This window comes from Dipodomys spectabilis, unplaced genomic scaffold (genome assembly GCF_019054845.1).
Source record: "Dipodomys spectabilis isolate Male_0828 unplaced genomic scaffold, ASM1905484v1 ptg000248l, whole genome shotgun sequence".
NCBI lineage: Eukaryota > Metazoa > Chordata > Mammalia > Rodentia > Heteromyidae > Dipodomys > Dipodomys spectabilis.
The window spans coordinates 1306650-1378738 of record NW_024870925.1 but is presented as its reverse complement, the minus strand read 5'-3'; the positions used below and the strand labels follow the sequence as shown (position 1 = coordinate 1378738).

General features: G+C 37.3%; 1 protein-coding gene and 1 pseudogene across 1 annotated transcript; one reads left to right on the top strand and one right to left on the bottom strand.

Annotated features, from left to right (window-relative positions):
* Positions 1-39066: 39066 nt before the first annotated feature.
* Positions 39067-39696, bottom strand: LOC122124811 (endogenous retrovirus group K member 6 Pro protein-like). Its single transcript, XM_042699422.1, has one exon. The coding sequence runs from the start codon at positions 39694-39696 to the stop codon at positions 39067-39069; it is 630 nt and encodes a 209-aa protein (XP_042555356.1).
* A 22758-nt stretch (positions 39697-62454) lies between these two features.
* On the top strand, positions 62455-62554 carry LOC122124823 (annotated as a pseudogene).
* Positions 62555-72089: the final 9535 nt, after the last annotated feature.

Genomic DNA, 72089 nt, shown 5'->3' with positions numbered 1-72089 from the left:
AACCCCAAATACCTCTCAGTCTTATCTCTTAAAGTTAACGGACTGAACTCTCCCATTAAGCGACATAGACTGTCTTGTTGGATTTGAAAACAAGATCCTTCTATCTGCTGCCTTCAGGTGTCACATCTTGCCCGTAAAAACAAACACATTTTCAATGTTAAGGGCTGTAACAAAATCTACCAAGTAAACGGCCCCCATAAACAGGCGGGAGTTGCAATCCTAATATCATATAAAATAGACTTCATATTAAAATTCGTGAGAACAGATAAAGAAGGTCGCTACATACAAATTAAGGGATCTCTACTTCAGGAAGATATTACAATTCTAAATATCTATTCGCCAAACAATGGAGCACTCAAATTTATCCAAGAAACACTACTTTCCCTCAAATCATATATACATCCAAAGACATTAATTGTTGGGGATTTTAACACACCACTCTCCCCACTAGATAGATCAGCTCCGCAAAAATTCAACAGAGAAACCGCAGATCTAAACAGCTGCATAGATCAACAGGATTTAACAGACATTTACCGAACATTTCACCCAGCAGCATCAGAATACATGTTTTTCTCAGCTGCACATGGAACATTTTCTAAAATAGACCACATTTTAGGCCACAATGCAAACTTGTCTAAATTCAGAACCATTGAAGTTTTACCTTGCATTCTCTCTGACCACAAGGGAATAAAATTAGAACTCAACATCAAAAGCCACCAAAGAAAGTCCGGTATCACATGGAGGCTGAACAACACACTGCTGAATCATGAGTTGGTCATGGAAGAGATTAGAAAGGAAATTCAAATGTTCATGGTATTCAACAAAAATGAACACACAAATTACCAGCTCCTCTGGGATACAGCAAAGGCAGTACTCAGAGGCAAGTTTATAGCTCTGAGCAACTACATCAACATATTGGAGAGATCTGAAACCAAAAATTTAGTGACACATCTAAACCTCCTTGAAAAAGACCAGCAAGATAAACCCCAATCAAGTAGACGGAAAGAAATAATTTAAATTATATCAGAATTAAATGAATTAGAATCCAAAAAAACTATAGAATGAATCAACAAAACAAAGAGTTGGTTCTTCGAAAAAATTAACAAAATTTCCAGACCCTTAGAAAATCTTATCAGAAAAAGAAGAGAACACACCCAAATAAATAAACTCAAGAAGAGAATGGAAACATCACCATGGAAACAACCAAGATTCAAAACATTATAAGCGAATACTTCTCAAAACTTTATGCTAATAAGTTTGAGAACATGACAAAAATGGGCCTTTTCCTAGCAAATATTGACATGACCAAAACTAAACCAAGATGAATTAAACCAGATTAGCAGGCCCATATCAAGCATTGAAATAGAAAGAGCAATAAGAGACCTACCAGCTAAGAAAAGTCCAGGACCATATGGTTTTACAGCGGAATTTTACAAGGCGTTCAAAGCAGAGCTCACACCAATACTCCTCCAACTCTTCAATGAAATTGAAAGAGAAAGCTCACTACCGAACACATTCTATGAAGCTATCATAACCCTCATCCCAAAACCAGGCAGGTACTCAACAAAGAAAGAGAACTATAGACCCATTTCTTTGTTGAGCATTGATGCAAAACTTCTCAACAAAATTTTGGCCAATCAACTTCAACAATTCATCCAAAAGATCATACACCATGATCAAACAGGATTCATTTCTGGGATGCAAAGGTGATTCAATATACCCAAATCAATTAATATTATTCATCACATCAACAGAAGCAAGAATAAGAACCACATGGTTATCTCAATAGATGCAGAAAAAGCATTCGACAAGATCCAACACCCATTTATGATGAAGCTTTTAGAAAAATTAGGAATCCATGGAACATTCCTCAATACAATAAAGGCTGTATATGACAAACCTACAGCCAGCATTATACTCAATGGTGAAAAACTAAAGCCATTTCCTCTTAACTCAGGAACAAGACGGGGATGTCCACTCTCTCCACTTCTCTTCAATCTCGTATGAGAATGCCTAGCAGCAGCAATAAGAAAAGATGCAGTCATAAGGGGATCCAAATAGGGAAAGAAGAAATAAAACTCTCTCTCTTTGCAGACGACATGATCTAGTATTTAAAGAATCCCATAGATTCCACTCCCAAATTACTCAAGCTGATTCAAAACATTGGCAAAGTAGCAGGGTATAAAATTAACCCCCCAAAATCAATGACCTTTCTATATGCCAACAATGAGAAAAGTGTGGCTGAAATTAAGAAAGCAACTCCATTTGTAATAGCCCCACAAAAAATAAAATACCTAGGAATTAACTTAACGAAAGAAGTGAAGGACCTCTATGATGAAAACTTTAAAATCTTGAACAAGGAAATCAAAACAGAACTTAGAAAATGGCAAAACTTCTCATGCTCCTGGATTGAAAGATTAACATCGTGAAAATGGCAATACTTCCCAATGCTATCTACAAATTCAACGCGATACCTATCAAAATTCCAACCTCATTCTTCAAGGAAATAGAAGAGGCAATCCAAAAATTCATATGGAATAATAAAAGACCCCGAGTATCAAAAACGCTCCTCAACAGAAAGAACACTGCTGGAGGAATATCAATACCAAATTTCAAACTCGACTATAAAGCCATAGTAATCAAAACAGCTTGATATTGGCATAAGAACAGACTTCAGGAACAATGGAATAGAATTGAAAACCCAGAAATGAATCTACATACCTATAGCCATCTAATCTTCGATAATGGAGCTAAAACAATAGAATGGAAGAAAGACAGCCTCTTCAGTCAATGGTGCTGGCAAAATTGGTTAACTACTTATAGAAAACTAAAGCTAGATCGTTATATATCACCCTGCACCAGAATAAACTCCAAATGGATCAAAGACCTCGAAGACAAAGCAGACACTCTGAAAACATTACAGGATGGAAACGGAGAAATCCTAGGACTCCTTGGCGCAAGCCGAAATTTTCTGAATATAGACCCGGAAACACAACAAATCAAAGAAAGGTTGGACAAATGGGATTGCATGAAGTTGCAAAGCTTCTGCATGGCAAAGGACATGGCTAGCAAGATCAATAGAAAGCTCACGGATTGGGAGAAGATCTTCACTAGCCATACAACAGACAAGACTCTGATATCTAAAATATATTTGGGACTCAAAAAATTAAATCCCCCAACCACAAATCCTCAAAGAAACAACTGCCCAATAAATAAGTGGGCTAAAGACTTAAAGAGAAACTTAAAGAAGGATGGCCAATAGACATATGAAGAAATGCTCAACATCCCTATCCATAAAAGAAATGCAAATCGGGGCTGGGAAGTTGGCTCAGTGGTAGAGCGCTTGCCTTGCATGCCTGAGGCCCTGGGTTCGATTCCTCAGCACCACATAAGCAAAAAGAAAAAAGCCAGAAGTGGCGCTGTGGCTCAAGTGGTAGAGCGCTAGCCTTGAGCTGAAGAGCTGAGGGACAGCGCCGAGGCCCAGAGTTCAGCCCCACAACCGGACCAAAAAAAAAAAAGAAATGCAAATCAAAACAACATTGAGATACCACCTCACTCCAGTTAGAATGGCAAAAATCAAGAAATCTAATAACAACAGATGCTGGAGGGGATGAGGACAGAAGGGAACCTTATTTAATTGTTGGTGGGAATGTAAACTTGTTCAACCACTTTGGAAAGCAGTGTGGAGGTTCTTCAAAAGACTTCACATAGAGCTCCCCTATCACCCAGCAATCCCACTTTTGGGCATTTACCCAAATGTTTACAAACAAGACCTCACTAAAACTACCAGCACAACTATGTTTATTGCAGCATTATTTACCATAGCTAAGATATGAAACCAACCTAGATGCCCCTCAGTAGATGAATGGATCAAGAAAATGTGTATATGTACACAATGGAATTCTATGCCTCCATCAGAAAGAATGACATTGCCCCATTTGTTAGGAAATGGAAAAACTTGGAAAAATTATATTAAGTGAAGTAAGCCAGGCCCAAAGAAACATAGGTCCCATTATTTCCCTTATTTGCAATATCTAGTATATGTAGGAGTCAAGCGGATAAGGTCAGATAATGTGATGTTAGGAAAATGAACCCTTAGATATGTATTTTAATATATTTTTCATTCATGCATTTGTTTTTAACTCATTTATAAGATTATTTCTTTGTAGCTTTGTATGTCCCTCCTCCACAATATAACCCCTGCTTTCACTATATTTGATGTCAGTATAACTTGTGGAGGACATGGGGAAAAACAAGTCGTTTAAAGATACAGGTGGACCTGTAGCAACAATGAGAAGTACAAGTTGTCATGTTGAATACGAGCTTTACAACGTTGGTGCGGGAGAGGGGGAGAACGGGGGGAGGGGGGTAGGATTTGGTGGGGGGGGGTGCAGGGGAGGCTGGGAAGGGACATGAAGGGTAAAGAAAGGAGGAGGCTGCGATGCTTGATAAGAAATGTACGCATTATCCTGCCCATGTAATTGTAACCCCTCTGTACAGTATGTTCACAAAAATAAAATAAAATAAAATAAAATGAAAAAAAAAGGATACCCATCATAGAGCACAGATCCTCAGAGCAGTTTATCATGTACACTTTGTGAGAATGACAATGTGTTAGGAACTATAGATTAAATCACTGAATACTTGATATATATATGCAAATATATTTATATATTTACATTTTTATATATGCATATATGTATGTGCCCTTATATATGTACACATGTATGTTACTATACTCACAAATACACACATACATATACCCATGTATACATGTACAGATGGAGAAAGACACATAGATACAGTCAACACAAGTTTCACTAGTTGTTGAATATGCCTTAGACGGAATGTTTGGAATCAAATATGTTGAAGATGTATTTGTCTCTAAGAGTTCTTTTACCACTCCTCTTATCTCTTAAAACTGGTACGTTTTAAGACATGAGATTCGACTTGCAAAATGCAGTACAAGTGATAGTAAGTCATTCGGAAATCTCAGTAAGTAAAGGTCATATGTTGTCTCCCTGCTCCCTATGGAATGCTTGCTCTTGTAGACACTCCCAACAACCAAAGTAGCAGGAAAATATCCTATCAGAGTATATACTATCAGAGGGGGGTTGGAGGGAGGATTTGGGTGATGTTAAGGGAAGGGATGTTAGGGGAAAAACAAAGGATTGAGCAACAATGCTCAATAAGAAATATACGCAATACCTTCCTTATGTAACTGTAACCCCTGTGTACAGTGGCTTTACAATAAAAATATATATTAAAAAGATACAAGGAAAACTTCTGTACTTATGGGAAGTTGTATTTATCACTCAATTTCAGTAAAGTATTGGTTTTAGGACCACAGGTATATTAAAATTTTGGATCCTCAAACTTTTAACTTGAACACAGTATATTATTTACATTAGAATGTGTCCACATCCTAATTCAGTGTAATTGCTATGAAACATTTTAGTACATTGTATGTTTGTAATGGAAAATAAAATATTGGCACTATCAACAGATACAATTTTTTTCAATTTTTTTTGTCTTTTTGTCTGCATTTTGTGGATGGAATTGGGAGAGCAATTTTGAAAAGCTCAAATTTCATCACCAAGAGCTGTCTGCAAAATGTAAAAGGATCTAATACAGTATCTTAAATAATATGGAACTCCAAGGAGAAGTACTTGAATTGAGACATTATCAGAAAGTCTAACCAGGCAAGGACTTTTAGAAGCGCAGCATCTATATTTCTAATGGAGAGCTTTCATAACCCTTTGTGAAACACAAGTCAGAACCTCATTGAAGTGTAGATTGTTTTCCCTCACCTTTCTGTCAAGCTCAGTCATTATCAATCAACATATAGATAATCTTGAATAATCCTCTAATAACAAAATGTTGATGGAATGGTCATATGCAGAAAACCTGGGAAGGCAAACTTTTTCCATTTAAGACAATCTGTATTCTGTGCTCCAGAAGAGAGAAAACTAGGTAAGCATCCATTTACAAACTTCTGAATAGTTCTGATTCTGCCCACATCAGTTATCTATCCATACCTGTGATGGAGTGAGAGGATTTTAAAAGAATTTAGTGATCTAAAATTTAAATTTAAATGTGGAATGAAATTAGTTCCAATACATTACATTAAGATATTTAGAAACAAGTCATAAACTCAAAGGTCTATAAGATTTTTTAAATTGGAAGTGTAGGGATATTGGAATTTGGTTCTCTATATTTTAAGCAATTAGCAAGAAGAATTGGCAAAACACAATTTACATTCAGAGCAGACTTGTCACACTAATTTTTGTATACTGAAAGGAGCACAAACCTCAACAATCTGTCAATGCTATCCTCCTATTTATCTCTAAAGGTTTATGCATCTGGTCTATTAACATTAAAATTTCAAAAAAATTAATTTTTAGCTAATTGTCCAAAGGGATTTTGCTTCATCATGTCAGTGTTGAATAGAGTATATGTGCTTTTCAATGTACAATGCATGAGGATCATTGTCAAACTTTCCATTTTTCCTTCTTCCCTAACCCCAAACCCACATATCCCTTCAAGTTTCCTACTTATATTCTCACTTATATATATTGAATTATATGACTGTATTAGTCCACCATTGCCTCTCCATTCTTCTGCCCTACTCCCTTTATGCCCAGATCTCCCTTTTAAGACTGATTTCAACTTCATGGGATTTGTTAAATATCTCTGCCATTGGTATGTGGCTTTGGGCTTGCCATATCCTCTCTTCCATGTTTGACCTACATAAATGAGGACAATTCTAAATTTTTCTAATCTCTGAATATCTGAGTTAGGTCATTAATCTGGGTATCCTTTTCATTTTTTAAATTTCAAATATAGTATAAACTTTGTTTGACTAGTCATTTTCTAAAAATGAGTGATATTCATGAACACTAATATTTTTGTACCAAATTGATACTGTATTAACCTTGATGATAGTAACCAATCTATTTTAAGTAGATTAAGATGCAACTAAAGTATTTTCATTATCTTTATTTCTTAGTGATCATTTTTTAATGATTAAATAAGACTTTTCCATCCAGTTTAGGTTAAGAGCGTTAAGTAATGTACTAGATGGTAAGTAAATCCGAAAATGTTTTAGGCTACAGGGGTTCAGGAAAAGGTAGGATCAATGGATACTACAGTATTTTTACTGATAAGAGAATTTGAGGGCAAGTTATTTTATAATGGTTCATGTTAGGGAACAAGATAACTTCAGAGGAAGAGTCAGAAAATTTGTGGGAATCAGGACAATCTGAAACTCATTTCCAGAGTGCAAACTGATTAAAACTAGACTATTTTTCATAAACATTACAATTGGACTATCATTAGGGTGAAAGTTAGGTTTCAGTTGCAGCTGTGGTTAGTGTTAGCATTAGGGCAATGGTAAGTTTAGGGTCAAACTGAAACTATCTTTGAATAAAAAGTCATGTTAGAATTAGGATGAATGTGAAATATGAAACTGCTAATTATATTAAGATTAGGATATGATTAGTGTGAGGGTTAGCCTCAATATTCCAGTTAAGGTTAGGTTTACAAAAATGGCAAGATAATGAATAAAACTACAAACTATTTTTAGAGAGATTAGTTGAATCAAAGTTAGGATGAATAAATCTAATGTATTTGTATGGCTTTTAGAATCCATAGGCTATTAGTACTATGGTTAGGGTTACTGTTCTAGTTCAGGTTAGACTTAGGGTTAGAGAAGGGTAAGCTTTAAAGTAAAACTGAGTTTTCTGCTAACATTTTCAAGTAAAATAAGTGTGAAATTTAACAAAAACTACAGAGTTTTCCTAATTTTCCTATTCAGGGTACAATAGGGTTAAATTTAGAGTTAAGTTTCTAGTAAGGTTTAGATATATAGTTAGGGTTAGGAACTAGAGTATAATTTAAGTAAACCTGCAACTTCTTTTTGGAGATATAGGAGTTCAGTAAAAGTTAAGATCAGTGGACACTATGATAGTTTTCATGATATGAAGATTTGAGGTTAATATTCATAATAGGGAACAATTTCAGAATCCAAGTAAGGGAATCTGTAGGATTTGGCGCAAAGTGCATGAGTATCTGTTAGGATATATTTTCCATTAATTTTAGGATTGGGTTACTATTATCATCAAGGTTACTCTCAGGGTTCTGACCAGGATTAGAGTTAGGATTATGGAAATGGAAGGTTGAGAACTTGAGTGACTTACTTCCTTTGTGTATGTATACGCACTATTCTAAGGCTTGAACTCAAGGCTTGGGTTCTATCCCTGAGCATTATGCTGTAGGCTAGCATTCTACCACTTGAGCCATGATTCCACTTCCAGCTTTCTTTGGCAGTGAATTGGAGATGAGAGTCTCACAGATTTTCCTATCCAAGCTGACATTGAACTGAGATCCCCAGATCTCTGCCTTCTGATTAAAGGTAGGATTAAACTCATGAGCTACAAGTGCCATGGAAAGTGCCTGACTTTTATTGATTGTTTTTACTTTTGTTCAAGATCAACATTGAATTCAATATCTGAAAGCATTGCTCACTAGGTAACAAGCTGCCACTTGAACCATATCTCCAAAAATGGTTATCTTAAATAGCTGGAAATCATTAAATTTTCTTCAGATGATATGTATCATTAGTGTTGTTCTAAAAATTATCCTATCCAAAACAGATTTATAGACCCTAGAGGTGATCTGAGCAGATTCTCATGGTTGGTCTCTAATTGCATAATATTTTAGGGACATGATTTTTTAATTATTATTTTAAGTAGCAAAGGAGTTATTAAACAAAGCAGTTTCTGCGTACAATATACCTTAATCAATGCCAGACCTTTCAACATTCGCATCCTTCCTCTATGCACCTCTTCCTTCACTCTTCTTAATTTTGTAGGATATTTACTGGATTGCTCTGTGCACTTCCCCCATTTTCTCCTGGTCTTTCTTGTACCTTTTCCCCCTTCACCCCTGTTTTGACTATCCACTTACATATGATGGAGCAACTCTACTCCTAGGAATTTACCTGAAAGATTACAAACCAGGATATTGCAAATATTTCAGCACAAACATGCTTACTGAATCAGCCCAGATACCCCTCAAGAGAGAAATGATTCAAGAAAATGTAATACATACACACACACACACACACACACACACACACACACACACACACACACACACACAGAGGGGGGGGAAATCCTATTTACGCACCATCAGAAAGAGTATTGTACTATTTGTATCTCTCATTTCTCCTTTCTTCTGCCTGGTATCCCATTGTTGTCGTACTGTCCCTGTACTGCAGTGACACATGCAAACTGATGTAAAAGATTGTCAGTGTTATCGGCTAGCCATAGATTCTTAAATATGAGTTCTATGCTCATTCTCTTTGTTTATTCATGCCTTTGAGTTGTGATTGCACAGTTTCATTTGTACCATTTGCTACACAGAAAAGAGATGAACCACATATATGTATACATGCATTTACGCACATACATGTATATACAAACATACATGGATATACATACACATATGGGTATATATTAAATACTTGAATATATTTTATGTTTTTGAGAATTATGGAGCTAACAAAAATCACATGTCTCCTTTGAATACATAATTTTAAAGAGAATATCACCATCTCTAATCTTTCAGTGGCCTTGAAATTAGATGTTCAAATGGGGAAAAGTTATTTAGGCTTTTTTTGTGGAAGAGAGGAGTATTACTAGTGTTCTATTCAGGTCTTCTCTGCTTGCTAGATAGGACTTGATTTGTATAGCAACAAGCCGCTCAATTACTTTTGCCATACTTCTAGTCCATTTTATTTACTTGAGGTCTTGAACTTTTTGCCCGGGTCTGATCTTAGATTGACTGAATGATCTTAGATTGCTTCTTATGTGTCCCACACAATTAGCTAAGATTACAGATGTGAACCACTATGGCCAACTCATTTGTTGAGATGGATGTCTTGGCAGTTTTTTTCTCTGGCCTGGCCTCAGACTGTGATCCTCGTCATTTCTGCTTCCCGCGCAGCTGGGTTTACAGAGGTAGGTTACTATACTAGATGTACATGATACCTTTTTTTTTTTTAAAGAGGTTTTTATTGAAAAAATACAGTATAGAGGGGTTATAGTTACATGAGCAAGGTAATGAGTACATTTTCTATTAAGCCTTGCTACCTCCTCCTTTGTTTTCCCCTATCCTTCCTTCCTTCCCACCTGTACAATTACTCCTCCATTCCCCCTTCCCTTCTTCCCCGCCTAAATTGCAAAGTTCCTTTTTCAACATAGTGTATTGTGTATCTCATTGCTACAATGGATCAGCCTGTATCCCTATTTAAACAATTTGTTTTTTCCCTTCCCCTCCCAAAGCTAAAGAATTGTCTATACAAGATACAGGGCACTGACACTGAATACAGAGAAAACAGGGGTTATACCATGGGCGAAGAACATACAAAGAAACAAAAACAAAATCACATGTTATATTATAAATCCCTATTTTGTAGTTCAATTTGCTTAACAATATCTTATCTGGTCATATGTACATACTTTTTGAACTTTTATTCTTGTCCCAGATATATACTACTTGCTGCAAATAAGGGAAACTATAGGACCTATGATTTTTTGGGTCTGAATTATTTCAGTTAATATAATTTTTTCCAAGTCTGCACTTAGAGCTCACCCAGCAATCTCACTTTTGGGCATTTACCAAATGATCAAAAACAAGAACATACTAAGCTACCAGCACAACTATGTATATTGCAGCATTATTTACAATAACTAAGATATCAAACCGACCCAGATGCACCTAAGTAGATGAATAGATATATACTTATATACATATATATGGAATTTATACATATATACCTATGTGTATATATATATACTTATATACATATATATGGAATATATACACATATAACTATGTATTTATATATACATATATATGTGCCACATTTTCTTGTATATATATGCATATACATATATACATACATATATATGTATGTATATACATACATATACTTTTATATGTATGTATACATACATATGTATATACACATATATGTTATATATATATATATATATATATATATATATATATATATATGAATTCTATTCCTGCATTAGAAAGAATGACATAGTCCCATTTGTTAGGAATTGGAAAGATGTGAAAAAAATATAGTAAGTGAAACAAGCCAGGCCCAAATAACCATACTTGAAGTAACTAATACATGGTACCATATAATCATATAAGATACTGTTAACTGAAATGAACCCCAATATAGGGACACAAATGATTTTTATTCCACAAGCTTCTTATCTTTATATAATCCCCCACATAAATTTGGAAGGGAGTTGTGGTTCAAGTATATAGCACAACCCATTAGGGAAAAAGCTTAAGTGAGAACGTAAGGTTTAACCACAATATCAGAGTTTAAGCCACAATATCAGCACTCAAATATATTTCTTTCTTTGAGGTTTTTATTAAATTGCTCAGAAAATAGCAACATTATATTTATGTTTAACATTACTATTAAAATCATGTTATGTTTATTGATGTTATTCTTTATTTTCCTAAATTTTACTTACTCATTAATAATATCCAGTAATGAAAAGAGATGATTACTGTTTCTCAAGCTTTTATGACAGTTGAATATATGAATAAAAGATGCATACAAGGAGTTTGGACTGAAAATAGATATTTGAAGGCTCTTCACATAAATAAATGATAGTTGAAGAAGTTGTGGGCATGTATGAAATAAACTAAAGAAATTGCAAGGAAAGATATGGTATGATTCTGGAAACCACACAATTTTGGAAGAAAAAAAATGAAAAATATGTAGCTCTGGTAAGAACTTTGTAACCCACCTGTACATTTGATTCCTTATTTCTAGTGGAAGACATTTCAGTTAATTTTATTTTACAAAGTTAAACATGATTGACATTTAATATTAACTGGCCTCTGTCTCAGGTAAGCAATTATTCTAACCAGGAGTCAGGAACTCATACCTATATTCCTAGCTACTCAGAAGGTTGAGATCTCTAGATCCTAGTTAAAAGCCAAGTTGGAGAGGAAAGCTGGTGAGTCGTTTCTGTTCAATTAACCACGAGAAAACTGGAAGTGGCACTGTGGCTCAAAGTGGCAGCACTAGCCTTGAGTAATAAACCTCAGAGACAGAACCCAGGCCCTGAGTTCAAGCTCTCTGAAATTATTCTTAAAATACTTATCAGGATTTCTTTAACTTGTCTAGAAGAATGTTTTAAACTTAGGGATTTTTTATTTCATGTTGTCAGCATTGATTTTTAAGATGTGCAGAGAAAAATTATTTATAGTCAGAACTGGTTTGTATTGCTTTGTATTACACATTGCCTCTACACCCAGGGATCAGCTGGAATGTAGATGGCCAAATCTTGACTGTTGGTAATGAATATGGATATGTGTTTCTTTTAGCAAAGAAAAAATTTATGAATTAGTAGCCCTTATATATAACACCTTAATAGTAATTATATAATTATTATTACTAGTATTTTTTTTTGTCTGTTGTGGGACTTGAACGCTAGTCCTGGGCATTGTTCTTCAGTTCTTCAGCTCAAGGCTAGCAAAAGTGCCACTTCACATTTTCTGAACCTTAAGTTGTAGATAAGGGTTTCACAGATTTTCCTACCAGTATTGGCTTTGAAAAGAGACCTTCAATCTCAGCCTCCTTAGTAGCTAGGATTACAGGTGTGAGCTACTGACACCTGGCAGTACAATTATTTTGAAAAAGAAAAAAACCCATGATTGTATCCTTAAAAAAATCACAATATGGCAAGTGTATCTGTAATGTAAGTTGTATCAAGGAACCTTCGGCAGCAATCATTTTTAGATCTCACTATGTCCTGTCTAATGCCAGATAATATTTCATTAATTTATTTTACTTTTTCCTAACAAAGTTTATTATAAATGCACAACAGAACAATTTTGTATTGAGTATAAAGAATTCTTTAGCTCTGGGGCTTGAAATCAGGGCCTAGGCACTCTCGTTGAGCGTCTTTTGCTCAAGGCTAGCACATTACCAATTGAGCCATAGCACCACTTCCAGTTTTTCTGCTTATGACACACTGAGGAATCAAATCAAGTGCTTCATGCATGATACCCTAGCACTCTACTACATTCCCAGTCATTGAGTCTTTTGTTGTTGTTGTTTTAAGATAGCATTTTGCTATGTGTCTTTCTGTTGGCCTGAAATTTAGACTGGTCCCAAGCCTACTCCTAAATCAGCCACCCAAATTCAGAGATTACAGACATTGACCATCATATTCAGCCCACGATTCCTTGTGATACTTGTTTCAGATATAGGAACAGTTATTCTGTCTTCTTTGGATTGGATGGTTTTTTCATTCATCACCGTTAATCACATTTCTTGTCCTGGATTGTTGACCCTTCTAGATCAATAGAAATATTTCAGGTTGTTTTGAGGAACCTCCATACTACTTTCCAAAGTGGTTGAACAAGTTTACACTCCCACCAACAATGCTGTAAGGTTCCTTTCTGTCCACATTCCTTCCAGCATCTGTTGTTATTAGAGTTCTTGATTTTTGCCATTCTAACTGGGGTGAGCTGCTATCTCAATGTTGTTTTGATTTGCATTTCTTTTATGGCTAAGGAGGTTGAGCATTTCTTCATGTGTCTATTGGCCATCCTGCTTTCTTCTTCAGAGAAGTTTCTCTTTAAGTCATTAGCCCACTTATTTATTGGGCAGTTGTTTCTTTGAGGATTTGTTGTTGGGAAATTTAATTTTTTTGAGTTCCAAGTATATTTTAGATATGAGACCCTTGTCCCTTGTATGGCTAGTGAAGATCTTCTCCCAATCTGTGGGCTTTCTATTGATCTTGCTAGCTATGTCCTTTGCCATGCAGAAGCTCTGCAACTTCATGCAATCCCATTTGTCCAACCTTTCTTTGATTTGTTGTGTTTCCGGGTCTCTACTCAGAAAATTTCAGCCTGTGCCAAGGAGACCTAGGCTTTCTCCTATTCCATCCTGTAATGGTTTCAGAGGGTCTGCTTTGACCCCGACGTCTTTGATCCATTTGGAGTTTATTCTGGTGCGGGGTGATATATAAGGATCTAGCTTTAGTTTTCTATAAGTAGTTAACCAATTTTGCCAGCACCATTTACTGAAGAGGCTGCCTTTCTTCCATTCTATTATTTTAGCTCCCTTATGAACGATTAGATGGCTATAGGTCTGTAGGTTCATTTCTGGGTTTTCAATTCTATTCCATTGGTCTTGAGGTCTGTTCTTGTGCCAGTACCAAGCTGTTTTGATTCCTATGGCTCTATAATAGAGTTTGAAATTTGGTATTGATATTCCTCCAGCAGTGTTCTTTCCGTTGAGGAGCGTTTTTGCTACTCGGGTTCTTTTATTGTTCCATATGAATTTTTGGATTGCCTCTTCTATTTCCTTGAAGAATGAGGTTGCAGTTTTGATAGGTATCGCGTTGAATTTGTAGATAGCCTTGGGAAGTATTGCAATTTTCACGATGTTAATCTTTCCAATCCAGGAGCATGGGAGTTTTTCCCATTTTCTAAGTTCTGTTTTGATTTCCTTTTTCAAGTTTTTAAAGTTTTCAACATAGAGGTCTTTCACATCTTTGGTTAAGTTAATTCCTCCCCTATTACCCAGCAATCCCACTTTTGGACATTTACCCAAATGTTTACAAACAAGACCACACTAAAGCTACCACACAACTATGTTTATTGCAGCATTATTTACCATAGCTAAGATATGGAACCAACCCAGATGCCCTTCAGTAGATGAATGGATCAAAAAAATGTGGTATATATACACAATGGATTTCTATGCCTCCATCAGAAAGAATGACATTGCTCCATTTGTTAGGAAATGGAAAGACTTGGAAAAAATTATATTAAGTGAAGTAAGCCAAGCCCAATGAAACACAGATCCCATTATTTCCCTTATTTGCAATATCTAGTATATGTCTGAGTCAAGCAGAAAATGTCAGATGAGGTGATGTTAGGAAAATGAACCCTAAGATATGTATTTTAAATGTTTTAACTTTCATGCATTTGTTTCTAACGCAATTATAAGATTATTTCTTTGTTGCTTTGTATGTCCCTCCCCCAAAATATAACCCCTGCTTTCACTGTAAAAAAAAAAAAAAAAGAAATATTTCAGGTTCTGATCTTGAAACTGATCCTTGCCATCCAACAACATCACATGTTTGTGAAAAGCATTAGCTGGCCTAATGAGCATAGCAGCCAGCTGGAGTTCAGCTATCTGATGGCCTTAGGGTCCAACAATGCAATCATTTCTGTGCACCTACTGAAAACTGTCACAGGTAATTTTGATTTATTCCATACAATTCTCAACCATTTGCCTTTCTCAGCTTTGCATGCTTTAAATTCTGTTAAACATTAATTACTATTTCATCATTTTCACAAGTAACATATATGTCTTACTTTAAAATTTATTTAAACATGCAAAAATGTTATCGTAGTTGCTGTCCACCAGTGGCTCATGTTTTAAAACCTAGCTACTTTAGAGGTCAAAAACTGAGGATCCTGGTTTAAAACAGCCCATGTGGAAAATTGTGAGATATTTCTCCCATTAAGAAACCAAAATCCAGAAGTGGAGATGTGGCTCAAGTAATAGAGTGTCAGTTTTGAGCAAAAAGACTAAGCAAGAATAATATGTCTACTTCTGACTCCATTATTTATTTATGGAACATTCACTCACACACACACACACACACACACACACACACACACACACACACACACACACACACTATACATTCTTCTAGACTCTCCTTCCTGAGCAGTACTCAATGCCATTAACATAATGCATGTTTTCTCCAAATTATTATGGTAGGGATTAAACTACATTTGTGTTATGATACTGCAATTTTGTACTTTTTGTTTTGCAATTTTTTGTACTTAAGTAAGAAAACAGTCGTTTGTGAAGACTAACCAGAAATAAATGTGTCGGTAAATAGGTAGGTGGCAGGTAGACTGAAACTTGCAGATAATTCCATTTGAAATTTTATTTCTCCAAGTTTAAATATATATATATATATATATATATATATATATATATATATATATATATACACATATGTATGTGTGCCAAAATTTTATTTCCATTAACAATGATCTATTTGTTCCATTATATAAATTTAACTTATTGTATGTTTCATAGTAGATAAATATATATTGAATTTCTTTTCTTTGGAGACAAGATTCTGCAGTTTAGACCACACTTTCTTCAATTCCTAATTCTCAAGTTTCAGGTTCCTGAGAAGTTCAGTCAAGGGAAGACTGGAGTATGAGTTATTACCTCAAGAGTATTCAAGTTAGAGCGGTTGGACATTAAACGATTAAGACTTTGGAGACAAGATGGATGTCTGTGCTATGGTTGTAATGACTATTGCTCCCTTACGCTCTCTAACAAAAAGGGATTTAATTATCATTATGTATACAAACAATACGTCATGTTAATAGTTGTAACCACAAGCTGGATTGATGCCTTAGTTTGTGGACATACCTGTAGGCACTGACCACCTCCCAACCCTGTAGTAGAATGAATATAATCCATGTTAAGCAGGATTTTGGGATCCATAACCTGGCAAAGAGGCTATGGGTCCTCTGGTGTCTTCTTTCCTATCACTTCCTGTGATTTCTCAGATTTTTGGCCAGGTATCCCATCATCTTTGCTGTTCCATGGTTGTTGTTAGTTACAGTATTGATATTCTGAACACCTCAAAACAAACTATGGAAAAACACCTCCTTGAACAAGATTCAGAAGTGTATAGGAGCACCTCGGAAGATCCCAAACATCAGCAGTCATCCTGTGATTTTCTAGCAAGAAAGTACAATTCAGATGTATCTTTATTTTTGATAATATAAAGAGATGGATAATTGTCTTTTTGTATATTTTGTACTTGATATTGCATAAATTTTCAGAAAAATATATACATTGTGAAATAATGTTATTTTTTCCATGGGTCAGAAAACCTCGTAACTGAAGTAATGACCCTAATGTCTTATCTCAGTTGACTGAATCAGATTTAGATGAGTATGAATTGCCTAATTATGAACATTTCTGCATGAAACTCAACAACATAGAACGAAGTGTGAAGGTCAGGCCATTCTTTACCTCTAAGGATTTTACATATGTTAGACTAATATACACCCACACTGCTCAGCACTAATGGCACATTGTTGTGTCATAATTGTCTTTATATCAGAAATACGCTAGAGCTTAAAGTAGAATGATGGGCTGTACATTTTCAAAGCAAGAGTGATGATCACCCCCTGCAATTACTCTCAGTGTTGAATCCTTCCTATACATTTTACTGACTTAGCTTCTATTCTGTGCTTTACCATTATCAGGGAGGGTCACACTGTATCAAGCTACAATACTGCGGCAACCTTAGCTGCCTTTGAATTTTACCTCCAATCTTGATCCCAAGGTGAACTCTGCAACTCTAATCACATGGTTAGTGGACACCCGAACTTTTCAAGCCTGGTTAAAATTTCAGCTATCATTGCTCATTGCCAGGGTTAAAGATCTCACTACTTTAGATTTGTTGTTTATCTTCTTGTATTTCCAACACTGCCTTTGAAGTTGGTTTTTGAAGTAGAGCTTTTAGTTTGCATTTGATTTATGGAGGTGATAGTGATGCCAGTTGAACTGAATATATTATAATGTAAGTAATTTGATGTTTTCATATATGAATTTAATTTTGGCATTTGAGGAATTGAATACACATCACTCACAAAACTTTATTTATGTGTATTTGTATTGCTTTATTGTGAGCTTCCTAAAAGCCAGTCATGGGAGAACATGTCCCTAATCACATCACTTCTGTCACTGAAACAAGGTTTGCAATGTCCAGACCACTTGGCACTTCATAGTGAGAACCTTGCTACAAAGAAGGGGAGATAATAGCAAAAAGAGAAAATGAATCTTCCATCGGTTTTGTTATATGTGCTTTACACTTAGCCATTAAGACCACCATAATACTATTTTTTATGACTTCTTACCTACTCTTTTCCTGTTCTGAGCTGTTTTATTTATGGATCTCTAAGAAATCATTTAAGAATCATATAAAAATCTATATGTCATATAATAAATCATAAAAAATAGATTGTTAGGATTATATAATCCAAAAGGAATAATTTAGGCAAAACTACTTCAGTGTAAAAGCCACAGGACAGCCCTAACATTACTTTCATTTTTTCATATGAAGAAAATACTTTTTTAAATAAAGACAAATTTTCACAGATATTAATATCAATTGGGTATATATTTCTTAATGCCTTCAGGAAGTATGCTGTGACCATGCTGATGGAAGCTGACTTCTCTGTGCAGACACCATTCCAAGCACTGCACCTGCATTAGGGTAATTAGTGCTTATGACAGTCCTTCAAGTTAGGAAATTAATTATTTTTTATTTTTTATTATTACCTTTTAGTCAGTTGTGGAACCGAAACTCTGGGTGCTGTCCCTCAGCTCTTCAGCTCAATGCTAGCACTCTACCACTAGAGCCACAGCACCACTTCCAGCTTTTTCTGTTTATGTGGTGCTGAGGAATTGAACCCATAGCCTCATGCATGCAAGACAAGCACTCTACCACTGAGCCACCTACCCAGCCCTAAGTATTTTATTAAAAGCAGAAGTAGGCAACAAGGCCAAACAAATTTCCCAAGTACCTAAGAGTGACCAGTTGTAGACCCATAATTCAAATCCAGGTTTTTACCAGGCATATCTGAGAATATTCTGACCTTTCAAGAGCTATTGAGTAGATGATCTCACATTTTCTTCCTAATTATGGTAATAACGGCAATAACATTGCTACAGAATATAAGTATTTTAAATGAAAAGGGTCTGGGTAATGACATTGTAAGTGATTTTTATTCCAAATGAAATAACAATGAACATCATTCAGTTTCCACTGTTTATTATTCCAGGAGTAATTGCTTAAGGAGAACAAATCCATGTCAAAGACTCCTGTGCTGATGAACACAGGCTTTTATTATTCAGTACCTTGAATACACAAGGAATAGTTTGTTATGGATATATAATACAAAATGAATAATTTTTGTGACTAGTTTCTTCCTTGTTGTACCAAAGAAAATTTATTCCCTATTCTAAAATATATATCAATTTAATGGATATTAGTGTTATCAGTATAAAATTGGTGTGCATAATATATGCAATATATTACATAACATAAAAATGATATATATATAATATATGAATAATTACTGATATTTTATAACTACTATAAAAATACATGTATAAACTGGTTTTAGTATTATACTGTGAAGGATACAAGAAATGACATCTTTATTTAAATACATATATTTGCATGTTTTAATCACATAATTTATTTTTGTACCAGTACTGAGGCTTGAACTATGGTCTGGATGTTGTCCCTGAGCCATTTCACTCAGAGTGGCTTCACATATCTGTCCTCAGATCTTGGCCCCTAAGTAGCTGGGATTACAGACATGACTGATGTTATATTTTTTAATTCCATCCGTGACATGTTCTTACATAATTATTTTTGAATGTTCAATTATATTGCAATATTCCATTTCTAAACCAATTGAGGAACAAATCAATTATTGGGTTAAACTATATGTTACATAAAATTGTAAGGACCATACTTTGCTATCAATTTTCAAAGATATTCCTAGTTTAATTCCTGGACAGACAAGTAGAAAAATTAAATTATGTGTGCATAATGTATGTATTGTTATATTACATAACATATGAATGATATATTTGTAATATTTGCATAATTAGTGATATTCTATAATTACTATAAATAATATTTGTATAAAACTGGTTTTAATTTAATACTGTGAAAGATACAAGGAATGTCAACATCCCTATCTTGTCTCTTTTTCAGCAGTATACAAACTATGCTACAAACATATATCTTCAAGGAAGCTCACCTTTGTAATCACATATGCACCTTCAAATATTCTCCTCATCGCTATAAACATCCTCTAAGATTGGCTACACTTATCCACTAGAGTCATCCTACGACAGCAAACACTGTTATACTTTCTGGATAAAGTTGCTCCTCCTCATCTTCATCAACTTCCAGTAACTTCAGTAAAGAGCATTTTCTCCTGCTTTGCCTTAGACAATAGCATCCTTTTTTATTTCCCAGCAAAGAAATTGTGGCTTGCAGGCTTGAGCATTTGTACATTCAGAGCTTCTTTGGTTGTGAATTTTTCCTTTCCTTTCTTGGTAAGATAGCTAGAATAACAAAAAGCATTTAAGGCAATGTGTTTTAGTGTAAATGAAAACATACTGATTTGAAAATATTAGAAATATTCGTTCCTTTTTTATTGTGAAAATACTGTACAGAGGGGTTACAATTAGATGGTAAGACAATGAGTACATTTCTAATCAAGCATTGTAGCCTCCTCCTTTGTTTCCCCTTTCCATCCCTTCCCAGCCTCCTCCAGCCCCCCACCTAATGCTCCCCCCCATAAAAGATGTAAAGTTCGTTTTTGACATGACAACTTGTACTTCTCATTGTTGCAACGGGTCCACCTTTATCCTTATTGAAACGACTTGTTTTTCCCCTTTCCCTCCACAAATTATACCGATATCAAATACAGTGAAAGCAGGGGATATACTGTGGGGGATGGACATACAAAGCAACAAAGAAATAATCTTATAAATGCGTTAGAAACAAATGCATGAAAGAAAAAAAAAACATTGGAATACATATCTTAGAATTCATTTTCCTAACATCACCTTATCTTACCTTTTCTGCTTGACTCATACATATACTAGATATTGTAAATAAGGGAAACCATGGGATGCCCCTCAGTAGATTAATGGATCAAGAAAATATGGTAATTATACACAATGAAATTCTATGCCTCCATCAGAAAGAATGGCATTGCCTCATTTATTAGGAAATGGAAAGACTTGGAAAACAATTATATTAAGTGAAGTAAGCCAAGTCCAATGAAACATAGGTCTCATGAAATATTCATTCTTTAAATTTATTTTTCATTCAAATATAATAGGGGTGGTTTTAGTGGTGCATGCCTTTAAATCTAGCTATTTAGAAGGCTGAAAACAGAGGATCATATTTTCAAGCTAGACTAGTTAAATGGACCACGACACACTTATCTTCAACTAAGAACCAAAAAGCCAAAAGTTGAGCTGTGGTTCAAATGCAAGCCTGCCAGCCTGAGCAAAAAAAAAAAAAGTAAAAGAACCTAGGCTCTGAATTTAACTCATAGTACTAGCACACATATTTTATGTATGTATTTATGGTTCATAAAATATTCCGTGAGTTAATTTGTTGAAACCTGGTCATAGATTAAATATGAGGAGTGGAAAGTATGTAAGTCTGAAATGACTGCCAGGTATTTTGACAAGACTAGAAGAATTATCACTTAATTAAATAGTAATGAGGACTAGGTATGTATATAAAGATCGAAGCTCACTTTGGGATCTTTTTAGTTTGTTAAAATCATAGCTAGTTGTCAGTAGACAGGATGCTATTAAGGACTTGAATTAAAGAAAAAAACAGAGCGGGAGAGAAAAAAAAGAAATAATTACATGTACTCAGTGATAACAACCATAAGAATGAACATTACAGAACTAACCCCTGGGATATTCAAATATGTAAAACATGACAAATGAAGAAAAACAGTAATAAGTATGTAATGCAGACTTATATGGATAGGTATTTTTAATGTTTAAGGGCTACGAAGTGAGTATGTGATGACCTAAAATTTAAGAAATTGGTAAGGTCAATTATCCCTTGGGCCAAACATAGCTAATAGTTTAGGTAAAACAGGGCCACAATATTGTGTCTTGATTTACCAAAGTAAAAACAGGTCAATATTTGGAAAATTATTTTTTGGACATGTGGTTGGAGTGACAATTACTGACGTTTGTTCAAGTGTCAGTAGAAGGATACAGTTTTAGCACAATGATAGAAATCTTTCAGGGATCTGGTAATTTGCCCTCTGTTTTCAATTTCCTTTTTTTCTGAGAATTAAAATATCATTACTGGAAGCCAGTCCCAAATTGTGCCTTTTCCAATTTATCAGATATTGTCTATCACATGCCCAAATAATAGAGAATGGGAACAGGTCTACATTGAGCACTCACAGTAGACAGGTCTCTGGACTTTCTCAGGAAGAGCTTTCTGCCATTGTGGGATGGATAGGGCTGGATAATATACAAAACAGACATCATAGATTGAAAGTATTGTGCTAAGTCGACACCTGAGATATAGGATGTTTTAACTGCATAGTATTGTTTTTCATGTATCAGTTAATCAGATTCTTTACACAATATGATATTACTAGACTGTGGAATGCATGTTTTTTGCATTTACTATGTATTACATATTTTGGAATTTGGTATAAATCGTTCATCTTTTTTTTTTGATATGGATTACTCCTAGTTGTCAATAGTGAGAAAATGCCCTGGAACTTTGTAACTTGAAGTCTTGTGTTGCCATGTGTCATATCCTATTTTCCTTTTACAGAGTTGATAAAAAATTATATGTAATTTATTTTTTATTTTATTTCTTATCTATTACAGAATTTGAACTCAGAGCCTGGCCATGCTCCTGATGTCTTTTGCTCAAGGTTAGCTCTCTACAACTTCGAGCCACAGAATCAATTTTAGTTTTCAATGATTAATTGGTGATAAGTGTCCCGCGGGGACTATTCTCAACCTGGCTTTGAACTGTGATCCTCATATTCCAGCCTCCAGATTAGCAAATATTACAGGCATGAGCTACCTCCACCCGGTTATACATAATTTAAACTGTAGTTTTCTGAAGTGTTTCATCCTGCACTGAATATTTTTTCTTACAAGTATTCTAATAAATATGTAATCTATTCAATTTTGAAAAGTACTGTGTACCTCCCACTTATTTGTGGCATTTCTGAAATTCTCTGTGTGACAGGGTGGATACTTTTGCCTGTAACAAGTATGTTGAACATATAACATCTGGCTACTTACAGAACAAAGGATGTGAAGCTAGAGTAGCCAGATAAAGAACTTCCAGGACAATTCAATGGCAACTCATATACTCTCTCTGTAGGTGAATAGGCAGCATAGAAAAGAAATTCTTATATTTGAAAGTGATTGAGTGTGTGTGCACATAGGTGTTCACTTATTTATCTGTTATTATAGTTTTAGATATATTCACTATTATAAAACAATATTTCAGATAGATAGATAGATAGATAGATAGATAGATAGATAGATAGATAGATAGATAGATAGATAGATAGATAGATAGATAGATATGCAATAACAGTTTCCAAAATCCAGGGAACCACCTCCATGGGCATCGCTTTCCTATGTTGCTCTTTGGGTAATAAGAATGAAACTTGGAATTGTCCTGTGGTAGAGAAATTACTCAGAGATTCAAGCAATTTTCCTTTTAATATGTTGCTTGTTCCTAACTCTAAAATTAGGAAGTCTGTTAATATATATGTTATATTATAATATATTTAATATATTATATATAATGTATAATCTATTGTTTATTATAAAATATATTTCATATAATACCTGAGAATATTATATATTTATGAGGAAAAATACAACAAACGTATCAGTCCATACTTTCCTAGCGATGATTAGCTTCAGTAGAGTTAGAAACATTATATCTCAACAGGAAAATTCTACTGAAGTTCTGATCACCTTGAGCTAGATAAGAAGAGTTCCTGTAAAAAAAGCCTCTCTTCAATTATGAGTAAAGATATGTTTGGAAGTTTAGTTTAGTTTTTTTTGTTTTGTTTTGTTTGGCCAGTCATGGGGCCTGAACTCTGGGCCTGGGCGCTGACCCTCACCACTTCAGCTCAAGGTTAGTGCTCTACCACTTGAGCCATAGCTCCACTTCTGGCTTTTTAAGCTTATGTGGTGCTGAGAAATACTACCCAAGGCCTCATGCATGCAGGCAAGCATTCTACCACTGAGCCACCAACCCAGCCCAAGTTTGCAAGTTTTTGAGAAGAGGAATTTGGCATTTGCTTTGCATCCTTGATTAGTCATGAATAGATATCATTTGACTCCAAATTTTGTCTCCTTGTAGGTTCCATAAACAGTTACACATCAGCCTCATTGCATCACATATCTTTAAGTCCTTCTTTTATTTCTTTTTATCATTATTGTTTTGTTGTTGTTGTATTTCTGATCCTGAAGCTTGAACTCATGGCCTACGCAGTGTCCCGGAGCTCAATGCTAGTGCTCTACCACTTGACCCATGTACCAATTCTGGCTTTTTCTGTATGGACATGCTTTGAATCATAATACTCAGATCTCAGCCTCCAGGGTAGCTAGGAACACAGGTGTGAGCCACCAGTGCCAAGCAAGTTCCTCTCTTTTAGATATTATTCTAAAAGCCTCCTATCCAATGTCACTCCTAAGATAGTAAATGGAACTATGCCAATAGTTTCTTCACACTCTCATCTCCTGTTATGGCTATGGTGTATCTTTTGCAAATTATATTGAAACTACTTCACTGTTCTCTTCCTAATCCATGATTCTACAGGTGTTTGTAATAATTACTTAAATTTAGCGGCTATGAATCCTAAATCTCTCAATTATTAATTTCACTTAATTCTTTCAGTATGATTATTTTTCAATACAAATATGAGCTTATACTCACCTTCTTGAATTTACCCCTTGGGATGAGCAGTGCCTGGGCCTATTCTACTTCAAATGCAAGGGGTTGGCAAAAGAATAGCCTACAGTATTACTGCCTAAGAGTCAGGACAAGTAGTTGAGTGCCTAAAAGAAGAAATGCATTTCTGGCATGGGAAGGGGTGGGAGAGGCAACAGCCTAGAAAGCAACCTGGCAATCACAACATTTAACAACTTCTCCTTTGGGGAAACTGATCTCCTGCAAAGTGGCAGTGAGATAACTCACCAAATGAATTTTCATATATGAAGGAAGTTGTCATGTCTCACTATACAACTCACTTGGAGTCAAAGAGAGGGTCATACTTTTGTGTCCTCCTTAGGCCCAGTCTCATTTTATCTTCATCTTAGATTTGCCCAGACTCTATTCCTACCAGAAGGTCCCTGATGAGGAGGAATGTATGATCTCTTGACTTTTGATTAGCCCTATGGGAACTGAGGCCACTTTTAATTTTGATCCTGTTCATTCTGACAAGGCTGTGGTGGGTGGTGGGAAAGCTCATTCTCTGAATTGTTCCCTATTACCAAATCTCTTCAAAGAAAGTCAAGGAATGACAGATTCTGCCTGAGGGAGTGAGTTTCTCCATTTCTAAAGAGGTTAATTAATATCTGATTATGAGGCCCACGTGGTGGTCCTTCCCCAGATCCTCCAAACAGGAGTAGATGTTACCTCAGACACCAGTCCATCCTCATATTTCTTCAGCTCTTTCTCATGAAACTAAAGGTCACAGGAGTTGAGTTGAGAAACAAGAAGAAATGAGAGTAGCAGAAGAATCATTGGCATGTGGAGAAATTAGAAACTCTGGGTGAAAAAAGGGCTCAGAAAATCTAGGCTCACTCACATCATTTGGGAATCACATCACAAGATTAGGGAATAAAAGTAATAAGTTACTACCTAAATTAGTAACACCACTGCTCTGACTACATTACAAGTGTTCTCTCAAAAGGTAGCTGTCCTATTTTGATGAGGAAAAAGGAGAACATTCTTTCCTCACAAAGTTCACCTAAGTATCTTCTTCCATAACCCAGGTTGTTCTTACCCTGTACTTGTCGGTTACTTTCCTTTGCTGGATTCAATCAATGACACTTGAAAATGTTATCATCTTCAGACATGTAGTTACATTTTGTTTTAATCCATTTGTTATAAAATAAAACAAATTTTGGGGAAAATATGTCTATGCTGTATTTTCTTCCATGCCATATTTATTTGATGTTATTAAGTATTATTTTAACAGTTTCATATTTAAAACTTGAGGAAAATGTTTTGTTACTGTTAGCACTAATTAGTTGCACTTTTTTTCTATTTTTCCATATCTGTATATTTGTTATTAATCTTCTAACATTGTGTTTTCCCCCTACTGTTATCTTCTTAAAATTGCCTCAAATTATAAACTCTATATGATGATCTGTATGTATTCATTGATATATTTAAATTTTATCTAATATGCAGATTTTATATGATATTTTCATCCTATTGTAACTGCTCTGAAATCAATATGGAAGTCCTTCATTAAAGAAAAAACACTATACCACAAAACCCAGTGAAATTAGGATTAGGTATCTATCCAAAAATATTTAGCAATGATATAGTAGAAACGTCCACTTCTCTTATATACCAAAACATGTTTATAGCTTTGGAACATCCAGGTTGATTACACAGCTTGGTTGCTATGAACATTGCTGCCATGAACATGTATGTTCATATTGATTTACATTCTTTTTTTTGGGGGGGGGGGTCCGGTCGTGGGGCCTGAACTCTGGGCCTGGGCGCTGTCCCTCAGTTCTTCAGCTCAAGGCTAGCATTCTACCGCTTGAGCCACAGTGCCACTTCCGGCTTTTTTCTTTTTGCTTATGTGGTGCTGAGGAATCGAACCCAGGGCCTCATGCATGCAAGGCAAGCGCTCTACCACTGAGCCACCTTCCCAGCCCTTGGTTTATATTCTTTCAGTATGGATCCAATTTGCAATAATGATCTTCAAGATATGTGTCTTTTTTGTATCGTGTAATCTTCCATCATGATCTCCATATGGGTTGCACTAGTTTACAATGCCACACCACCAAACACAATTCCTGATTTATTTCAACCTCTCCAGGAGTTTATTTGCGTGGTGATAGCTATTCTGGTGTGTAAGATGGGATCTCAGTGACTTTACTATTTATTTTCCTATGTATATCCTATGTGGATAAGAATCTCAAACATTTCATTTATTTACTAAACACGTTGGTATTTCATTATTGATCAATGTCTTTCTTTTTCTTTTGGTATTTGATCAATTTTTAAGTTTTATAATATTTGATTTTTCCCATTCCAAATACTCACTTTAGTAAAAAGATTTTTTTCATTACAGTGGTGTATTGCTTGGATATTTTGATCTTGTGAAGGCTAAGAGAATTTGATATTGTTCTCTAAGTCAAATTATAAGCATGTAAAAATGAAGTGAACCTGATTAAATGAAGTCCTTTCTGCACATTTTCTCCGGTACAGATTTCTCTGATTTAAGAAATGTATATTTTATGTCATACTGGATGCCTACCTAAGTCTGTGTGTGTGGATGATTCAGCAAGAATTGCAGAATTCGCCACATAGATTTTGGAGCAAAGGCTTACAGCTGGAAACAGGACAATGATTCAGAAGACAGCTGAGGCTGAAGCTGTGATCCCTTCTAACTGTGTTCAGCTCCCAATCTCTTGTAATACACCCCTCACTTCCCATGCGGTGGTTTCTTTTTCTATGCAAAATGTTTCTGGAGCTTCATGTTATTCTTGCCTCCTAGTATGCCAACATGAGAGGAGTGAAAGCAAACAAGGCAGATGTGGCAGAGAAATTTATTTTTTTTAATTGTGTAAATACCATACAGAGGGGTTACAATTACATGGGCAAGGTAAAAAGAGTACATATCTTATCAAGCATTGTGGCTGCCTCCTTTGATTCCCCTTCCCATTCTTTCCCAACTCCCGGCCCCCACCCCGTGGTCCCTCCTCAGACCCCCCTCCCACCAAAGTTGTAAAGTTTGTTTTTCAACATAACGCCTTGCACATCTCATTGTTGCACTGGATCCACCTGTATCCCAATTTAAATAATTTGTTTTTTTCACTTCCCCTGCACAAAGTATGCCAACATCAAGTGCAGTGAAAACATGGGGCATGCCGTGGGGGAGGGACATACAAAGCAACAAAGAAATCATCTTATAAATATGATAGAAACAATCACAAGAAAGAAAAAAATATTGAATTCTTATCTTGTGGTTCATTTCGCCTAACATCAACTTATCTGACAGTTTCTCAGACATGTACTAATTATTGAAAATAAGAGAAACCATGGGACCTATGCTTCTTTGGTCCTGGCTTACTTTGGTCGGTTTTGGGGCTTGAAATCTGGGCATGGGCACTGTCCCTCAACTCTTCAGTTCAAGGCTAGCACTATCCCACTTGAGCCACAGTGTCACTTCCAACTTTTACTGCTTATGTGGGGCTGAGGAATCGAACCTAGAGCCTCATGCTTGCAAAGCAAGCACTCTACCACTGTGCCACGTTCTCAGCCCTGGCAGAGGGTTTTTATCTGAAGATCCATCACACTTGGGAGCTTCTGGCTGAAAACTCCAGAAAGACAAAAGTGAAGAAATACTTAAGAGAAAATGTAAAACAGAAAGCCACAATGTTTAACCCTGAAACCAGTTTCTAGGATAAGGAGACTCAAGAATTTATGTCTCCTGAGGAGAAAGAGGAAATATTCAGGAAGAATGAGAAGGAAGTGGGAGGAAATAGGGAGAAAGAGACCTAGACTACCTAGAGCTGGGACCTCAATGTGAGCTTAATTTTACTGTGGGAAACCAACCCCAAGGATGCAATACCTTACAATTTTGATTACTCTCTCTCATGCTACAAAGCCTATTCCAGATCAACTTCCACTCAGCATGGTGTCCATTCTGGGATCCAGACTGACTGCTGGAGGTTCCCAGAGGATGCAAAGAGTGAAAACCACAGTGCTAAAGCTTAGAAAAGACACATGCCATCACTTCTCACATGTCATTTGTCAAGTAAGTTCTACAACCAAGCCTGGTATCAATGGGGATGGGAATAGATATTGAGAGCATTATAATAATATCTACTATTATTATCATATAATAATCTAACATCTATTGTTTCATCAAAGGGAGAGAGATAGCATTTCTCCCTTTTTAGGAGTATGGGACAGGGCATTCTATAGAATGTTCTTCAATTGGGGGCTCTCTGAATCTTTTCTCCCAAGATTGTAGTTTCGGGAAGGAGAATGACAGTGGAAAAGTGAGTTCTCAAGCTGGGTACTGATGGGTGACACCTATATTCCGAGCCTGAGATCTGAGGATTATGATTTAAAGTCAGACTGGGCAGGAAAATCCATTGGACTCATCTCCAATTAAACAAAAAGAGCCAGAATTGGATCTGTGTCTCAAATGTTAGAGCATTAGCTATGAGTGGGTGGAGGAGACAGAATCTTGGCCCTGAATTTAAACCCAGGATTGGGGGATGGGAGGAAATGTGTTCTCAGTGCATGAAATCAAGGGTGTGTGGTCAACATCACTATTGATGTTAATGTTGGGGTAGAGTTAATCAGTTTTATTCTGGAAATGATTTGTTCCACTCTTCTCTGTCCTGTATTCTTTAAAAGAAACAGCTTTGAGAAATCTATACCTAAGATGTGTGGATTGCACTGAAGAACTGGTTTCATTTTTTTCTACGTACAAAATGATACATAAGTAGTGTACAAAGAAGTTTTAATTTAATATGTCGGTTTGTGAATACATCTTGATCGATGTCATCAATTTGATCATTCTTCTCTATCTCACCCAACCCCCCCCCCTCCATTTACGTGGTCACATTTTCACACATGTACATTGAATATTATGACGGGATTCTCCCACTGCACCAGTTTGGCAAAGAAATTTCTTCATTGTACAGGCAAGGAAGATGAAGCTGAGGGCTACAAGCCCAAGACAGCATAGCTATTACTTTGCATCAAGATTATTTGACTTACAAAATCTTCACCAAAAAAGAATTATAAAAAAGAACATGGCTAGGAACTAGAAGCATCTATCTTTGTGCGTGTGCTGGTTTTGGGGCCTGAGTGCTGTCCCTGAGCTGCTTTGCTAAAGGTTAGCACTCTACCACTTGAGCCACAGTACCACTTCCAGCTTTATGTTAGTTAATTGGAGGTAAGAATCTCATGGATTTTCTATCTTGGGCTCATTATAAACCACAATCTTCAGACCTCAGTCTCCGGAGTATCTAGGATTGCTGGTGTGAGCCACTGGCAGCTAACAAAAAATCTATTAGTTGTCCCAATTAAACATGTGGAGCAATAGGTCATTTGATACTGGTGACACTCAGATAATGATTCCTCTACTTGTTCCTTTCTGGTGTTATGACTAGTGTGATAATGCTTGCTCAGGTTTATATCACTATGCAATCATTGCTCCATTTTGTTCAGTAAAAAGCTTTTCAGGACAGGAGAACTGTGAGAGGAGAATATGGGATGAAAATTTTATCTGTACTTCTGGTGGCCTGGCAAAAGCTTCTCAGAATGTTTGCAATCAGAAATAAGAGTCCATTTCGGCCGAATAAAATGAAAGACACACACCTGACACAGAAGCAGTGCCACAGAAGGACAAATGGGAAAACTCATCCAGGGTCAGAACGAATCAACAGTATGAGTTGTTCAGGTGCGTGAAAATTTGTGAAGATTGTCTTTCTAACCATGGAGAGATCATTAAATGCTGGACTCATATCTGTTTAGGTCTGTTTCCTCTGAATCATCTTTGATAAAGACAGAAATGAGAATGTAACAATGGAACCTAGTTAAGTTTTCTGAATGAGATTTCATCTCTTTCACAAATCAAGTAAGGGTTGTAATGAATGACTTGTATTTCCTGAGAGAAATTCATGTTTGATTCCTTGTTTCTATTAAGCTTATCAAGTGAATAACTTTAAATTTGTAAGCTGTTATTATAACAAATATGAAATGATTTTTTTTATGTTTCTAGGAGGCACCCAGTTTCCTTTTAGATAGAAAATATTTATCTGGCTTCCAACCAAAATCTTTACATCTCAGCCTCCAGAATACCTAGGATTCCAGGCATCACTCACCTCTCCTAGCTGAGACGAATATTTTTGGTATAGAAAAATCACTATGATATAGAACATGAGGAATGAATAGTTTAGATTAACAAGGAATATTTTGAAAACATTAACAAATCTGAAGTTATCACAAACTTGCCTGCTTCAGTGAGGAGAAAAATGAGAAAGAAGTTACAGAGGTAGAGAATTGGAGACTAAAGAGAAGTGAGTGAATAGTTCTTTGTTAGCAGAGCTACTGAAGATTTCTTTTTAAGAAAATTCAGCTTGATATAGTGGTACATGTCAATAATTCTAACTACTTATGAGCTAGACTCTGGAAGGTATAGGAGGTTTGCAGTTGGTATGGTAAAAGTATAATACTGGGACTTCAATATTTAAAACACACTGGTGCCACATGGTGATAAGAGAGGCAGAAGTAGGAGGGTCATGGTTTGAGACCAGACTAGGCAGTTAATAAGAAACTATCTGAAAATCAATCTAAAGCTAAACAAAGTGCTAGGTGTATGGATCAAGAGCAATTATCCAGCAAGTTTGAGGCCCTGAGTTCAATCCCTTCTCCTGAGAAAAAGAGACAATAAAAAGGAAGAAAGATTATAATACAATTTTCAAAATATTTCCTGTGCAACTTTCTGCAACAATTTCCTTCTTCGATTGCCTTAAAATGTTTACGAAGTCACTTACACAAATGACTACCATCATTTGGGGAAATCACAGAAAAGTCTTTGCAACCAGCTTTGTAACAGAACAATTTTGTCAAGCAGATTTCAATGAGCAGAAAATGAGAGATAATGGGCTCATGAAATTGCACTTCATAGCTATGTGTCAGAATGTGAGGAACTCATAAAGAGGATTTATTTCTTAAGAGAAAAGGAGTATTGAGTTGATTTATCAACTTGAAAAATTACGGTAAATTCTGTTGGTATTTGGGATACACTTTCAAGCAAGGTGTTAAGCCAATAAAATTATGGTTGAGATTTTTTAAATATTTTTATTGTTAGTGGTTGAGATTTTTATAAAAGCTGTAAGATAATTTTTTCATAGATTTTTATACAAGCTATTCAACAATTGTTGGATAAATCACAATAATGCAAATATGTGTGCTGTGTCATCTGATGGTGTTACCTATCTCATCATCTAGGGTTGGAAGAATGTTATCTTCATTTTAAAAATGCAGAAATGGAGGCACGAGGAGAGTTGGTGTGTTTCTGAAGGCTGATGTGTAAATTACTGCCCCAGCCCACGGGGTCGGTCAACAAGGGCAGGAAAAGGAACTGACCTGAATGAGAGACAAACCAGACACAAGGAAGGAGACCAAGACAGGGTTCTGATCAAGGTCTCAAACTTTATTTTTTATACACAGCAGTATATATATAACACGCTGAACAGGGTAATTAGGATCAGCAGGTCAATAGGGTTGCTAGGTACCAAAACTGCAAAGTATATCTTGCAAAAGGTCATAGGTGGGGAATCTTCAGAAGGCGCCAAGCAATGTTATCAAAGTTGTAAGGCTTAATGACTCTTATGCAAAGTGGTGGCAGTTCTTATGCAAAGTGGTGGCTCCAAGCAATGTTGTCAAACAGGGTATCAATAGGCTCCAAGGCTTAACAGCTCTTATCGAAGGTAGTAGCTGTATTTTCTTTCTTTTTTTTATTTTATTTTATTTTATTTTATTTGAAAACATACTGTACAGAGGGGTTACAATTACATGGGCAGGAAAATGCATACATTTCTTACCAAGCATTGCAGCCTCCTCCTTTGTTTACCCTTCACCTCCCTTCCCACCCTCCCCCCTCCCCCCCACCCAATCATACCCCCCTCCCTCCCCCCCACCGACATTGTAAAGCTGGTTTGGACATGACATTTTGTACTTCTCATTGTTGCAACAGGTCCACCTGAATCCTTAAACGACTTGTTTGTCCCCGTCTCCTCCACATGTTATACTGACATCAAATATAGTGAAAGCGGGGGTTACACTGTGGGGGAGGCACATACAAAGCAACAAAGAAATAATATTATAAATGCGTTAGAAACACATGCATGAATGAAACAAAAACATTAAAATACATATTTGAGGGTTCGTTTTCCTAAAATCACATTCTCTGACTTTTTCCGCTTGACTCATACCTATACTAGATATTGCAAATAAGGGAAACCATGGGACCTATGTTTCTTTGGGCCTGGCTTAATTCACTTAATATAATTTTTTCCAAGCCTTTCCATTTCCTAACAAATGGGGCAATGTCATTCTTTCTGATGGAAGCATAGAATTCCATTGTGTATATATACCACATCTTCTTGATCCATTCATCTACTGAGGGGCATCTGGGTTGGTTCCATATCTTAGCTATGGTAAATAATGCTGCAATAAACATAGTTGTGCTGGTAGCTTTAGTGTGGCCTTGTTTGTGGTCATTTGGGAAAAGGCCCAAAAGTGGGATTGCTGGGTCATTGGGGAGCTCTATATGGAGTCTTTTGAGGAACCTCCATACTGCTTTCCAAAGTGGTTGAACAAGTTTACATTCCCACCAACAATGAAGTAAGGTTCCTTTCTGTCCACATCGCCTCCAGCATCTGTTGTTGTTAGAGTTCTTGATTTTTGCTGTTCTAACTGGAGTGAGGTGATATCTCAATGTTGTTTTGATTTGCATTTCTTTTAAGGCTATGGATGTTGAACATTTCTTCATGTGTCTATTGGCCATCCTTCTTTCTTCTTCAGAGAAGCTTCTCTTTAGGTCTTTCGCCCACTTACTTATTGGGCAGTTGTTTCTTTGAGGATTTGTTGTTGGGTGGTTTAATTTTTTGAGTTCCAAGTATATTTTAGATATGAGACCCTTGTCCGTTGTATGGCTAGTAAAGATCTTCTCCCAATCCGTGGGCTTTCTATTGATCTTGCTAGCTATGTCATTTGCCCTGCAGAAGCTCTGAAACCTTATACAATCCCATTTGTCCAACATTTCTTTGATTTGTTGTGTTTCCGGGTCTCTATTCAGAAAATTTCGGCCTGAGCCGAGGAGACCCAGGGTTTCTCCTATTCCATCCTGTAATGTTTTCAGAGTGTCTGCTTTGAGTTCAAGGTCTTTGATCCATTTGGAGTTGATTCTGGTGCAGGGTGATATATAAGGATCATGTTTTCTACATGTAGTTAACCAGTTTTGCCAGCACCATTTACTGAAGAGGCTGTCTGTCTTCCATTCTATTGTGTTAGCTCCCTTATCGAAGATTAGATGGCTATAGGTCTGTAGGTTCATTTCTGGGTTTTCAATTCTATTCCATTGGTCCTGAGGTCTGTTCTTATGCCAATACCAAGCTGTTTTGATTACTATGGCTTTATAGTAGAGTTTGAAATTTGGTACTGATATTCCTCCAGCAGTGTTCTTTCCGTTGAGGAGCGTTTTTGCTATTCGGGGTCTTTTATTGTTCCATATGAATTTTTGGATTGCCTCTTCTATTTCCTTGAAGAATGAGGGTGGAATTTTGATAGGTATTGCGTTGAATTAGTAGCTGTATTTTCTAGCAAACAGCACTTGGTTCCAGGCATCTCCTCCCTTTTTATTTAATTAAATGGGCCAATTATTTACAGGGAATGGGTGACAAGATCTTGAACCGAGTCTTGCAGAGGTCTGGTAGTATAAGGGCCTTTACCAGTGGAAGGAAGTAGAGACCCATCCCCCTAGAACGTTTTAACGATCCTTTTTGAGGGGAGAGGATTACAGATGGATCCAAGCTCTATGAAGATGTGTTTGCTTCTATGAGCCCAAATGGCGAGTTTTTGGTCGCCCTCGTCGGCGGATACCACTAGGTTCCACCCTTCCATAGGTGCCCATGGCATGTGTGTCTAGCCGATTCGGGTTTTGGCTGCCAAGAGGCCTAAGCTCTGCCGTTTGACTTGCCTGTATAGCAAGAGGCAGTGGCTCCACAAAAGTCAGTCACCCCGTTCCTGATCGGCCAAATCTAGCCTGTGGTAATGAATTTGCAGGGATTTGGATGTCAGGGAGTCAATTTACTGTCTTACGAAATGAATTATCCTGTAAGAAATACATGATCCCACAATAACAATTAGCAGGATTGCACTAAGGGGTCCAAGCAGAGGAAGAACATAGGGGAGTATGCTGTCAGTCCCCCACCATCGGGTGGATGAGTCACCTTGCCATCTTCTTTTTTCTAAGTTTTCTTGAAGTTGTCTAACTTGATCGCGAACCATGCCACTCTGGATAACATAAAAGCAACATTCCTCTTGTAAGAAAACACAGAGACCATCCTGCCTGGCAGTAAGAAGGTCGAGGCCTCGCCTATTTTGAAGCACCACTTGTGCAAGGAGTTTAGCTGTTCTTGAATGGTCAAGACAATTCGAGTTACTGCTTGAATGTCATTAACCAATTGGTTTTGTAAGGAGTTATGAAGTGAAATGGAAGTGGCAATGCCAGCAGCACCTGCAGCCATGCCAGCGTTGACTCCCAAGCCTATGATAAAGGGAATAAATGAGGGCATTATTTTCCTGCGTGCAAACTCAGTCAAATAAATGGGAACGGGTTCTGACCTGGGAAGAATATCAATATGGGGGGAACAAAAAAACAATTATACAGGCTTTAGTCCAATTTCCTCTAAAAAAGAGATATAAGCCATCGTGGCATAAAAAGGAGGTTTTTTTTGGGGGGGGAGACAATATGTCTTTTCCTTCTGTAGGCCAGAAGTGTTAAAAAATCTTCAGCAATCTAAAAAATATTTGGTTTGATTAAAGGTAATATAGTTAATGCATGTGGAATTTTCTGGTAGAACCTCCAGCAGAACCTGGGGAGAATACATATATTGGGAGACATGGCAAGAGGTGATAACTTCTAACAATTTAGCATTGGGGGGGCCAAATACTCAGCCACATCTAAAGGTATCTCATGGGTGGGACCCATACACAGCCAGGAGCCTTGTGAAAATTCCGGGCGTGTGGTATTTAGCAGCAAAAAGGACCTCTTAAGGATGTCTAGTATTAAGGAGAAGGTCCAAGAATGCACCGGATCCAATCGGGCAACAATAGAGGAAAAAACTTGGGAGGAATTAACAACCTGTTGAATAAGAACTTCAGCGGGGGAGGCAGTGGGTTTGGGTATCCAAACCTTTTAATTTATACGAACCCATAAGGGTCTCGCCCTCGGCCATCCACCCATATTCCTGCTGTTAATCCTGATATCCACTTGGGATTCAATGGGTCAGTAATTGTATACTTGACCGGGTTACAGCCACCTGTAAAACATTTTTTGCCCGTAGGATGCAACAACTCCAAATTAGAGCTGAGGGACCCGGAATGTTCATGTGGGAAGGACCAATAAGGGCAATACAATTGCCTGCTTGACTGGCCAGATGCTTCCAGCAAATATATTTATGATTTGTGACGTAACTCTGTTCTCAGCTGCCACAAGTTCCCCAAATATATTGAACAGTGGGTTTTCAGGCATCCAAGTATAATTCTACTTGGCTATTTTTAAAGCAGGTCTTATTCAACAGTTGTGGGAGGTCAAACTCTATTGCAAAAACTTGAAATTCCCAATGACCGGAGTCAGCTTCAATAATGGCATCTGGAACCAGCATCAGCAGGTGGAGGATCATCAAATTTTTCAGTGGCAACAGCATGTGAAACAACCAAGGGTGGATTCTCAGGGTTCTCTTTTCCCCTGGAAGATGGAGGGTTAGTTAGTCTTGTTATCAACTGGTTTAACAAGGCTTTCTGGAAGCCATCTAGCTGCGCCCTCTTTATTGTCAAATATATAGGCAGACCCGCGGCCCCAAATTAGTATGGGGTCAGGACCTTTCCATTGATGGGTTAGGGGATCTTTCCAAAAAACAAACAGTAGCATAATTTTGACTTGTTTGTGGATGCCAGAGCCGATCAGCTGCAGATTTTCTGTTAATGTCCAAGCTTAGGAAATTAATAACAAACAAGGCATGATGAAGGAGGTTTTCTGGAGCTCTTTTTACAGGGTAAAGGTTCCCCGTTTTTAATTTTTGAAGTGTATTTTTTAATGTTTGGTGAGCCGGTTCAACAATGTCCTGACCTTGAGGGTTATAAGGGGTCCCAGTAATATGTTTAATTTGTAACTGGTGGCAAAATTGTTGAAAGTTATTTCCAGTATATCCAGGGCCATTATTGGTCTTAATAACGTTGGGTTTTACCATAACAGTTAAGCAGGCAAGTACGTGGGCAATAACATTTTTAAGGGCTTCCCTGATGTGAAGGCTGGCAAAAATAAAGCCACTAGATGTATCAATGGTAACATGAAGATATTTAAGACTGCCAAAAGGTGGAATATGTGTAACATCCATTTGCCAAATTTCATTGGGCACCAAACCCCTAGGGTTAACACTTAAATGGGGAATATGCAAAAAGGTGACACAATTATGATATTGTTTTACAATTTGCCTCACCTGTTCTCTGGAAATATTATAAAGAAGGTGCAGTGTTTGAGCATTAAGGTGCTGTAAAGAGTGAGCCTCTTTTGCCTGAGATACAGGATCATGTTCCACCAGAAAAACAAGCTGAGTTGCTTGATCCATTACATTATTGCCTTTTGTTAAAAGTCCAGGGAGGCCTGAATGAGCACAAATGTGTCCAATAAAAAAGGGGCAAAGTCTGGCTAAAATATACTGTTGAATCAAAGAAAACAGTGGGGTGGCATTAGTGGTTGGTTTAATATAAGGAACTGTTTCTAGTAAGGAGATGGAATGAGCAATATAGTAACTATCAGTATACAGGTTAAAAGGAACAGTAGATAGTTGAATAAACACTTGTAAAACTGCAAAAAGCTCAACCGATTGTGCCAAACGGTAAGGGGACTGAAGGGAAACAGTCTGAGAATCAATGGTAAAAGCTGCTATACCATTGGAGGAACCATCAGTAAAAGCCAGGAAAGCATGAGATAAGGGTTGAGGGGAAGTTTGTGTGGGGAAAACAAAGGACTGATATCTTAAAAACTGGAGAAGTTTGTTAGCAGGGTAATGATTATCAAGGGTTCCTTGAAGGGAAATGGAAGACACAGCCCAATCATCATCATTTTGTATCAACCACTGAATTTGAGTGGGAGAATAAGGCAGTATTATTTTATCAGGATCTTTGCCAAACATTTTTTTTTACTATGTTCTCTTCCCATTTTGATTAATTCTGTTACCCAGAAGGTGTATGGTGTAAGGACCTTAGGAGGAGAGGCAGGCAAATGTACCCAAAACAAAGGTCCCTCTTGCCAAAAAACTCCAGTGGGTGTAAAGCTGGTGGCACATATAATGTACTGAAGGGGTTTATTATAGGAAATAAAAGTAATTTGTTGATTTGTAATGGCTGTTTCTACCAATATCAACGCTTCTAGGGCTTGGGGGTTTAATGATCGGCTGGAGGTCGGATTTGGGTCCCCTTTAAGGATATCAAATAGAGGTTTAAGTTCACCAGTAGTTAGTTTAAGGTATGGCTGGAGCCAGTTAATGTCTCCAAGAAGCCTCCGAAAATCATTTAAAGTTTGTAAATGGGCTGTTCTAAGTTGAATTTTTTGTGAAAAAATCCTCTTATAAAAAAGCTCAAAGCCCAGAAATGTATAGGGAGGAGCCAGCTGGATCTTATCTGGAGCAATTTGAAGGCCAGCGTCAGTAAGGGCTTTAGAAAGTCTTTGGGAGCAGTAAAGAAGCTGATCAGGGTCAGGGCCCGCTAAAAGTAAATCATCCATATAGTGAATTAAATATATGGAGGGCCCCTGTTGCCTAAATGGATCCACCACCTGGGCTACAAACTTTTGGCATAATGTGGGACTATTTGCCATGCCCTGGGGTAAAAACCTTCCACTGAAATCATGGCATAGGGCCTTTAAAATTAGTTACTGGTAAACTAAATACAAAATATTCACGGTCCTCAGGATGTAAAGGAATAGTAAAACAGCAATCCTTTAAATCAATAACAATCTTATGCTACCCCGTGGGAATAGCCACGGGTGTGGGAAGTCAGGGTTGAAGGGCTCCTTATGGACACCATGGCCTTATTTACTTCTCTAAGATCCTGAAGTAATCTCCATTTTCCTGATTTCTTTTTAATTACAAAAATGGGAGTGTTCCACGGAGATGTGGTGGGTTCAATGTGGCCTGCAGCAAGCTGTTCCTGTACTGTAGCTGTAGTACCTGTACCTGTAGTAGCCGTAGCCAGTTTTTCAGAGGACAAAGGCCATTGATCAACCCATACAGGCTCAGTCCTTTTCCAGGATATTTTGTCTGCATGGAGTACAGGCATGTCAACGGCCCTAGGATAAATTTTTATAGCCCATACGGAAAGGAATGATTTTTACCTCCACCTGAATGGGTTCTTTAGGGCCTTGAGAATGTTTTCCTAAGACTTGTCTAGGGCGAAAGCCCTGGTTAAGCATCTGTTGAGTAACCAATTCATTTGGACTATACATTATAAGCTTCATTTGGGATAAAATATCACGTCCCCACAAGTTAACCAGGAGGGTCTCAACCATGTACAGCTGGACTGTGCCCTTATTTTTTGCTCCACCTTCGGAGGTTAAAATTTTGGAGCTCTGTAATGGATTAGAGGTTTGTCCAATACCTTTAAGGTGAGTCATGGAAGGGGTAAGGGGCCAGGATGGGGACCAGTCTCTTTTAGAAATAATTGTAGCATCAGCACCCATATCCATAAGGCCTTCAAATTTTTCCCCATCTAATTTTAGCTTGAAGAGAGGCCGGTCCTGAGTAATCTCCTGGACCCAGTAAGCATCTGAAGACCTAAAGCCTCTGGATCCTCTCTTTTGTGTAAGGCTAGGGTTTGTCTTATCAAGGGGAAGCAATATTAATTGAGCAATTCTTTGTCCAGGAAAAACTTTTGACTGGCCCCTGAGAAGCAGTAGCCAGTAACTTAATCTCTCCCTCATAGTCCTTGTCAATAACCCCAGGGGAAATACTAAGGCCCTGAAAAACAGCACTACCACACCCCAGAATGAGACCAAAGGTGTTTGGGGGCGGTGGACCAAACACTCCTGTGGAAAGAATCTGATTTCCTAACTCGGGGGTCAATATTGTGTGGGAGGAGGCACAGAGGTCCAATCCTGCACTTCCTGTGGTTGCCCATATGAGGGCGCTGATGGTGCGTGAGGGGTCACTTGGGGGACGAACCTGACAGCTCCAGGGTTCTGTCCTGTTTTGATTTTGCGGCCCTGGGGCAGACCCCAGACAAAGTTTCCCTGTTTGGGTGGTAGGGGATTGCCCTGGATATTGGTTTTGGAGCGACATTCGGAGGCCCAATGTATGACCCGTTTGCACGTTGGGCATAAAGACAGAGGGGGTGGTTTTTCAGGCTTGGGGGTCGTACAGTCCTTTGAAAAATGGCCAGGCTGTTTACAATTAAAGCAGGTTTTAGGTTTTTGGCTCTGAGTAAAATCCTTAAGGGCAGCGCCTATGGCCAGGCCGATGTTGCGCGAGGCGGGGTCAACATTAGAGCAAAGTCTGATAGAGTCAGTAATGGTTTTGCCACGGCGGTGGGGACATAAAGCCGTTTGGCAAGCAGAATTGGCATTTTCAAAAGCAAGATGTTTAATAAGCTCATTATCAGTTTCTTCCTTTCCCATAAGGCACTCGGCAGCCTCTGTAAGGTGTCCAATGAACTCACTGTAAGATTCATGGGGTCCCTGTAGAACTTTGGCCAAGGAGGTAACAGCGGACCCTTGAGAAGGGAGGTTTTTCCAGGCCCTAAGGGCAGCGTGTTGAATCTGAACAAGCAATCCTGGGGGAAATTTAGCCTGTTTTTCATTAGTATCAAATGGCTTATTGCCCATCAATTTTTCTATGGTCCAGGACTTAGAGTGACAACCAGCAGATGTGTTACAACGAGCTATATCCTGGCACCTTTCACCATAATCAGCCTTCCATAAAAGAAAAGCTCCTCGTGTTAAAGTAGCCTTGGTTAGCATGGCCCAGTCATTTACTGTAAGCCAGTCCTCACTCAATGATTCCAAAAGAGAAATGGTAAAAGGAGCGGTAGGGCTGTACAAGGAAACAGCATTTTTTAATTCTTTAATATGTCTAAATTTAAGGTGATGGTATTTTTGAGCTCTAATAACCAGATGCTCTCCTCCTTTCTCTTCCCCATTTGAGTCATCACACTTGGGCCCTCCCTCCCGCTCTTCCTCTCTGTCATCTGCCTCAGTCTCTTGATCATCAGATTCTCCTTTTAGATTTTCCGAAATGGCTCTAATTTGAGACAGAGTGACTGGAAAAGCATGAAGGATCTTTTTCTTTTTTGTAATTAATTTTTGTAAATTTGTGTTCCTAATTTCTAGGTCCAGTTTATATAGTTGTAATAGTTGGGCCTTTTCTTTCTTGGCCTGAAGTAGGGCCCTTAAGGACTGGGCTTCCCGGGAAAGATTAACTGTGGCTTGTCTGGTGACCTCCTCAAGATCTGTTGAAGAGGCCAAGGCAGGGGCACAGAAGGGAGGGGCTGTTTTATAGGGAGAAGGTTGCATGCCCAAGGGGTTTAGAGGGGGCCAGTCTGAGGCATGGTATCTAGCAGCCTCCTCTTCTAAAGTGGCCTAGTCCTCCGGGGGAAGGACAGCATCATTGGGCCTTTGGGATCTGAGGTTAGAAAGAACCGTGTATATAGCTTTTGGTTTTTGTAATTGTGAGTCACTGTTAGCGTCAGGCATTGGTTTGGAAACCGAGGGACAATGAGACGCGACTGAGGGGGGATAGGAGAAGGGTTTTGGGGCAAGGGAGGCCTGACTCCCTGTAAATTTAATTTTTAAAAATTCTTCACCTTCCTTAACCACTCTACATATTATATTTCTTCAATGAAATATAACTAGAAAAAATTTAGTCCCTGAAAGCAATTAATCCTGATTAAAACATTGTCATGTACTAGAAATCCTAAATGCCTGAAGCAGTTCTGGCACTATCACTTTTTATATATTCTGAACACAATCTTCTCTTTTCAAGAGCATTTGGTTGTTATTATTTTGGAATTATCGTTAATATTTATTTGACTGCTATTTTTAAAGAATGCATCACCCAATACTGGTTTTCTTTTTCTAACTTTTTTGGGTCTAATCTATTTTTGAAAGAAAGGCAGCCATTTGAATTACATGAACTGCTTATTGAAGTTGAATCAGCATGGAGAGGAAAAGAAGAAAGTAGATGACTTTGTGGGTATATCATATTAAAAATATATCTACAAGCGATTTATCTTAAAATCGTCTATTTTTCATTATGTTTAGATTCTGATATAATTTAGTCTCTCAACTCACACATTGTTAATGCAGTCTTATTTCATGCCTCCCAAAAACAAACAACAAATTACTATTTATTTTTAAATTATCATTTATTTAAAAAACTATATTTTAAAAAATTAGTCGAGGGAAATGGTTTATTAGATATTTAGAGTCATGTTCATACTCTAAGGTGGAAGCCAGAAAGGGGAAAAAAAATCCTGTTTATATTCTTCCTTGAGCCACTCTGATTTAATTCATCTGTTTCTGAAAGAATGAAATTCTTGATTTGAAGCCTTTTGGTTGAAATACACAATGTGTCATTCTTCCTTTATTAATAGAATTTGGAGAAAGGATGAGAATTCACACTAGAAATAGGAGAAGAGGAAAAGAGAAGAAGAAATCTAGATATTTTATTCATCCTCATCACAATCACAAGGTCTGGATAATGATAATAGATATTAGATACAGTGCTCTAGAGTGATTAAACCCATCTATAGAAAAGATAACCCTACAAGTGATCACATAGAGAATGCTTATTTATAAAATATTGTAATAATTTCCAACAGGAAATTTTATCTATTTGTTAAGTTCTTGGTTAGGATTTGTTAAATTCTGGTGTGCTATAGTCAACTATCATAATGGTATACAAGGATGGTAAGAAACTAACATCTTAATATCACATTCTAATATTAGCTTAATTCTGCCTGTGTTATATGTATGAGGCTGAATTTGAGTTTTGCTTCAATTTCACATGCTATCTTCTTCCAGTATATAAATTGAAGGAAGACTCACTCTGAAATATGCTATTATTATGGCTAAGGGAAAACAAGTCAGCTTTTAGACACAGACAATGAGATAGAAATCTTCACCTAGAAATAGTCTTTCTCCAATTCTGGTTCACTTTTGTAAACTGAAGAAAGTCACATAACCCATTTTGACATTGCAGGTACAGGTAAATCTCACCTACAGAAGCTGATGCAAGACATAGAGTAATATACCAAGATATGCAACACTTGAGATAAAGAGAACTATAATACAATCAATCATACTTGTGCTCACATGTCTCTGCAGGAAGGAAGGTATTATGTACCTTTGTTTCTAAAACTACTGAGATCTTCAAATCATGTCTTTTATGCTTGGATGTTACAGGAATTAGAGAACATTTTGATACTGAGACAGCATAAAATCTCAAAGAAAGCTGGACTAATCATTTCAATACTAACTTTTGTTCTCTAAGAAAATAAACCATTTTATAGACAATATTTTATAATTTCTTACCTAGTATCTTTTCTTTTCCAGAATTGATTTTGTTAATATATGTGACTATCCACCAGAATAAATATCTTCATTTATATGCATCTTGTGCAGACAGCAAGTCAATTAGATGTAAGTGTGAGTTCATCAGTAGCACTTTTTAAAACTGCAAAAAATCGTTTAAATAGGCATACAAGTGGACCAATTGCAACAATGTACAAGTCGATATGTCAAAAAATGAACTTTACAACTTTGGTGGGGGAGGTAGCGAGGAGGATTGGGTTGGGGTGCGGAGTGAGGATGGGAAGGGATGTGAAGGGGAATCAAAGGAGGAGGCTACAATGCTTGATAAGAAATGTACTCATTATCTTGCCCATGTAATTGTAACCCTTCTGTAAAGTATTTTCACAATAAAAAAATAATATAAAGAAGAAAAATAAATAAATAAAACTGCAAAAAATTTGTACACGAGCTAATATACATATTTTTCCATCATCACCTACCAAATCCTCCTTCTTCCTTCCTAGGAAACATACCCAATTAATAAAAAGTCATAGATATTTGGCTTTTGACCTTGAAAATGGAAGCAGAATGTTATAGATGTCTGAGATGAGGGTTAATAGTGTTTTACATAGTAATGTCACATGCAACAACCCTATGAGTCCTGCAGGTCTTAACACTACTTCCTTAGTGATGTAATAGGAATGTCAGCTTCATTGGATGTAGTATTGTTTTCCACTTCCTTTCCTACCAACTGACCTACATTATAATACATATTATGAATGTGTTCTCTTCTTTTTCTGATAAGATTTGCTAAGCGTCTGTCAATTTCATTGATTTTTTCGAAGAACCAACTCTTTGTTGTGTTGATACTTTCTGTGTTTTTTTTTTAATTCTAATTCATTTAATTCTGATTTAATTTTAATTATTTGTTTCCATCTACTGGATTGGGGTTTATTTTACTGCCCTTTTACAAGGAGGCTCAGATGTCTCATTCAATTGTTGGTTTCAGATCTCTCCAATTTGTTGATGTAAGAACTGACAGCTATAAACTTGCCTCTGAGTACTGCCGTTGCTGTTTCACAGAGGAGCTGGTATTTTGTGTGCTCATTTTTGTTGAATAATATGAACACTTGAATTTCCATTCTAATCTCTTCCATTAACCAATCGTGATTCAGCAGTGTGTTTATCCGGCTCTTTGCGTTGTTACAGGACCCTCTTTGGTGGTTTTTAGTGTTGAGTTCTAATTTTATTCCCTTGTGTTCCTAGAGAATGCAAGGTATAAATTCAATGTATCTGAATGTGGACAAGTTTGCTTTGTGGCCTAAAATGCCGTCTATTTTGGAAAATGTTCCATGTGCTGCTGAGAAAACCATGTATTCTGATGTTGCTGATTGAAATATTTGGTAGGTGTGTGTTAAAGCTAATTGATTTATGCAGTTGTTTAGGTCTGCAGTTTCCCTTTTGAGTTTTTGCCGAGTTGATCTATCTAGTGGGGAAAGTGGTGTGTTAACGTCCCCTACAATTAATGTCCTTGGATCTATGTGGGATTTGAGGGAAAATAGTGTTTCTTGGATAAATTTGGGTGCTCCGTTGTTTGGCGAAAAGATATTTAGAATTGTAATATCCTCCAGAAGGAGATTTCCCTTAATTAGTGTGTAGTGACCTTCTTTATCTCTTCTCACTAGTTTTAATTTGAAGTCTATTTTATCTGATATTAGTATTGCAACTCCCACTTGATAATGGGGGCTGTTTGCTAGGTAGATTTTGTTCCAGACTTTCATATTGAAAATGTTTTTGTTTTTATGGGCAAGACATGAATCCTGAGGGCAGCAGATAGAAGGATCTTGCTTTTTAATCGAACTAGACAGTCTATGTCGCTTAATTGGAGAGTTAAGTTCAGTAATGTTGAGATATAGGACTGAGAGGTATTAGGGAGTTCCTGCCATTTTATCCACCTTCTTGGGGGCTAAGGCAACTGAGTTCTTCCTATGCTTCTTGGATTCTCAGTTTGGATTTAGTTTCTTAGCCTTTATTGTGGTCTTGTTGGTTTTCTATGTGTAGGACATCTTTAAGAATCTTTTGTAGGGCTGGTTTAGTGGAGATAAATTATTTCAATTTTTCTTTGCTATGGAAGGACTTTCTTTGACCTTGGGTTATGAAGGAGAGTTTAGCTGGGTATATTATTCTTGGTTGATATTTGTTTGTCATTAGGGCATGGCATACATCATTCCAAGATCTTCTTGCTTTAATTGTCTCTGCTGAGAAATCTGAGGTGATTCTAATTGGTTTCCCTTTATAGGTGATTGATCTTTTCTCCTTGACAGCTTTAAGGATGTTTTCCTTGGTCTGACTTGATCCTGCAAGGATTATACTGTGAGAGTGGGATGTCCTGTTTTGGCCAGGTCTATTTGTATTTTTAAAAGCTTCTTGTATCTTAATAGGTCTTTCTTTTTGCATTTTGGGGAAGTTCTATGCTAGGATCCTGTTAACCAAATTTCCTAGACCATTAACTTCTATTTCTAGGTGCTCCTCTACACCCATTATCCTCAGATTAGGCCTTCTGATGGTGTCTTCCATGTGTTGAATAGATCTAGCATATTTCTTGGATTTTTCTTGAATGGTTGTATGTTCTTTCTCTATAATATCTACGCTGTCTTCACTCCCCGAGATTCAATCTACTATCAAGACTTTCAACTTTGTTATTTATTTCTTTTCCTTCTAGTTGGTTGGCTTTGATGGCTTCCAATTCTTTGTTGGAGGTTTGTTTTAGATCTTGTATTAACTTCTTTACTTCCTTAATTTAGTGTTCAGAGTTTATTCTCGTCTCTTAATTGATTGGTTATGGTTTCCTTGGACTATCATTCCTTCTGTTGGGTTCCAGTTAGCATTCCCTTTGTGGACTTCCTGACTTCTTTCAGCTCTCTATTTATGGATTCCATGGATGCCTTTAGTGATCTTTGTGTATTCTCATCCCGTTCTCTCAATTTCTGTATCACTCGTTGATTAGCTTCGTTATGTTCACTCAATTCCTATAGTACTTTTTGAGTGTTCTCAGCCTCCTAACACCATTCATGACTTTCTCTTTGTCTCTTCTATGCCAGCTCCCACAATTCATGTCTATCTCTTTGACTGATAGCCTGCTCACACCATTGTTTTATTTCTCTTTGAGTGTTCTCAAGCTGCTCATACAATTCCTGTATCAATCTTTGAGTAGCTTCCTCAGGCTCATGATATTCCTGTATTGACCTTTGGTATGTCTTCTCTCACTCTCTCCCTATCACGCTCACACAAAGTCTTTGCAGGTTTTCAATCTTTTCATTTACCATGATTACCAGTAGTGTTTGTAGAGCTTTTTGGAAACTCTCCTCTGGATTATTCATTTCCTGTTCTGTCCCCTGATTACCATGAGTGGGAGTTGAGATACCCAGACTTACCATTTTTCTTGGGTTTTTCAGGTTTGTTCTGCCCATTTGGGTTGAATGTAACACCAGTTTTGCGCTAGAACACTATCTTAAGGCAAGCATCAACCAAAGTCTGCAGTTGCACAGTAAAAAGTCTGCAGATACAATCTAGTTCAACAGATATATCTATTCAACATCAAACAACTATGTATTAGTGTGCTGCGAACTGCAAAGAAGTATTTGGCAAAGCAGACATTATTAGGTTAAGGGAGATATGTGGGTAAAAATAGGAATAGAGGGATGTGGAAATGTAGAGGGAGAGTTAACCTGAATAAATCCTAATATCAAAGTGGGCAATACGTTGGATAGAATGATAGTAGAGAGAGAGAAAAAAGAGAAAAAAAGGGGCAAGAAAAAATAGAAACAAAAATTAAAAATTAAAAGTGAAACACTTATAAATTATGCAAATTAACAATGTAATATTCAGAGAAGAATGGGGATAGGATAAGAGAAGAGGAGGGATAGAATGAGATGTGAAAATCTTAAAAATAAAAATGTTTAAAATATTATATAGGTATATAGAGGTAATACTGCTATTAAGGAACTTAAGTCTAAGAGGTATTGAACTGAGTAATAAATTTCTGGATTAAGTGTGTACAAAATGGGGGATAAGGTCTAATAATCGACTATGGGTATATCTGAGGGTGAGCAGAACAGCAATTAAGTCACACAAAGAAGAACGAAAGAGAAGAAAAAGTGAAAGAATGAGAAACAAAGAAAGAAAGAAAGAAGGAAAGAAAGAAAGAAGGAAAGAAAGAAAGAAAAAGAAAGAAAGAAAAGGATCAAAAGTCTGTAGAGCTAAACAAAAAAATGAATAAAAAGCAAAAAAAGAAAAAAATCACACACACACATATACCCTTAAAATGAAAAGTATAAGAGGAAGAAAAAAAGAGTTAATAAAAAAAATTTTTAAAGATAAAAATTAAAAAGTTTACAAAGTTTAAAAAAATTATAAAATGTACAAGAAAAGAATTCTTTGATATTTTTGGGGTGGATGGGTAGATCCTATATCTCCCTTGTGTCTGTAACTGTCTCTTGTTGAGTCTCTGGTCTGCTTGTGGTGTTTGATTTTCCTGTGGCTTGGTTGGTTTCTTAAGTCAGTTTGTTTGAGCAGGCAGAAAATTGCTCTGCTTTACCCAGAATTTTGTGATCCTCCTCCCAGGCTAGTTCAACGAGAAAGAGATCTGCTTTGAGTTTCACAAAAGAGGGAGATGGTTATTTCTTCTAGTTTGGAGATGCTGTGATGAGGCTAGTTTCTGGTGGGGTGTAGGACTTTTAGAAAACAGTAGCTTTTCCCTGAGGGGCTAGCTTCTGAGACACTGACAGAGCCCAGCTTGGAGCCGTTCTCAGGGTTTATGTTTACTGAATGTCAATTGATTGTCAAGGTTACTATAGGGAGGGGCAGCCTCTGACTCTGTTTACCCAGTGAAGAAAGCCACTCCTGGGGCTGGTGGAGCTTGCTCAGCTGTGCTGGGTGACTTTTCGCTGAGTGTAGCTGAGCTTGAAATGTCAGCATAGGTTCCTGTGACCTGCTAAATGACTCTTGTTTTCTTTCAAAGCCTGAGTTGGAGCTAGCTGCACAGTCAGGCCTTTGTCAGTATCAAAGATGGAGATCTCTGGTATTAGGGTGGGGAGGGGTGGTCTTATTCCTCTGCTCTCTGAGAAGGAGGGAGGATGTCAGGCTTCTACTCATGCCAGAGTCTTGGTTCTTGGGTCATCTCTGGTCTGCAATCTGCAGGATGAAGATGTCTGCTCCTTATCAGTTCTTGCTGGTGTTGAGTAGAATCCACTCACCTGCTGCATTTGGCGTCGTTGTCTTGGACTCTCTGTGTTGCAGGTATGGTGGCTACGGCCGCCGCGTGTGGCTACTGATAAGTGCGCAGATCTGTTTCCTTGCCTGGATTTTCCCTCTTTGGCCTAACTCTCTGTACTGGGATGGCACACTTGGTGTGATTCTCTGGCTTAGGACTGTTCACTGGAGCACTAAAACTGCTTTCTATGCGAGAGCTTGTTTAGCCTCCAGCTTCTCCTCTGCCATCTTCCCGGAACTCCTGTATTTATTTTTATTTTGTCAAGCCCTGAGCTTGAACTTAGATAGTGGCAGTTCTGCCCCAGGTTTGATCACTCTAGGCAGGGGTGCAGCCACTGGACCCACAGCCAAACCTGGGTTCCTGGGTCCATTGGGACCAGCCATTGGGCTGACAGGAAAAAAAATTTAATGCAAAACAGAAAAAACACTAGCAATTTGCAGATGGCTGCCAATTTTACATTTTTTTCTTTGCTAGGTGACCATCCTGGGTCTGAATGACATGGTTGAAAAATGTTGGTAACCTGGCATTGCTGAAAGCTGGCAGGCTACCAGGGAAACCATAGGCCAACACAGCAACATAGACCCTGTGTTTGAAGCCTGGTCCTGACCCCTAAGAGATCCAAAGAGTCTCCTTCATAGTCATAGGAATACCGATGGAAGATTATGAATGGCAAGGTTGAATTAGTTATTTCTGAATACTACTATACAATTAGAGTGATTTTAGGAGGCCAATTGATTTTAATGTATGCTTTTGACACATTCAAAGAATACTATTAATTACATGTATGCTATAGTTTCAGGACAATGGTTGATTTAATTAATAATTCATTAAGGCTGAAAACAATAATATTAATTACATGAAGGCATAATAAATACCCAAGAATTGGCAGCAATGTAGCCTATATAGCTGAATAATGTGTAGACATTTCCGGCACTCTATAATGATCTATATTAAATTGTGTACTACAATCTGCATGTCAATGTGTTTTTATTTTGTCAACTCCTAAATCTCAGGTGATGGAAATGCTAGCCAGCTCAATATGCTCCAGGCTGGCATGCTGACACTTACCCATTAATGAATTGGGCCTTGTAGACTGTGAGTTCAGATGCCAGCACTAACAAATTTGAATCATAGAGTAAGAAGCCCATGGTGATACGTTTTCCTTTTCTGTGAAAGTCCTGAGTGTCAGGTGTGAAGTTTCATACATAGGCAAAACTATATCCTATGTAATAAATGTAATAAATATTTCATGTGTAATAAGTCAATAAATAAGTGGTAAATAAATGAGTAAAGCAAAAAATGAGTAACTACAATAAGTGCAATATGTGGTCAACATACGGGGCTCAATCTCAGGGCCTAAGAACTGCCTGGCAGCTGAATTGGCTAGAGGCTGCTGTGCTGACAGTCACCCATTCACGAACTGATCCTTCTAGGCCCTGAGTTTAGATCCCAGAACTGCCAAACATGTAATTGTGGAATGAGAAGCCGAGCGTGAAACATGTTTTCTTTTTCTTTGAAAGTGCTCGGTGACAGGTAGGGTGTATAATTCAGATGCAAATCTATATGCTATGTAATAGGATGTAATAATGTAAAAAATGTCATAAGTAGAAGAATTGTCATTACAATAAATGAAAAACAGATTGAATTAGTAGGGAATCATTCTAGGATGAAATTAGACACAAAAATTATAGGACGTGGATTAAGTTTAATATTTTATTAAGCATTAACAGAATAAAAATTTCATGGAAACATAAATATCTAATAATTAGTAGCAATACATGATGCATAATTTAATAATATATAGGTATCTGTCTCATTCTATAAAGTACATAATTAGATGTAGGTATGTACATCCATATGTGATAAACAATAACAGGATATTGAGTAATTTTAATTAATGCTTTATTAATTGTTAACTGGGACACATCATTAAATGGAGACATAATTTAATACCTAATAATTGGTAGTAATACTATCTATAATTTAATAATATCCAGACATCTCTCTTTTTGTGTATATAATTTTTATATACAACAATCTCTGTCTATTTATATCTCATTCACTCCTGTGGCTCAATGGTTGAATGCTCACCTAGGAAGCACGAAGCACTGGGTTTGATTCCTCAGTACCACATAAATAGAAAACCCAGAAGTTCTGCTGTGTTTCATTCAATTGTGTGCTAGCCTTGAGCACAAACCCTTAGGAACAGGGTCAAAGCCCATACTCAAGCTCCAGGACTGCCGCCAAAAAAGTAGAATGTTCTAACTGCAACTATAGAAGGGCAAGAAGGACAGGACTTCAAAGACCTCATCACAAGGCAATCTAGGAGTCTGGTGCTGACAGCTGCCACCTAACCTGACTTAGCCAGATGTAAACTGCTGCAACCCAGATCCATGGGTTATCCCCGTCATCCTGGTTACCCTGGCTTATCCCCACATCCTGGGTGCTCAGGGGCTTTAAAACATGGCAGGAAGTCTGCTAGAATCTTTGAAATATGGCTTGAAGTGGTAGAGCTCTAGCCTTGAGCAAATGTTATTAGAATAGTATCCTCATGTTTAGAGTTCAAGCCCCATGGCTAACCCTCCCCGCCCCCCAAAAAATAAAAACACCACACTAAACCATTAGATGTGAACTTGTGTGGTTTGTGGAATGTTCCTCAAAAAATGGTGATACTGATGAAAAGCACCCTAATTCTAATGAAAACTTGTGGAATAGAGCTAGGTGCCGAGTCCATCACAGGGTGCAGTTTGCTGCATCCTGCATTGGGTGCTGTGTGCTGAGTCTTTCAAAGGATGCTGTGTGCTGAGTCATGCAAAGAGTGCAATGTGCTGTGTCCTTCACAGGGTGCATTCTTTCTTTGGGTCCTTGTAACATCTCCACAACTGAGATGATTATGCAGACAAGAATATGGAGGCTCATTTATGTCCCCATGGCAGGGACAAAGATGTATTACTGAGGACTAGTAAGTTGTCTCCTGCAGACAATTGTTTTGTTTTGTTTTTTCTCATTCATGAACCTTGAACTCAGGGTCTAGGTGCTGGCCCTTACCTCTTGGGCTTATAACTAGCACTCCAACACGTGGAGACAAGGATCCCCTTGTAGCAGAGGCTACAGCCTAGGGGTCTATAGCTGAGTTCTGTCATCCTGCCTTCTCAGGAAGCTGAGATCTGAGGATCTGGGTTCCAAACTATCCCAGACAAAAAAACCTATTATCTTCAATTATCTCCATAAGCCTATTATTTCCAATTCACCACTAAGAAACCCGAAGTGGAATCTGGGTGCTTGTTGTTCATGTCTGTCATCCTACCTACCCAGGAGGATGAGATCTGAGGATCATGGTTCAAAGCTAGCCTGGGCAGGAAAGACCTTGAGACACTTAGCTCCGATTGACCCCCCAAAAAGCTGAAGTGTTGTTTGGCTCAAGTGGTAGAGCACAAGACTTGAGGAGAAGAGCTCAAGGACAGTACCCAGGTCCAGATTTCAACTCCTACAACAATAAAGAAAAGATAGAAACAAACTAACAAACCTGAAGTAGAGGGCTGGGAATGTGTAGAGTGTAGAGTGTTTTGCATATATGAAACCCTGGGTTTGATTTCTCAGGACCATATCACTAAAAAGAAGCCTGAAGTGTCTCTGTGGCTCAAGTGGGACAGGGGTATCCTTATACAAGAGAAAATAGGTACAGTGCTCAGGACCTGAGTTCAAATTCCAGGAATGGTGTATGTGAATGTGCACACGCGGGCTCACACACACACACACACACACACACACACACACACACTCACAGACTAGAAGTGATGCTGTTAGACAAAATGGTAAAGCACCGGGCTTCTACACTGAGCTCATGGTCAGCACCCCAGCCCTGCTTTCAACCCCAAAACCTAGCCAGCCAGGGCCCAACTAGGAGAGGTCAAATGTTTCAAAACCTGAAGAGCTTTACGAGCCCTAGATGACAGGAAGCTTTGTGATATCAGGTATGTGCTTGGATTTCCCAAGCTTCCAGAAACCTAGGAGAGGCATCATATGCCCATCGTCATCCTCAATGAAACTTTCCATGAGTTTCAGTGCCCTAGTTGTCTGCCAGAAGGACTGCTGAATTATATTGAGCACTGTATCTGAACACGGGAATATAGTCTCACAATGGCAGGATAAGTGCACAGGACTTGGCCTGCCACGGGAGGTGGCACAAATGGCTTCCTGTCAAACCAGAGCACTGGGGAAAGAAATAGATTGGGCTAAAAATAGACCTTTTATCCTGAACTTCAGAGCCCACCCACACTCATTCTCACTATCTGACACAGATGGAGTTGTTTGTTACACTGCTGTACAGAACTTAGGCCTTTTGTCTGCCTGTCCAGACAATGAGAGAGACTTCTTCCAGCAGGCCTGGGATGCAGAGAAACCCTCAGGCTATACTGGAAACAGTGAGGGGAGTCGCAGAACATGCACTGTCATGAAATCAGTCTCTGTTATGAAATCATTTTATTGGATACAAATTTTCTAGATTGGTGCCATTCATCATACCTACTCTGGAGCTTCACCTATAGGAATAATACATACATACACAAAGATATGGAAGTACAGGTTCTTTTTGAGGGGGCAGGTCCTGGTGTTGAACTATGAGCCTAAGTATTGTTCCTGAGATCCTTTTGCTCAAGGGTAGTGCATTAACCTTGAATCAAAATCCCACTTCTGGGTTTTTCTGTGATCTCTTAGAAATAACAGTGTCATAGACATTCCTACGCTGGCTGGATTCAAACTCAGATTCTCTACATCTCAGCCTACTAAGGAGCTGAGATTACAATGAGAAGCCACTGGCACCTTCTTTCTTTTCTTCTTCATTTTTTAATCTGGAAAGCTGACTTCTTAACAGGGTCATACCAGTGTTATGAATTTATAGGTTAACTACCCAATGTCCTTTATAGCTGCTTTCTCTAATAAAGATTTTCTCTCCTCCTCTTACCATCTGTTCATAGGTTTGAAACCAAAAGTGAGAAATGAGTGTCACAGGATTTGGGAGCAAATGTCCACAGGACATGCCAGCTCTGCCAGTTAGCATTGAGCTACAACAATTTACTGTCTCAAGATGGGCGGACCAAAAGCTAGAGCGATCCTTATACTGTCTGCATTGCTTCTTTTGCCTACAAAATGATCTAATAATTAGGAGTGCTGTGTGTCTCCAACCTTAAGTATCTAGAATACACTAGAAGCATCTTCATGCATCACTTTTCTCTAGTGCCTCTTGAGATTTAGACTACAGGTTTGTGTGGAGGGGCTCCTTGGTGAGTCCCTGAGGAAAGCCGCTTGAAACCTTTTTGGGAGATCACCCTTCCAAGTCAGCCTTAGCAGGAAGTCTGTGAGACTCTTATGTCCAATAAACCACCAGAAAACCAGAAGTGGAGCAGTGGCCCAGAAGGTAGGGACCGAGCTTTGAGAGAGAAAGTTGAGCAGGAGAAACAGGCTAGACCAGGCAGGAAAGCCTGGGAGGCACTTATGTCCGATTCACCACCAGATGGCTGGTAGTGGAGCTGTGGCAGTGGTAAAGCCGCAGCCTTGGAAAAAACAGCTGAGGAACGCATCAGACCCTGAGTTTAAGCCATGGGATAGCCTCAAAAAATTTTTCAAAAAGAGAAGGCCACGTTTATGTATCAGTGCCCTACTTATTTATGTGTGTATATTACCTCCCTGAGTTCAAACACACTGTATGCAATGATGCTTCTTTTATTTATTTATTTATTTATTTTTCAGATATAATCCTTGCGCCTACTGCATCATCCTCTTCATATCAGGACCATTGCTTTCTCTTCCAGGGTTCCAGGCCTGTGTCTTTATATGATGCACACTGAAGATCTCAGCAGTCTTTATTAGCATTTTATTATGAGGACAATGCAGGAACAGTCACAAATCAGGCAGGGGAACAGAAAATAGGATTTTTTAGAAGTAACCAGTCTTCAGAAAATTAAACTTGGGGACATAAAATGGTAGCATACTTACGTAAAAACTACCATTAAGAAAAATATGAGGGGTCTGGGAATGTGGATTAGTGAGAGAGTGCTTGCCTAGCATGCAAGAAGCCCTGGGTACGATTCCTCAGAAGCACATACACAGAAAAGGCCAGAATTGGTGTTGTGGCTCAAGTAGTAGAATGCTACAGACAGTGCCCAGGCCTTAAGTTCAACCCAAGACCTGGCAAAGAGATACCTAGGTAGTTAGGTAGATAGATAGATAGGAAGAGAGAAAGAAAGAAAGAAAGAAAGAAAGAAAGAAAGAAAGAAAGAAAGAAAGAAAGAAAGAAAGAAAGAAAGAAAGAAAGAAAGAAAGAAAGAAAGAAGGAAGGAAGGAAGGAAGGAAGGAAGGAAGGAAGGAAGGAAGGAAGGAAGGAAGGAAGGAAGGAAGGAAGGAAGGAAGGAAGGAAGGAAGATGATAGATTAATGTTTGGACGTCAGGAGAAAAGAAGGGAACACTTCCCAGTCAGGAGGCCTTTTGCAGTGTGCCTTCACATAACCCCAGAGCAGGAAGACTGTCTCTTTCCCACTTCTCAGGCAACCAAGGGCCCCAGAGTCAAGAGGGCAGAGCTAGGTTCTAACTCATGTGCTTGGAGACAAAATAGAAACAGTCCTGCCTTTAGTTAGTCTGGGGATTTGCATTAATTATGTGGAGAATGAAGGAAGGAGAATGGACTGGCAGAGACACAAGGGTCTTCAAATCTGATAGATGGAGAGTCAAAAACCCACTCCCTAATACCAGCGAGCAGGGTTTTGTTTACTCTATTCCTCCCCTCTCCCTCACTAAACTGGCTCTCTATTGGTAACCTAACGGAAGCCTGAGGCTCCCTTCACATGAGGGAGGAAGGTTAATTAGTCATTGTTTGAAGAGGCTGAGTAAAGCCTGACCCTGGTGTAACTTTATCAAATGTTGCAGGTTTTCCCCATTGCTGCTTGTGCCTGGAATAAATGAAGTGGTTTTGCAGCTCACTTCCCTGTTGAGTGTGTACATTCTGCCTCCTAATCCTGTAGGCCTGGTCTCTGCACCTAGCCTGGCTTTTGAAACTGTTTTCTGTCCTTCAATTACAGAGTTACACTGGAGTTCTTCCTGCTATCAGAGCTAGGGCTTGGATCCTGAGAACTTCATTTGAATCCAGGACAGGTCAATAATGTTTCTTTCCTTCTTCTATAGCTCGAGAACTCTAAGAACATTTAATGTGCAAGTAAATTCTCATCACCAAGGGAAACACAAGAAGCTCTTGAACATCTGACCTTTCAGAAGTGGAAGTCATTTTGTCATAGATTTCTTCCTTTGGCTGGCTTCACCCTGTGATCCTGAGACCTCAACCTCCTGACCTAGGGTGATGGGCATGAGCTACTTGTGCTCTGCTAGGTTCAGAACTATAATGACATTGACAATACAATTCAACTGCTTATCACAAAGGGCTTGTGGAGCATAATAAGCCTTTTAACCTTGGACTTTTAAGAGCCCTATAGGACACAATATTACAATGCTACAGTCTGAGAGGATGGGCATATGTATGTGCTACACTTGAACCTTGACTCCAATTCTGGTGTACATCAGTGTTCATCTTCCAAAGAATGTTCTCGTAATTAGCAAATAGGAAAAGTATTTTAATTAACCCTCACTTTTTTTCCAGTTGTGAGTCTCGAACTCTAGTCTGGGCACTGACCCTGAGCCCTTCAGCTCAAGGTGAACACTCTACCACTTAATCCAAAATGCTAGATGGGTTCTTTTGGTGGTTCACTGGAGATAAGAATCTAACAGGCTTTCCTTTGGACTGTGGTCTTCAGCTCTCAGCCTCAGGAGAAGCTACTGATCCATTTATGAGCCACTGGCATCTGGCTTATTGTTTTTGACAGTCCTGGGGCTTGATTTTAGGGCCTGGGTACTCTCTCTGAGCTTCTTTTTCTCAAGGCTAGCCACTTGAGCTACTCCACAGCTTCTGGCTTTTTCTGAGTATGTGGCACTGAGGATTCAAACTCTGGTATTCATGCATGCTGAGCAAGCAATTTACCACTAAGCCACATTTCTAGCCCCACCCACACAATTTTATCCCTCACTTGCCTATCCTCAAGAAAAGGCTTCTGAGTATAAATCATCTAAAGAAAACCTGATAGGAAGGTTCCAAAGATAAATAAGACAAAGCTCATACTTGTGAGAGACTTTAATCATGTGAAGACTGTGACAAATGCTTCCATTTAATTATGTATTATGTTTCAACACTTAATAAAATATTAATGAAAATGAGTCAATGTCCTAAATTATTGGGTACAAATACAGTAATCAATAAATAAATGAATCAAAGAAAAATAAAATACAAAATCATTCTTTTTCTGGGGGGGGGGGGTCCGGTTGTGTGGCTTTAACTCTGGGCCTGGGTGCTGTCCCTCAGCTCTTCAGCTCAAGGCTAGCACTCTACCACTTGAGCCACAGCGCCACTTCTGGATTTTTTCTTTTTGCTTATGAGGTGCTAAGGGATCGAACCCAGGGCCTCAGGCATGCAAGGCAAACGCTCTACCACTGATCCACCTTCATCATAATATGAAATTAACATACATATGTAAGTATACATATCATATAATACACATGTATAGAGATATTTTTTCCATTGCAGGGCCTTCATTCAGGCCCTGGGAACTCTAGCCTGAATTTCTTTCCTCATGGACAGTAAGCTTCGCCTTCACCCATGATGCAAAATAGTTACCTGGATGGTGAGCTCAAATCCTAGTAATGGCAAAAATACTGGCCCCAGTTCCAACACACTGACATAATTTTTAATGGAACCAGTTATGTTTATTCAGTTCCATACTGAATATTTTAAGAAGTGTAGAATTTTGTACAGCTATTCAGTCAGAAATCCTTCTCTTACCTCCAAAGTGCTTCTCTGAGAACTACATTGTTTGTCTTTGTTCGTTTTTTATTGTAAAAATATTGTACAAGAGTAAGGTAATGAGTAAATTTCATATTGAGCATTGTTACCTCCTCCTTTGTTTTCCCCATACCATACCTTCCTTCCCATATCCACAACTACCTCCCCCTGCTTAGGTCAGTGAGTTAGTTTTTCGTTTTTGTTTGGCACAAGGTTTGAACTCAAGTAGTAGCAAGTCTTCCCTGACATTGCTACAGATTTACCAAGACCCTGAGTTCAAATACCAGGCTAGGAAATAAAACTAGCTGAAATTCCAAACTAGGGAGCTTTATTTTTTTAATTTAGTTAAATATTTCTTTTTTTTTTTGGCCAACCATGGGGCTTGAACTCAGGTCATGGAAACTCTGCCTCAGCTTGGATCTCCCTAGGCTCGGGTGCAGCCTCCGGAACCATAGCTGATCCTAAGATCCTAGGCCCAGGGGGCTTTCTGGAAGAAAAAAAAACCTGGAAAGCAGAAAAAGTGGCAACCTTCAGGGGGCTGGGGTTTTATTATTTTTTTCTTTGCACAGTGACCATCCTGGGTTTGAATGACATGGCTGCAAAGTAGATATGACCTGCCATTGCTGATGGCTTGTGGGCTATCAGTGAAGCCATAAGACAACCTGTGAACATAGGCCCTGGGTTCAAATCCCAGTCCTGACACCAATGGCAGGATATCACAAGAGACTCATTCCTATGCATGGGAATATCCATTGAATGAGTAGTTCATGCATCCGTCTAGTCTAAAATTGGATGCAATAGTCCTAGAATGTTGATTGAGCTTAACGTATAGTTTATTAAGCATGAAAAGAATATTATTCCTTCAATGGTAGTATAATAAATACCAAAGAGTTGGTAGGAACGCAGTAGGCGTCATTCAATCATAGATAGACGGCGCTGGCACTCTTTAACAATATATATTACTTTATATACCACCGTCTGCCTATCCATGTATCACTGTTTTGGCCAAACCTGGGGGTCGATCTCAGTGCCTGGGAACCACTTGACAGCTTCATTGGCTAGAGGCTGCCATGCTCAAACTCACCCATTCATGAATTGGGCCTGCTAGGCCCTGAGTTCAGATCTTAGCACTGCCAGGCATGATGGAGAACACATCTAAAATCTAGATTCTATGTGCTAGGATGTAAACAATGTAATAAATGGTATAAGTGTCATAAGAGTCAATACAACAAATGGGAAATAAATTAATAAAACAAGAAATAAAATGAATAAACGCACCAAACACAATATGGACTGAACATCTGAACGGAAGTATAAATCCTTTTGTTAAAATGTATATAAGGAGTAACTTTTCCAGGACTGAGGCTTGAATTCAGTCCCCCTAAGAGGAGGGAGTGGCGGGAGATCCTGAGATACTTGGTTCTGGACCTAGGAAGAGTCATGGCATGCGATCAATCTCATCCTTGAATGAGTAGTTTGTGCATGATGCGAGTAGGAAATGATATGCAAGACTCATGTGGTATAAATTATTTGTAAAGAAGAGTGAATGAAGCATGACAATAATCATCACAGACATGAAATTAATGCATCAGAAAAGATCAAAATATAGGTACTCACAGATTGGATTTCATCACAGGTCACCATCAATCCTACTCTATACAAATATGTACTTATTTGCTTTCTACCTTCAACTTATGAATGGATGACTATTATGCTCCCCACTCTCCCCACAAGGGGGCTCAAATTCAGGTTCTGGGAACGATGAGCTCCTTTGTCGCTCACAGGCTGGTGTGCGCATCTGGACCCATTCACCAATTGGGCCTGCTAGGCCCCGAGTTCAGATCCTAGTCCTGCCAAAAGATTCATCTTCACGTCAGAAGCCAATGGTTGCATCTGTTTTCCTTTCCTGTGCAAGTCTTGGGTCTCAGCAAGGATGGAGAATGCATGGGCCACCTTGTGGTCATGGGAATAAGTTGTTATCCATGTCAGCCCAGTTATAACTGTCATCATATACATAAGAAAATACACAATACATCCATGAGTAGCATACAAAATAAACACAATAAGTACACTCAATGCACGATGCAGTCCACACACGGATGTGAATATACATCCCATATTTAAATGATGCATTGAGCACTATTTTGGCCTCCCTGTGGCTCGATCTCAGTTCCTGGGAAGAGCCCATCCCCTTACTGGCTCAAAGTCTGGTGTGATCACGTGGACCGATTGGGCAGTTGGGCCTCCTAGGCCCCGAGTTTGAAGCCCAGCACTGCCAAAAATTCACCCTGATGTGAGAAGCCAGTCATTGCACCTGTTTTCCTGTGCTGTGCAAATTCTGAGTCTCAGCCAGGATGGAGAATATATAGGAAACTGATGTCAGCTTATATTTCCATAATTCATTCATCTGCAATAACAATTTGCAAGACTGGAGATGTGAAGAACTTAGACATGATTTTATTCTCGTTCATTTGGAAGATTAATCTTTAGTCAACAGGAAAGTTTAAAAATGGCTTAGAATTTATTCCTAACTACCTGTTTTTATAAATGGCTTTGTACAATGGTATGTGATTATTTTATTTTACAAAGGATAATTTTTTCTACTACCTATAAGTTTTGGAATGAGAAGAAAACTAAAATTTACTACTTAGAGGAATGTGATAGAAATAGAAGACAGATTTTATGTTTGTCACATTTCTCATCAGTATCCATATTCAAGACTTAAAGTCATATTTATTACTATGTTAGACAGATAGGGAAAATATATAATAAGGCAATACATGATAAGGCAACTATTAGTGACTTTTTAGAATGTACCTTCTTATGTGATGAAATTTACTTTATTAGCTAATATTTGGATTTGGAATATGGGAGGCTGATCTATTTAAAACATTTCTGAAAGGCACCTACTGAACAACACAAATGGTGGGGGGTACTATTTCTACACTTTAATGAATGGTTGAACTTGTTTGGTATTAGTGCTGAGTACGTAAATCAACTCTATTGTAACTTGCTCGCTACACTTGAAAACCTTTTAATGTCACTATCATCTACTTGTCAAGTGTTATTTTGGTGAATATGATTTGAAAAAGTTTATTTGAAAAGGAATATACTTTCAGGAGATTAAATGTAGGTTATCATTGGTTTGAGAATGACAACATTTTTAAACTACAGAACCAAGTTTTACTGAAGTACCAGTGTTTTGAAGCACTAAGGGTCTTCTCAATTAATGTTTTTCTAAATTATATTTGACCTCTAAATCAAGTTTTCCTAGTCTTGGTAGACCAATTATGGATCTATGATTCCAGAAATTATATTTTTGGCTGCACTGAAATCTTTCATTAATCATTAGGAGAGGGGTATTAAAAATAACCTTGTTCATTTGTGATTTTGTTCACTCATATGGGCTGGTCATCTGTAAATTGAAAGTTTGAATTACAGTACTTTCATTCAAATTTTGTGATCTCATCTTTCATTTTAACTTGCCTTGAATTTCACAATTGATTACTGCTAATTCTTGTAAAGAATTGGGGCCCTGAAATATTATAGGAAATGAGAAATTGAGATGAGTCTTCAATTATTTTCTGTTGATATGTTGCATGGGCCTATGTGAGAAGTCATGCCCTTGTTATCTGATGACGCAGATAACTGGGACCTGGTATCCTAGGACCCGTGGGTCCTGCAGAAAAATAATAGCTTTTAGACATCATATCAGCAAAATTTGGGTATAATCAGTAAGAATGCTTCAGAAATATGGAGAAAAACACTTTGCGACCAGCGAGTTAAAACAATAAACAGAGCATCAGAATAAAATCCCTTATATATTAGCAGAAAACAATACTGTTATTTTACCATGTGAATTCAGAAGACCATGAACACTTAGAAGGTATCACAAGTTTATACCGAAGATATTGCATTAATACTTTTTATATTCTAATATATATTCTAAACCTAATTATTTATATTCCAATTTATTTATGGGAATAAATGTCAATATATTTGTCAAATTATCAATTCTAGTAAGATTCACTTTATGAAATTTAAAATCAGCACATATAAATATATAAGTATATATAATATAAAAATTGTTTTGCATTGTTGTGTTGTGTATAGGGAATCAAAGGCAACTCTGTTTTAAAGTATTATTCCATTACCTCTACCTCAGTTTTTGGTAGAGTTAGACTTAAAGCTTTACCATTTGTAGATTTACGGCCTAGAGGCAAGAGGAAACACTGTGATTAAAACATTACCAATTTAAGGCCTAATATCGAGGAGAAATATGTGGACTTCTCCAGGAGCTATGGAAATATTTGGTGATAGAATGTCAGAAGTGTAAGTTCCTGCTTGGTTGGATGATAGACAGGCCAGGACAGTAGGTAATCATGCATATGAACAATTTTTTTCACTTTCTTGGCTTTAGCTACTTTTGAAATGATAAGTATAATTAACAATTATGTTTTGATAAAATACCTTCCATTCTGAACAATTCTGTCTGAACTGTTCTTCTCTCTATGATCCCTTGTAACTAAGATTAGCTTTGTTCCACTAAGACAATCTATGCTGTCAGGGTAAGATATTCTGGTTGGTCTGTTCCTACATGGAAGAAGGGTAAAGGTTTAGGTAGATATTTGTCCCAGCAAGACCTCATTTGGGAAATTTTAAGCTGCAGAAAGTTAGAAGTAGCTCTTAAGCAAGGCTTACTTTGAGTCCATTAGCTCCACAAAGCTAACTCAGTTGATAAATAAGTACTTGAAAAGCCACCACCTTTGGACTTATCTGTAAAGGTTTCAAAGTATGATCAAATTTAAAATGAAAATGACAAAATAGTCATTGACAAAAAAATTGTAAATGTGAGAAATCGAACAAACTATATAAGTTTTTTCCAGTATACACAGATTTTTAGAGAAATGAGATCAATAGCATTTTTAGGAACAATAAGGGTTCCTTGTTACAAAAAGGCAACTATGGATACATGCCTTTATAAAGATTATATCATTACGTACTTAAATTTAGAGTATGCTACATGCTTCAGCAGCAGGTCTACCCAAATTACAACAATACAGAGATTAACATGGCACTTGCACAAGGATGATATGAAAATTTGTGAAGTATTCCATATTTTTCATTCTTCTGATGCAAGAAATGAAAAAAAGTTATTAAAAAGTTGATTACAAAAATACAAGTGTAACATACATGTAATTCATAGAATTAAAGGTTAGTTTGACATCAGTGTATTAAATTTTCACCTTAGAAAGGTAACCTTTACAAAACTTGAAATTAGATAACATTGCCATTTTATCCCAAAGAAATAAAATAAGAACCTAGTAAAAAAAGGAATCTTAAATTCCTTCTATATGGAATGCAATTTGAAAGGTCACATTTATTAATGAATCTATACATGATATAACAATGTAGAATTCAAAGTATTATATCTAGGATGAATGAAATAGATTATGGACATTATACAAACATAGATATACTTTTTTCAGAAATGCACTCGGAACATCTTTAGTTTCTATACTATTCATTACAACAGATAAGTTAAAATTATTTCTGATTAAAAAAATCACAAACTATGCAGGAATCATTATAGATGTATACAAACAACTCTTGAATACATTTTGTTATCAAAGTCATGCAATTCACTTGGAAGAATACCATGGAATACATGAATTTTTATAGTAAGATATTGCTGATGCTTTGTATTGTGAAAAAACAATTTGTAGGGACACAAAAGATGGACTGGCATTTTTGAAATTTAAGAAACTTAACCAAACCATAACGACTTAGGAGAACAATTTGTACAGCCTTTGATAACTTCAAAGAGGTAGTGATACATACTTATCCTTTTGGCAATATCAAATACAGTTTCTTCCAAATTGTTCTCCAGACCTTGTTTGATATAATGGTTCAACAGAAGGAGATACAGAGTATCTTTGCTATTTCTATTCCCGCAGCAAGATGCAAGGGGGTCAAGAGCCCTTTAGTTTGGGGATTGGTATCTGCATCATGATGAAATAATAAAGAAGCCACTCTGGTATTATTCCACATATAAGCACTGTGCAGGGGTGTCCAGCCATTCAGAGTTATTGCATGAATATCGCCTTGAGCTACCAACTCATGGACAATGTCTAAGTTTCCACTCTAGGCTTACCGATGAAGAGGGGTATACTCATCCTCATCCCTAGTATTCATCTGGGTGGCCTTTTTGGAAAGTAGTATCCGCACCATAGAAAGCCGATAAATTTTGGCATCCCAAAGAAGAAATTTGCTTGGATCCTACTCCATTTTTTTCTTGCAATTCACTCACTTTTTCATCTTGTTCCTTGTCTTCATCAGAATTTGAGTGTCAGTGGGAATGAGTTGTCCATGTATTTCCCCAATAGTTCACATTGGTTGAACTAGTCAGAAAAAAACTGGTGAATTTTTTGCATATGTATTTTCACCATGATTTATTTTCTCTTTTTCCATTTTTACTATTCTAAATTATTCTAACTGGAGAGTAGTGAATGGATAGAGAGCAGAGGAAAGATTTTCCTCAATATTCAAAGGCACAGAGTGAAAATGAGGACCAGTGGTGTCTTCATGTGCAGCTTATTCTTGGAATGAGAAAATAGGAAACAATGCCTTCTATGTAAATGATTTGGGAAATACCATGTTATAGTGTAAGAGAACTCACTATTCAACATATGGTCTTTAAGAGCTTTCTAGTAGCTTTCTAATGTTGGTATTCAACATTATAAAAAATGTATAATGCAGTAGTAAAACAGAAGTCCTTTGTATGACTACCTAAATTCTTGTTTTTTAAAGACACTTGTTTTCATATAAAAATAGGCCTATCTATTGTCTGCAGGTGATTTTGATGATTGAAGATGCTTAATGAGAAGTCAAAATGTATTTGTAGTCCTTTGCTGCCAATTAAATTTCACTTTTTCTTCTTGGAGAATATAATGATCAAAGCAATAGTTCAGAATCAGCAAGCAATAGTTCAGAATCATGCTTCAAGCGCAAGTGAATCACCAGTAAGTAATCCTCGATTCCATTTTCCACAAAGTTTTGTCACAGATACATTCTGGCTGCCTTCTCTAGCTGCTTTCCTAGCCTGGACCTGTTCCTTCATTGTACAGGAAAAGTGTGATTCAACTGATTTCAGTCAGATCTGTTAGTAGAATTATCAAGTATTTAGATTCTTTTTTTTTTTTTTAAATTATTTGTGGGGCCTGACCTCTGGGCCTGGGCACTGTCCTTGAGCTCTTCAAATCAAGGCAAGCGTTGTACCACTTGAACCACAGCACCACTTCTGGATTTTTCTGTTTATGTGGTGCTGTTTTGGGAAATGGCAGAGCAGAAAGTGAAATGATGCAATCAAAAATATAAAAGCAAAATAAATTAGGATAATTATGGAGCAATCATGAAAGAGAGAGGAAAAGAGACACAGATGTGCAATGACCTAGCTAGCCACAAAATCCATGCTTCTAATCAATTACAGAGCAAACAATTTTTTATTTTTTAAAAGAGATGGAAATAGAATTTATGTATTTACTTGAAATTAGTAAATACATTTTTAGTCGCCTACATAAAGAGACATAGCTTTGACCAAATTACAGACAAGAATCTTAATCCTTGGGCTGGGAAGGTGGCTCAGTGTAGAGTGCTTGCCTTGCAGCTTACTACAGTGCAGACACTACTTTCCAAAAAGGCCACTCATATGAATACTAGGGATGAGGATGAGTATACCCCTCTTCATCGGGAAGCCTAGAGTGGACACCTAGACCTTGTCCATGAGTTGGTATCTCAAGGCAGATATTCATCCAATAACTGTGAATGTCTGGACACCCCTGAACAGTGCTTATATGTGGAACATATTGCAACAGCACACACACACACACACACACACACACACACACACACACACACACACACATACACACACCCCATTAGATTTCTTCTTAAATATTTTTGTGTATGGTCTTAAGAAGAAATTTACATTACTAACTTGAATTTCTGACAGGACAATATCATCACTGTACATCTTGCTTCTGTGCTTTCAGTTTTAAATTACTATATAAGTATGTGCATTACATAAGTATAGGAAAAAGTAGGAGCCACACGGGTGGCTCAGGTCTTTAATCCTACCTAATCAGAAAGATGAAATCTGATGATTGTGCTTTGAAACCAGACCAAGAAAAAAAAGTCCATTAGATTATTAATTGAAAGCAACCACAGAAGCTTGACATGGAGTTGTATTATAAGCAGTAAAATGCTAGCCTTGAGAAAACTAAAACAAAATAAATAACAAATTCTGAGACAGAGCCAGGCCCTGAGTTCAAGCTCTAGTATTAGCACCAAACTAATGAATGAGTGAATGAACTAAAAATAAATTAAATGGTCACATGTGAAGAGACAGGTAAAATGTAACAACCATGGTGACTGGATTATGTATTATTTTGTAAAAAGGCAAATTATTATTTTTCCTAATCACTAATATTTTACTTGAACTTTTTTGTACAATAAACCCCGAATTTGACATGCATGTATATGTGTGTGTACATGTGCGCACATGTGTATGTATGTGTGTGTGTGTGTGTTTGTGTGTTCGTTTGCAATGTTGCTTGCCAATGAGGACAGAGTGAGGCTGAAAAGAGCTGTGTTGCAATGTTGTTATTTATCAGTGTTCCGTCCTGTCATTTCAGTGGAACCACCCTTTTTTACATTTTATTTGTCAAATAATAACATCATCATAATCAAAGTATTTACAACATTAAGTTAGATAAAAGAGATCACTTTCAGCTCTTTGTATATGTTAGGCAATAAGATACACATATATTTGGGTAGTAAGTTATTGCTGTAAGATGACTGTCAGTACAAAATATGTATTTGACCTCTTAAATTGGTTATACTTTTAAGATATACTCATGGAGTGAGTTTGACTGACTTGACCAAAGAGGTATTACTCTCTGGTTATTCCTGTGAAACTCAAGGTGGATAAACTCTTTCCGGATTTCTGTTGAAAATAACTTTCTTTGTAAGATCATATCTATTCACACTAAGATAATAAATCCCGTATTTTTAAGGTTTGAATATCCCATCATATTGACTGAAAATCAGTATTGTGGATATGTTTGTTAGATACACATTGCAAAAAAAAAAAACATGTGTCACCTCCAGATTGTGGATGCATTTGAAGTTGTATTTTACATACAAAGGTTTCTTCATTAATAGTTCTTTTGTGGGAGTAACTATCACAACTTTAACAATTAAGGCTTTTTGAATATCTTTTCCAATAGAAATAACATTCCAGAGCGAGTCTTGCAATTTCTGAAAACCCGTTGAATATTTTAGTGTTATTTCAGTTCATTGACTACACAGCTAAAGACATTTCTGAAATAAACATTGTTAAAATCTGAAAATGTAAGTGGGGATATAGGTTTTTTTTATGCATCATTTTATGAAAAGACAGTTCTTATGAAACTGAAAGATATAGAATAAAAGAATGGAAGTGAATTGGGTGAGCTAATTATTAGTATAACTTTGTTTTCTATTAGCGTAGTCCTTTGAATGTACATGATGAATTTAAATTATGTCCTTTGTGACACTATGATTCAGTTATTTTTAGAATCTTTGTAGTTATAAGAGTGAATTTGTAGTGTAAATAAATGTCTTTGGAAATGATTAGGATTAATCTTGTGTTTTGTTTCCTACTCCCAAGAAAATGAGTTATTTTCAACTGTTAACAGTTTACAATTGAATCTTCAGCATCAAGAGAAATTTTGAACAAATATAGTAGTATTTATGTCTTTTTTGGGGGAGGAGGGGGTCTGGTAGTGGGGCCTGAACTCTGGGCCTGGGCTCTGTCCCTGAGCTCTTCAGCTCAAGGATAGTGCTCTTCGACTTGAGCCACAGTGCCACTTGCGGCTTTTTTCTTTTTGCTTATGTGGTGCTGAGGAATCAAACCCAGGGCTTCACGCATGCAAGGCAAGCGCTCTACCACTGAGCCACCTTCCCAGCCCTTTATGTCTTTTAAAACCAATTGTATTCACAAGTTGGAGAGGCTTTAATTCATACTTAGGTCTTGGTGTCTATGATTTTTATCCTCTCATTCCTAACATTAATGATTGGTCAGACTGCATTTTTGGGTACATGAAAGGTAAAATATTTATCTAGAGTCAAAGGTGATTTTTGTATGTCTTATTTTAATAGCATTTTAAAGTAGTACCTTTCTCTCAAAATGTTGGGTAGGCTGGGCGCTGGTGGCTCACGCCTGTAATCCTAGCTACTCAGGAGGCTGAGATCTGAGGATCGCGGTTCAAAGCCAGCCCGGGCAGGAAAGACCGTGAGACTCCTATCTCCAATAAACCACCAGAAAACCGGAAGTGGTGCTGTAGCTCAAGTGGTAGAGCGCTCGCCTTGAGCTGAAGAGCTAAGGGACAGCGCCCAGGCCCAGAGTTCAAGCCCCAGGACCGACAAAAAAAAAAAATGTTGGGTATAAAAAGCAATTAAAATCCTTCTAATGGTAAACAACTTAATTGAGCTACAATGTGGAAATGATTGGTCCATAAGACCTGCAGTCTGTTTCCATCAGGAATTGGGGAGGTCATTCTTTCAGTAAGACAGTGTTAAACAAAGATAGGGTCCCCAGGCAGTCAGTGTTGAGTGAAGGGATAGAATATGATTTCTGCTATTTTTACCTAGAAACCAAGAATGTTATACTTTAGCAGTTCTTTTCACCAGGGAGGTATTCATTGATTATGAACTTTGAGTATTCATATTACAGTTCCCTATTTTCTAACAAAGATAAAGTGAAATATTATGAGTGTACACAATAATTCTGGGTAATTTTCCTAGAATTAGTAGACTAAGTGCTGGTATTTTTGTCATAAAATAGAATGAGGTTAATTGATACAGTGGGAGATGAACCTCAGGCTAACACTTACCATGTGTGCAATGTTGTACTAGTAATTCCAACTCTGAGGACTTCAATATCATCGTCTGAGAATTAAAAATGTAAGTAGTTCCACTTTATGGAATTATTGTGAGGATTAAATTAGATACCATAGGTAAAGTACTTGGAAAAACAATCAATTAGCATTTGGCAAATTCTACCTGTTATTTTATCATGTGGTTAATTCTAACATCTTTTACTGTGATTTTTATTGTGTTTCTTTATGATGTGCAATGTGATGGTTTTCCCAAACTGATTCTCACAATTCACATTCCATTCAACAAAAAGAAATGTATAACAATTCCGTTTGTTTTGCTCCTTATTAACTTTTGTTTCCATTTTATTTTATAATGAAATATTATTTCATAAATCTACTGCAGATGCAAAAATATGTTAATATATTTCTAACTGTATGTCTTGTTCTATACATATACACATATAATACACAGGTTACAATGATTATTTATAACTTCTGTAACTATACAATTTACTAAATTATTAAAAACATCGACGGCTCATGCCTGGAATCCTGGTGACTCAGGAGGCTGAGATCTGACTATCATGGTTTGAAGCCAACCTGGGCAGGAATGTCCATGAGCCTCTTATCTCCAAACAACCAACAGAAAATCAGAATTGGAACTGTGGATCAAAGTATTAGAGTGGTAGCCTTGAGAGAAAAAGCTCATGGACATCACCCAGGCTCTTAGTTCAAGAACTACAATCTACCCCCAAAAAATCTATTTAATTTACACCTGTGTAAGTAGAGTATTTCCATCACCCAAATGCACATCCATGCTCATTTGCAAGGTAACTCTGTTTTGCCTAAAGTACCACTAAACATTATCACTAAAGGACCATTGGAATGTGGTTTCATTCTATCTCTCTAATGGATTTTCCCCACTCAAATACTCAAGTGTTACAATTGTTCTAATTATTAAAATCATAGCTTTTTTCTTTAATAACCCTAATATTAGAGTTTGAATTGAGTGTTTTGTTCCCCTTAAATAGGTGTTCTTACCACTTTGTCATGCCCCCAGCCCTAAGTAATCCTGATTATTTTTCAGCTAGAAAATGGCTTCCTACTTGTGTATGAACTTGGCCTCAGTCCACTTGATGTTATTCTACCTGGAATTTAGAATAACAGGTGCATGGCATTGTGTACAGAACGTTCTGTTCCGTCTGGGCTTTTGCCACTATCCTCACAACATTGCACTCCCATGTAGTCACGAATTTCATAAGCTTGTCATACCTGATTTTTTTTCTAAATCTTTCATTTCCTGCAGGTTCTTGAGTAATGAATTAATTTGTGTTTTCTTGGGTTGTTTATTTCATTTGAATCTATGTGTTGAGTTGTTCCTCACTTTTCCTTTTGTTTCTTTCCCTCAAGTTCTTACCTAAAGTGCTGAGAAACCAATTCTTCTTTCTCAAGATAGTCAGGGTGAACATTATTTATTCCAAAGCAATTTCATTATCTATGAATGGTATACACATGCTAACCGCTGAGAAGGGTGTTTATATTTTCATGGCAGTCTTTGGCATACACAGACAGATCATGAAATATATGAAGAAAATAAAACTACAGATGAATGCCAAGAGGAGAATAAGCTATTATTAATTGTTTGACAGAGGTTTCTCTTCTAGTGAAAGAAATATATTGCTTGATGCAGGATTTCACAAAATCATATTGCTAGGAGGAACCTAAAAAATCATCTAATACTATAGACTTGAAAGTGATGAATTGACTTCCTGAATAATTTACTTTTGTGTCAAATAAAAGCAGGCTTCCAAAAAGAGAGTTGATTTTAGAAAAACATGATGAATTTTATGTAAATATGTCCTTAGCTGATTTTGTTAATTTGTGAAATAATACAGGGAAATAAAGTACAGCAAGATAAAAAAATATAAACTTCACATTGAAATACTCATTTGTGTTTTGGTATGTGTGCATGCATGTGCGAGTACACACACGCACATGTGCATGTGTTGCAGAGCTTCTGCAAGGCAAAGGACATAGCTAGCAAGATCAATAGAAAGCCCACGGATTGGGAGATGATCTTCATTAGCCATATAATGGACAAGGGTCTCATTTAAAATATACCTGGAACTCAAAAAATTAAATCCCCCAACAACAAATCCTCAGAGAAACAACTGCCCAATAAACAAGTGGGCTAAAGACTTAAAGGGAAACTCTGAAGAGGAAAGAAGGATGGCTGATAGACATATGAAGAAATGCTCAACCTCTCTAGCTATAAAAGAAATGCAAATCAACCCAACATTGAGATACCACCTCAGCCCAGTTAGAATGGCTATAATCAAGAATTCTAATAACAACAGATACTGGAGGACGTGCGGACAGAAGGGAATCTTAGTGCATTGTTAGTGGGAGTGTAAACTTGTTCAACCACTTTGGAAAGTAGTATGGAGGTTCCTCAAAAGACTCCACATAGAGCTCCCCTATTTCCCAGCAATCCCACTTTTGGTCATTTACCCAAATTATCACAAACAAGACCATACTAAAGTTTCCAGCACAACTATGTTTATGGAAACATTATTTATAATAGGTAAGATATGGAACCAACCCAGATGCCTCTCATTAGATGAATGGATCTAGAAAATGTGGTAGATGTACACAATGAAATTCTTTGCCTGTATCAGAAAGAATAACATTGCCCCATTTGTTAGGAAATGGAAAGACTTGGAAAAAATTAAGTGAAGTAAGCCAGGCCCAAAAATATAGGTCCCATGGTTTCCCTTATTTGCAAAAACTAGTATATTTTTGAGACAAGCAGAAAAGGTAAGATAAGTTCATGTTAGGTGAAATGAACCCCAAGATAATTATTGAAATGTTTTTTTTCTTTCTTGCAATTGTTTCTAACATATTTGTAAGATTATTTCTTTGTTGCTTTGTATGTCCCTACCCCATGGTATAAACCCCTACTTCCATTTTATTTGATATTGTTATAATTTGTGGAGGGAATGGGCAAAACCCAACCTTTAAATACGGATACATCGGACCCATTGCAACAATGAGCTATACAAGTCATTATGTCCAATAAGGAACTTTACAACTTTTTCTGTTGGGGGGGGTGGAGAGAGGAGATGGGAAGGGATGAGAAGTGGAAACAGGAGGAGGCAACAATGCTTGGTAAGAAATGTACTCATTACCTTACCCATGAAATTGAAACCCCTCTGTACGGTATTTTGAAAAAAAAAATTTAAGTTTGTCAGAATAATGTCAAAAATTTTTGACAGAATAATCATTAGTTTCTCGCCTAGAATCTGGATATGGTTAGTAACTCTAGAGGATTTTCTCATGCTTTCAAAATTTTCGTAAACATATACAATAGAAGTCAAATGAGGTGGTTTATACCTATAATCCTAGCTACTCTGAAAATAGAAATGTCGATAGTTGCAGTTCAAGGTCAAGTTGGAAAACATAAAAGAGACCTCCAGCTCAATCAATAAAAGCTAGATGTGTCAATGAGTGGCTGTCATGCTACCTATGTTGAACATAAACTAGGAAATTCACTATCGAGGTAGCTTAGGAATAAACAAATACAAGATTCTATCTCAAAAATAATCAAAGAAAAATTACTGGATGTGACATGGTTCAAGTGGTCAGAGGCCTGCCTGGCAAATGCAAGGCTCTGAATTTGAATCCAAGTATTTACCTCAAAAAATTAAAAGTAAACAATATGAATTATTTCTCTAAATCA

Coding starts and splice junctions, on each gene's coding strand:
- LOC122124811 (XM_042699422.1), bottom strand. CDS start 39,696: ATGAGGGAGAGATTAAGTTACTGGCTACTGCTTCTCAGGGGCCAGTCA.